This window comes from Pinus tabuliformis, chromosome 3_2, assembly GCF_031772625.1.
Source record: "Pinus tabuliformis cultivar Carrire ecotype Pingquan chromosome 3_2, CPIR1, whole genome shotgun sequence".
Classification (NCBI taxonomy): domain Eukaryota; kingdom Viridiplantae; phylum Streptophyta; class Pinopsida; order Pinales; family Pinaceae; genus Pinus; species Pinus tabuliformis.
The window spans coordinates 714284515-714356603 of NC_142302.1; positions in this window are offsets into that span (position 1 = coordinate 714284515).

The following is a 72089-nucleotide window of genomic DNA, read 5'->3' on the forward strand; positions in this document are numbered from 1 at the left end:
TTCAGCCGATAAGGCCTTTGCTTGATAGGTTTCTCATCCAACTTTAGTGTGATCTTCATAACACCAATATCTCTGATGGTTCCTTTCAAATTTGAAAACTTCTTTGGGAATAAATCCTAGTACTCGCGCAACAACTCAACTACCTTATCAACCATATCTTCATCCCAATAGTATCCTATCTTTGTGAACTTAGGTTCTTCTTCAGATCCAATGTTTACTTGTTGAACTTTTAAAGGCTCTGATATATTCGGGTTTGCGACCTTCAGTCCTTTGACTTTGTACTGCCCTTCTATTTCTAGAATGGTAATATTTCAGGGATCATCCTCTTCTTCTTCAGTAGTTACATTATAACATTCTAGCGCATGGTGTAGCTATGTACCCCAATCTAGCTGAGTCCATTCTATTGGTTCCTTTAGCATTCTAAATATAGCTTCTTTGATCTCTTGGAGTGCTTCATCAATTCTCTCAAACCCATCCTTGAAGCTGAAAGTTAATAGAAAACTCTCCCTTAAAATGTCCCATTTAGTCATTCCATGGCAAAGCTCCATCTCTAGATACCAATTCATTGGGATCATATCTAATGTATGACAGAAAATATACACCCATTCTAGTTGTGGTTCTGATCCCTAGGCCTTAGTTCATCGTGACAAATGATCACGCGGATCATCATTCCCACTGTATTTTTATGTCATTCTAGTATTAGCAGACTCAAATCTAAACTTTATTATTCTCATGTATTCTTTCCATCTAGCAAAGTTATCCTTTTGCGTACACCACCAATCGAAAGGTGTAGTGCGCAATGCCAATTCGAGTGCCTAGAATTGATGTTCTTCCAGTACTTCCCTTTCAAATTCATCCAGAAATAGTTCCACATCAGTCAAACCATCATAATGCGGAATATTTCTTACCTCATTCGAGGCACACCTTAACGATTTGGTCATCATATTGCAATGGAGCGTAGATACTTCATGCAACCGATTCTTCCAGCGTTCAATATTTTCATCCGAATATGAGGTGCATGAGCTATCCCTATCCCACACAATTCATCCATCAGCTGTAGGATTGATCCAATCCTCATCTCACGTTGTAATCTTGTATATCTGATCCAGATCATCATCACTTTCTACATAGTCACGAACAAGTTCAGTATAACGTGGTCCTTATACAGGGTCTAGTGGCACCACAACAACATCTCGTGCTTATTCAAGTTAATTACTCCATTCATATCAATAGCCCAGTCAATTCCTAGTAGCGCGAGGTAAGGGTTACTATCATCCACTATTTCAATGACCTCAAAGTCAACCAATGCGCTCACACCCTAAATGTTCGTCGTTACACCATATAAGCACACCATAGGGATAATCTTCTGCTAATTTTCCATGCGTAACTAAATGGGAGACCATTGCAATGCAGGTCTCCCCATCCTCTCCCAAGTCTGCTTAGGCAAGATGTCTGCATTAGATCCCAGATCCAAGATTACCTAGTCTATTTCATATTCACCTATCTGTGTAGTTAGCCTCATCTCGCGCACCGTTCGAATTTTATGCTTACCAATATTTCTTACTGTTCATTATTTAGTAGGAGTCTTTTCTTTATTAACACACTTATCTATTCACTCTTGCAATCCTTCTACTTCTTTCTGATCACGCAGTAACTTCATACAAGTCTTCAGAAAAGTAACTAGTACTGAAGGATCTACTTCTTGCATCGCATTAGTCTTTGGCATTTTCTCATGACTCCCTGAGGTAGAGGCCTCAATGAAGTTCTTCTTTTCTTCCATTAAGGTCTCTTTAGTGTGATTAAGATCAAAATCTACTTCCTTCTCAATAGTGTTGCACAATCATCCTTCTTCCTCAGGTTGCTTACCTTTATCTGCACTAGTTATCATACCACTTCTCAACATGATATTTATGCTTTGATCCTCTTCATGGGGATCAACCCTCATCATATGAATGTTCTGCATAGGCTGTTGGGGCTACACCTTCTTTTCTTGCATTTTTTTCCATAAGGACCAGACATTCCTCTATGACATGGTCAAACTGTCGACAATACTGACATGATGGATGTGTGGGATTTGTACAATCTCGCGTGAAGTGTCGTGCTTCGCCATAGTTATAGCAGATTACCTGCCCACGCCCTTGACCTACTCCAATGCCTCTTCCTCGTCCTCGGCCTTGGAATCCCCCATGCACTGCTCCTATGCCTTGATCCCGAGACTGGTTCTCTACTTGCATCCTATAGGTATGGGTTCTATGCATCATCAGTTCATAACTCATATAGTGGCATTCATCTGTCCTATGGACTTACAAAAATTGCAAAATAGCTGTTGAGGGGTTTGTACAAACTTTTGCAATAAATGGAAGTTATTAGTAGCATGCTATCATGTAACCTGACAAATAGCGCACCATAGCACATCTCCCACGCTTGTCCCAACATTATGCTCTGGTTTCAGGGGAACATGCCCTCCCCCTATAATATAGTTCTTATAAACTGAGCAATGATCCTTATCATGTCCATGGCTCTTACACTTCAAACACCAGACCTCAGTGTGCACCTCCATGTCTGTATTAGATCCCAGATCCAATATTACCTAGTCTATTTCATATTCACCTATTTGTGTAGTTAGCCTCATCTTGTGCACCGTTCAAATTTTATGCTTACCAATCTTTCTTACTATGCATTATTCAATAGGAGTCTTTTCTTTATTAACACACTTATCTATTCACTCTTACAATCCTTCTACTTCTTTTTGATTGCGCAGTAACTTCATACAAGTCTCCATAAAAGTAGCTAGTGTTGAACGATGTAATTCTTGCATCGCATTAGTCTTTGGAATTTTATCATGACTCCCTGAGGTGGAGGCCTCAGTGAAGTTCTTCTTTTCTTCCATGAAGGTCTCTTTAGCACGATTAAGATCAAAATCTACTTCCTTCTCAGCAGCCTTTCACACCCATCCGTCTTCCTCAAGCTGCTTACCTTTATCTGCACCAGTTGTCATACCACTTCTCAATATGATATTTATGCTCTGATCCTCTTCGTGGGGCTCAACCCTCATCATCTGAATGTTCTGCATAGGCTGCTAGGGCTGCACCTTCTTTTCTTGCATTTTTTCCATAAGGACCAGACATTCCTCTATGACATGGTCAAATTGTCGACAATACTAACATGATGGATGCATGGGATTTGAACAATCTTGCATGAAGTGCTTTGCTTCACCATAGTTATAGCAGATTACCTACCCATGCCCTTGACCTAGTCCAATGCCTTTTCCTCGTCCTCGGCCTTGGAATCCCCCACGCACTACTCCTGTGCCTTGATCTTGAGACCGGTTCTCTACTTGCATCCTATAGGTATGGGTTCTATCCATCATCAGCTCATAACTCATATAGTGGCATTCATCATGTCCTACAGACTTACAAAAATTGCAAAAAAACTGTTGAGGGGTTTGTACAAACTTTTGCAATAAATGGCAGTTATTAGTAGCATGTTGTCTTGTAACCTGACAGATAGCGCACCATAGCGTAGCTCCCACGCTTGTCCCAAAATTATGCTCTGGTTTTAGGGGAACATGCCCTCTCCCTATAATATAGTTCTTATAAACTGAGTAATGATCCTTATCATGTCCATGGCTCTTACAACTCAGACACCAGACCTCAGTGTGCACCTCTCGCTGAGCTTCTTTTACTTTCTTTAGGCTCTGCAACTCAAAGTGCAGGCTTTCTAGTTGCGAATGAATCTATTGCACTCTAAGGTTCATATCCTATATAGGTGATGCATCTAGCTTCATCGCGATCTCCAAGGCTTCCGATTGCATTTCTATTTTCTATTGTGACAGAGGTATTCTTAAATGTGGCAAGAGCGATGCTATAAACAAGTCACGATGATGGTAATCTGAGATTACCATATTAGTCTTCCTGATCAGGCACTTCAACCTCTGATCAAAGTCCCAAGGTATCTCATCTATCTTCTATTATATTTTCTTAAATTCAATCACTGGTTGCACCTCTGACTTAGGCTTATTGAACTCCTTATTCAAAGCTAGTTGGTTATTTGCCAACATCACGTTGGGGTTATCAGTGAAATACTTGATATACCATGTTAATGCATGATCCTGTAAGGCTGTAACCAATTGTTCTTTCTTAGTATTATTGTTTGTGATCTGCTATGCTGTCCAAACAGCTCTTGCGATAAACCCAAATTGTTCTGGATTTTCGCTGCTTGTTCCTTTAAAAATTGGCATCTTCATTGCGTTCACCATGTTTAATGGTGGAAATGGAAGAAGAGGGGGTGAAGGCATAGGTGTCTTTGGAAGAGGTGGAGGTGGAAGTGGAGTGGATGGATGAGGTATCCTCAGAATATGCTACGTAATTAATTGAACTGCACTTCGTGGCATAGTCAGCACTGTCCCTTCGTCGTCGCTTGAAGGGGGTTCAATGAGCGGACTATATTCTAGGTTGGATCCTCCGTTTCTTATAAAGAATCTCCCACTTCACGTAGCCCCAAACATCAAGGTAACTGTATAACCCTCTTTTCACATAACAAAATTTTAATCCAAGTCTTCAATGATTTCAAATACTTACCTCATGGTCCTTTAAAGATCCTTCGTTCCACTTTGCTATAGCTGATATTTCTATCGATCGCGAAATAAGTCACAAAGATTCCCAATGTGTGATCAATCCAGTGGTCCACAACCCACATGATATTTCTTTCTAATGCTTCCAGACATCGCACCATTTCAGGAGTCCACACTATAAGGCGTTTGAGCCTCCACGTCCCTTGACTATTGGCTAATTTAGATAGCCACTCATATAGTTCTTCAAGGAAGAAACAAAATAATTCGTCGGTCTTGTTTGTGTACAAAAATCTCTGCAACCACAGCTCCTTAGATAATTTAGGGATCCTGTTATCTTAAGCCACAAATGTGTGTGATTTTTTATCAATCCACTTATCAAGCTCTTTCATCATAGGAAACCATTTATCACACTGTTAGCACTCAGAATGAACCTCAAGGATGAGAAGAGGCAATTCTGAGGTAACCATAGACCAAGCTTTCGATCTGGCATCTAGCCCTGCCAGACTAGAGAGGGATCTCTCTTTTCCAAAAAAACATGGCTGCAATAAGTGAATCTTAGGCTAGCTATGAAGTATGGGTATTTTATTGAAAGTTGTGGGTTGAAAACAGTAGGAGAAGGGATCATTGGGCTATGGAATCGAGGCTAGCTTCTGCTGGCAAACTTGGGGCAAAATAAGTGTAATGTTCAACCAGATAAAATATGTAAATGAGAGAAGGAAAGAGGAGAAAGCTCGCTTCCCTATAGGCATCAATCAAGGGATGGATCTACAGTGGCAATGTTAGAATAAAAGGAAACACCGAGTTACTCAGCAGAGCATCTAATAGAGGATGGATTCTGCAAAGATAACAAACAGAGCATCTAATAGAGGATGGATTCTGCAAAGATAACCACTACATTTAACAACAAAATCATTGTGATAGGAGCATCTTGCATGGATGGATTCCTACCACTTCTCTTAGATAATGTTGTAACAAGAATTAGTAGAAAAAACAAAGCATGGAAATGAATTTACAAGAAAAACATGCTACACATTAAACATTGTGATGGATCCCAAATCTAAAGGGCGGAAACTACTCCATTAAAAATAATATTAAGAAAAAGTTTTACACAGTCCAAAGAAGCTTTCCTCTACTAAAAAATTTGAACCTTTTACACTCTAAAATTTATAAAATATATACAATTAGCTCATCCCTATACTAAGGGAGTTGAGCTCAACCATCTCCCTAAAGATAGAAACAGTTACATTAAATTTGGACCGAATTTCTGAAAATAGGGGTCAAAGATGAACTTGTATCTCTTGAACCATAACACCTGTTACAAAAATGAAAGAGGCTTTTGTATATAAGGTCATTTTTGAGAAATACCTCTCTCAAATTTTGGAAATTTGTTTCCAGTTTCTTGGAATATGTGCCACAAAATAATCTCTAAAACAGGAAATCATTAAATATTTAAATCTATAAAAATAGGTTGTAAATATCTAGTCAAATATTCCAATTCATGAAACATGTGAATAAAATGAAAGAGGTTTTTGTTAAAGGGCTCGTGGTTGACAAAAAAATCCTTGGGTTTCTCAAAATTACTTTCCATATATTGTAAAATGGCACCTCACTACAATGACTAAAATAGTAAAACAAATGCAAAATTTGTTTTGTTTTAATGTAGGCTTCAAATACCACTGCATATCTCCCACATAGTAACACCTGTGCATAAACTGAAGGAGGTTTTTGTTGTTTGGTATGTGATTGACAAAATCTCTTTCACTTTTGTAAACTTCATTTCCATTACTTCAGAAACTGATTTTGTAGTAAACTTGTCCCTGTGTGCAACAAATGACCTCAAAACATGCGTAACCAAGAATTAATCATTCATTTCGATCATATCTTTTGATCTAGGAACCAATTTCGGGCGTGAAATATACCGTTGGAAAGATATTTCCGAGTTGATTCTAATGAACATTGTTGGGCTAATTTATTAACATAAATTAACACAAGTATTTAATTATCAATCCGGGTTTGTAAAACTTGGAGGCAAGTCCACTATATATGGATATCAGATATAATCAAGCTTGAAAGACAAGTTTTTAAAAAATAAAGAAGTGCATATTACAAATATAGCCCACACTAACAATTTCCAATTCACCTTGCAATGAAGGAAAGTTGAAATGGCTCTTAACTTAAGAGGTCCAATTCTTCCTCAACTATTACTTGATGAACATAAATTAGAAACCATGAACTCTCAATAGCTTAAGATGGACAAATCATCAATGAAGGGAGGCTCTTAACTTAAGAGACCTTTGGTATTTCCCATCATAATTCATTCACATTAATGCTATCAATTGAAGACTGTAAATACATAAGAAAAACTGCTTGCATGTAATCAAGGAAAAACCTAGTTTCAATCCACCAATTTAACAGGAGTGTTCAACTTGAACACCTTGTTATTCCATATTACTAAAGTGATGAACAAACTAAGATTCAATAAAATAAATCATCACACATAAACCATAAACCAATCTAAATCAAAGAACATAAACAAGTTCTAAGATAACCAAATTATGGAAAATTAAACTAGTCTAACAAGGAAGTGTACTTAGTTTGGAGTGGGGGCCCTCCACCCTTGCTTTGCACACTTGAAGGTTGATATCAGAAGCTAAAACTTTAGTCACACATCCACACTAATGAACAACAAAATGAAAGTAGAACAAGTTCTTCTAATTAATTTCCAATATTCAAATGTCTCAGCATAAAGTTATATAAAAATTACATACATAAGCCATCAAAGTCTTGGCTTTAAATAGAGGTTTTGTGAAACAAACTAATCTATAATATTTCTAATAATCATATCTACTCATATCCACCTATCTAATTCGAACTCATCCAATCCATCCCAAGAAATATGGTCAATCCCATAAAATCTCAAAAACTGCCCTATTTCCTAGGGATTTTCTGGGTGACTAGTCAAGTTTGACCAGCCTTGACCGGGCCTAATAAAGCTTGTTTTGACCAAACCAAGCAGAATTAGTTCAGTACTAGTTCCCAAGCTTTCCATTCATGCATCCAGCTCAAGCCTAAGTGTCCTACAAATATTTCATCCACATAGTTATTACGAGAATTTCTGGTTCTGTCCAAAATTGCACTTGAAACTCAATTTTCATAAAAACTTCTAGAAATTGCAAAATTAAAATTAAATACCTGAATATGCATAAAATACATAAAAATGAGATGGATGTGGTGGAAAATGGATGGAAAATATAAGGATTAAGTAAGTTTCCTTAAGCAAAAATAGACCAAAACTAAGGGCCAACAAACATACTTAGGATATGATTTGCACTGAAACTCATGTGTAAAACATCTCTGAAAACCATACATAGTAAGAGCCCATTTTGATCCCTGGTGACAGGCTGCAAAGACTAGAACTAACATTGGCCTTATTGGGGATGGCAGCTCCTTGGAGGTGTTAAGAACACCATATACCAAGTGCCTCATCCATTGGGAAATACAGTCATAAACAACTACAAACCTGAACAACTTATACCAACCAAAAAAACACACATACTGCAACTTGTACATTAGGAAACTAAAACAAATGCCAAAAACTGAAATGCTTCTTTGGGCAGCTTATTTATGTACAACCCTACCCTACTTTGCTAAAAATCACTAGATCAAGTGATGCTGTAATGCCAAATTAACCAATCAAGCAACTGTGGCAATGATGATGCTAGGGAGTGCTTGAACCAGGACACAATTGGAAATGCTGATAGCCATACATGCACAAAATGAGTTTGGCTATGTAAAAGACATTCTGGTTTGTCATTCAAACTGAAAAAATACTCCATATATGCAACAACAAGATTATAGAAACCAGACCATATCTGCTACCCTAACTCCTTGACATATGCTTCCAGCTGCAAACTTTCAATGCAAACATCCATGGGCAACCCTATTGTTTCTTGTTTTGAAGGAGGTAGAGTTTCCAAGAACCTTTTGGGATCTCGGAATTAATATGACTTAATTTGAACATCTATATACTCAATCTCCTTCTCAAATTTTTCAACCACTAACTCAAAGAAACCAGTTTTACCATTAAGAGGAAACTTTGGAGATCTCAAACATTGAAGCATGGTAATGAAAAATACCTCATCTATTTCAATATCCACTAACTTATCTCTAAATTATTTGAAAACTTCACAACACACAGGGTTTGCCACATACCCTACCATCTTATTTTAGTACATGAATGGATTAGCGAGTGTTGGAATCTCTGGATTGAGTTGGAGTTGCTGGGTGAATGTTTTAGCCTTTATATGTGTTTGATCACTGTCCACCATCAGTAACCAGATCTGCAACTTGAACGATCTTTCCCGGAGAAGATCTGTCACCTCGTTCCCTGGCAATGGCACCAATATGTTAGCACTCAGAATGAACCTCAAGGCTGAGAAGAGGCAATTTTGAGGTAACCATAGACCAAGCTTTCGATCTGGCATCTAGCCCTACCAAACCAGAGAGGGCTCTCTCTTTGCCAACAAAACGTGGTTGCAATAAGTGAATCTTAGGCTAGCTATGAAGTACGGGGATTTGATTGAAAGTTGTGGGTCGAAAACAACAAGAGAAGGGATCATTGGGCTATGGAATCGAGGCTAGTTTCTGCCAGCAAACTTGGGGCAAAATAAGTGCAATGTTCAGCCAAATAAAAGATGTAAATGAGAGAAGGAAAGAGGAGAAATAACGTTGCCCTACAGGCATCAACCAAGGGATGGATCTACAGTGGAAATGTTAGAAGAAAAAGAAACGCCCGGTTACTAAACAGAGCATCTAACAGAGGATGGATTCTTCAAGAATAACAAACAGAGCATCTAACAGAGGATGGATTCTGCAAAGATAACCACTACATTTAACAAAAAAATAATTGTGATAGGAGCATATTGCATGGATGGATTCCTACCACTTCTCTTAGATAATGCTATAAGAAGAATTAGAAGAAAAAACGGAGCATGGAAATGAATTTACATGAAAAACATGCTGCACATTAAACACCGTGATGGATCCCAAATCTAAAGGGCAAAAACTACTCCATTAAAAATAATATTCAGAAAAAGCTTTACACAATCCAAAAAAACTTTCCTCTACTGAAAAATTTGAACCTTTTACACTCTAAAATTCATAAAATATATACAATTAGCTCATCCCTGTACTAAGGGAGATGAGCTCAACCATCTCCCTAAACATAACAATTACATTAAATTTGGACCGAATTTCTGAAAATAGGGATCAAATATGAACTCGTATCTCTTGAATCATAACACCTGTTACAAAATTGAAAGAGGGTTTTGTAGATAAGGTCATTTTTGAGAAAAACCTCTCTCACATTTTGGAAATTCGTTTCTAGTTGCTCAGGATATGTGCCACAAAATAGTCTCTAAAACAGGAAATCATTAAATATTTAAATCTGTAAAAATAGGCCATAAAGATCTAATAAAATATTCCAATTCATGACACCTATGAGTAAAATGGCATCGCACTACAATGAATAAAAAAGTAAAACAAATGAAAAATTTGTTTTGTTTTAATGTAGGCTTCAAATATCACTACATATCTCCCATATAGTAACACCTGTGTATAAACTGAAGGAGGTTTTTGTTATTTGGTATGTGATTGACAAAATACTCTTTCACTTTTGTAAAATTCATGTCCATTACTTCAGAAACTGATTTTGTAGTAAACTTGTCCCTGTGTGCAGCAAATGACCTCAAAACATGCATAACCAAGAATCAATCATTCATTTCGATCATATCTTCTGATCCAGGAACCGGTTTCAGGCGTGCAATATACCATTGGAAAGATATTTCTGATTTTCTTTTGATGAACATACTTAGGATATGATTTTCACTGAAACTCATGTGAAAAACATCTCTGAAAACCAGACATATTAAGAGCCCATTTTGATCCTTGGTGACAGGCTGTGAATATTGGAACTAACACACACATATCTCAGATAGATCCCGGTCTCGATAATGGAACCATTTTTTGGCTTAAGGGGGCTTGACCCAGGTTCAAATTTGTTTTCACCAACCAACAAAACCCTAACTTCTAGAACCTTCTGCAACAACCTACATAGTGTAGGCTGCAGTCTCACCCGAAGCAGTATTGGGGGATTCTAGAACCAGGTTTTTGCATCTAGAGATAGTGTGATAAGCGGTTTCAAGCTTTGGTAGCTCAGATATGCCTTCGCTCAGATCGATATCCCTCTATATCTGGCTACGATAACTCAGGTAAAATGGCTTCTATACCTTTGTGAAGGTCTACAATCAGTCTTTGTGGACCCTAAATAGGAAAATGATCCACTTTCATGCATTAATCAATAACCCTAGATCTGCCTTCGCATAGATCTATACAATTCATTAGAACACATAACAGATTTAACCCTTAACTTCGCAAACACAGATAATTACTTAAGATATGCATAAATATGATAGATTGAACTGATTAGTGCAGAAATTACACATTATTTCATGAAAAACACATTAGTAAGTGATAGAACATAACATAAACAAAAATCATAATAATTCTCAGATGAGAAATATTTCTTCAGAACCAGTCTTTATTAAGCTTCAATCTTCAGATTATAGACTACTTTACCCTGCGCACTCAGCTGCAAGGATTTGCGCACTTAGCTATGGACTTACCAAGGCCTCTTGCGCGCTTAGCTACATGAGCCTTCCCCTTTTCACCTAAGTACAGGAAGCAGAGCCTTCCTGCCTTAACACCTACCCAAAATAATCTCTATCTTGACTTCAACTTATCAACTACTATTCGTTACCTCTTCTAGACTCACTATGACTCAAATATATAGTCTTTCCAATACAATACCATGGTCCATGGATCATGGGTGAGTCTCAAAACCCACCTATTTAGTTATCCAAACAAGGGGCTAAACCCATTTGACTCTTATCTATCTGCGTGCTCTTATAGCTTAGATCTTCCTTTGTGCAAATTGGTATCCCGCCAGGGCTCGATACTGTAACTTAGGTAAAATGACTTCTATACCTTCACGAAGGTCTACAATTAGTCTTTGCGGACCCTAAATAGGCAAACGATCCACTTTCACGCATTAATCAATAACCCTATATCTTCCATCATGCAGATCTATCCAATTTGTCATAAATCATAACAGACATAACCCTTAACTTGAACACAAATAATTACTTAAGACATGCATAAATATGATAGATTCATTATAATCATGCAATATTTATACAATTTTCCACAAAAACCATATTATAGAGCGAGAGATCTAACATAAATAGAATTGACAATAAGACTCAGATGCACAATATTTCTTCAGAATCAGTCTTTATTAAGCTTTAATGTTCAGATTATAGACTCCTTTACCTTGTGCACTTAGCTACAGGGGTCCACACACTCACCTGCGGACTTACCAAGGCCTCTTGCGCACTCAGCTGCAGGAGCCTTCCCCTTTTTGCCTATGTACAGGAAGAAGAGCCTTCCTACCTTAGCACTTGCCTAAAATAATCTCTATCTTGACATCAACTTATCAACTACTATTCATTACCTCTTCTAGACTTGCAATGAATCAAATATATATCCTTTCCAATATAATACCATGGTCTGTGGACCATGGGTGAGTCTCAAAACCAACCTATTTACTTATCCAAACAAGCGGCTAAACCCCTTTGAATCCTATCTATATGTGCGCTCTTATAGCCTAGATATGCCTTTGCGTAGATCGATATCCCTCTAGGGCTCGCTACTGTAACTTAGGTAAAATAGCTTTTATACCTTCACGAAGGTCTACAATCAGTATTTGTAGACCCTAAACAGGAAAATGATCCACTTTCGTGCATTAATCAATAACCTTAGATCTGCCTTCGCGTAGATCTATACAATTCGTCAGAAATCATAACAGACTTAACCCTTAACTTCGTGAACACAGATAATTACTTAAGACATTCATAAATATGATAGATACATTAGATTCATGCAACATTTATACAATTTTCCACAGAAACCATATTATAGAGCGACAAATTGTAACATAAACAGAATTGATAATAATACTCAGATGCACAATATTTCTTTAGAATCAGTCTTTATTAAGCTTCAATGTTTAGATTATAGACTCCATTACCCTATGCACTTAGCTACAGGGGTCTGCACTCTCAATTTTAGACTTACCAAGGCCTCCTATGCACTCAGTTGCAGGAGCCTTCCCCTTTTCGCCTAAGTACAGGAAGTAGAGCCTTCCTGCTTTAGCACTTGCCTAAAATAATCTCTTTCTTAACTTCAACTTATCAACTACTATTCATTACCTCTTCTAGACTCGCTATGACTCAAATATATAGCCTTTTCCGATACAATACCATGATCCAGAGACCATGGGTGAGTCTCAAAACTGACCTATTTACTTATCCAAACAAGGGTCTAAACCCCTTTGGCTCCTATCTATTTGCATGCTCTGCATCCACATTTCATGGAGACTTTACATCTTTTTACAAAAATTTTCCAAAAATTTGGTTAACTAACCCCAAAACTGACCCTAGGGACCCTATCCCAACAAAGATTGGGAAATATTCACGTTGGGAATAATACTTATAAGACCAACAATTGAGAGGTCATTCAAAGGAACACAAGGACATTTTTTATTTTGCAAACTCAATTGTGTTTTTATGTTGTTTTGTTATAACCACAATTTGGACTTAGCTATGAGTCATGGAGATAGTTTGACAAGCACACTTAGTTAGTTGAATAGGGGACCAAGGACATGAGTTATTTGATACATTCTATTTTCATTCAAGAGAATTCACTAACACAGACATGTGGAAATAGGACCATGAGTGAGAATCTTGGCTTCTTTATTGAAGGTTGAAGACAAGACATTTGTTATGGAACAAACATGAAATATAATATGAGCCAAGACATATGATTTATTATTTGGTGTGATGTAGGTAGGAATGGCCCCTCAAGAAATTAAAATTGCATAACAAAAGCACAACAACCAATATAGTAGAAAATTTAATTCAACATATAAATAAGAGATAATAAAAGGAACATATCTCTATTAGCCCTTAATCACTATATCAGGCTACAGACCTACTGTAGCAAGAGCGAGGACACTAGTAGCTTATTTTTTAAGGATGAAAGGATTGGCTAGTAGCCCAAAGAAGGTTGCAATTATTGATAGTGGAGCAAAGGTAAAAAGGGGAAACCACAAGGTCTACAATATCCATCTATTCCTCTGAATTTATGAAGCAACTCTCACATCTCTAGTATGTACTTTATAGTCATTGTTAATCAACATTTTTATTAAAAATTTTGTGGGAGGATTGTTCTAATTTTTCAAGGCATTCAAGGCCTATTTATTATCATCTACCATAGCTCTAGAAAGGATCAAAATCCTCTGTCTTTGATTCGAAATTATGTGCATAAGAACCTAGACAAAGTATCTAAATTGTCTCCACACTTGTGCATATGTTAGATCCTAGATCGAAATCATTGAAATGATAATTTGAGCATAAGATCTTCTTTGTAATAAAGTTCTGAATTGTAGTCTTTTTTTTAAGAAAAAATCATACCTCACATCTAAGTAAGATATAAAGGAAATTTTGAGCATTGAGATTCTCTCTATACCTGTGCATGAAGAACGAGCCACATAAAAGGAGCTCTCTATCAAAATTTTGTACATTCAAAAGTCAAGAGGAAACCTAGATAAAGTTTAGGGCTTGGAGTAAGTGTATTCACCTAGCATCAGTCTCCATTGTTCATAAAAGTATTTGTTGACCTATGGAAATGATATAAATATTTATGGTATGAGATCCTATGATTTGTGCATCCTACAATGATAACCCCTGCTCAAATCTATGGAGGCATCTAAAACAAAGTTCTGAGCAATTAATCAATCCCTAATTGCAGAGACTAAGCTGCAGTTTATAAAGCGAGATTAAGAGAATTTGGAGAGAATTCCAATACAAAATTCCAATAACAAAATAACGAGAGATGTAGCGCACTTACCATAGAAGTTGAGGACCGACTAGCCATGAGTGCGAATGTGGCGCTAAGCTCTGAAAGGCAAGTGAAATGATTTCGTGATGATCAAATCAAACAAACCCTAGTGCCCTCATATGCAGATTGACGAGAATTTAAAAAAAACAGCCTTAATAAAGTGTATTTTCTTATATTGTACCCCAAACAAAAGAATAACATATAATTATATTAAATTAACAATTTATAAAATAATATAACATAAAATAAAATTTGTTTTATTTTATGTTATATTTCATTTTACTTTAATATAATCTTAATATTGGTTATATATCATATTAATATATATATCTATATCTACATATATATATATATATATATATATATATATATATATATATATATATATATATATATATATATTAATCTTAATATATAATTTTATAGGATTTTTGTTGAAATTAATCATGTATTTCATGTGCTACATGTGAATAAAAATTTAATGGTGTCATTGACGATATTGTTGGCTTGAAGGGGGCCTAACCTACGTTCAACGTTAGTTAGCCAAACAAATCCCTACACTACTGGCCCTTTTGGCATCAGCTTGCGGAGCACGGACTGAAGTCTCACCCGAAGCAGTATGGGGGGATGTTGGAATCAAGTTTCCGCACCATGAGATGGTCGTGATGTTGGTTTATTCCTTCTACTCCTGCCTTAGTGCAGGTCACTTAGTTCTAGGGCTTGTCAGACTAGCCCTCTATTCCACCCTTCAGTACCTCCGCGAAAGGGTGTGATTGGCCTTTGTGCAGCCCTAACCTGCGGCTTAGGTACTTTCGCACTACTATGGTAGCATACCGTGCAGATTCCCAAACTAGTCTAAGTGTCTCACTTGTCTTATTAAACAATCACAGTTAGCACTGCATAAACATATATTCTTACTTGCATTCACTTAACCAATGTAATTACATACATTTGCGCATCACATAAGCATTATAGATAAAATTCATACACAACATGACAAGATGCATTAATCGGAACAAAGACAGAGAATTTGTAGAATACTTCTCGTTATTGATATATTCAAGTGATTTCAAATTTTATCCACCCTGTGAACACAACTACAGGGGTCTGTGCACTTAGCTATGGACTTCCACCCTAGGCCTCTACGCACTCAGCTGCAGAGCCTCTACCTATGATACGATCTAAAACTTAGACTTCTTACTTAAGATCTATGACTCTTTAACTCAAAACCATGACTCCTAAACTACTTAGAGATTAACTCTTTTTATACAATCCCATGGTCTGCAGACCATGGGTAGATCTTTTACAGTCGAATTTACTTTACAAAACTAAGGGCGGACAACCCTTTATGACCCATGACACCTTCGTGCTCCGCGACCACAAAATGTAGAGTCTTTACAATTTTATTACAAAATTTGACCCCAAACATGGGCTTTTAGCCCCAAAGGTGTCCTTGGGGGATCTTGCTCCCAACAACTATTATGATGAAATCCCATGGTATCTTGTGATTAAACATCTGAAGAGCCTGTAGTTCAACATGAATACACAATGTGGATAACAAAAATCCATTCATTAATATAATTAAAAATTAAGAATATAAATATGATGACACCCAACCTTATCTCAATTGTTCATGTTGAATTTAAATTCACTTGAATAGTTCTCTTAGCTATTTAATAAATTGAATATTACAATGAATCGAGATAATACATTGTTTGAATATAAGAGATCTATGTTGGAGGGTTCATGGAAAATTAAAATAGGATCCATCAGTTAAGCAAATCCATAATTTGTTTGTAAATGTATACAAAATAATTTTCCAATAAAAACCATGATGTTCTCATTTCTAAGTAATGTCAAATAGAACAATCATGGAAATTATTGCAGTCAAGGCATATTGGTGCTTGTCTTTTGAATGGGAGGATTTTTTCAAAGTCCATGACAATGGAACATGATGATGTTGAGTCTAACTTGTCCACAATGAAGGCTATCAATGAGTGGGTTGAGGAGAAAGAAGTTATTGGTAACACAATACGAGGTTCAAAAATTGGTTTATATGGTTAAGCATTGTCATAATTGATTTCTAATTGTATAAAAAAAGGGTTTTCCATGAAATACCATGTTCTTATTTCCAAGCAATATCAACTACGATGACCAATATAACTATTGTTTCGAAGGCATCATAGTGCCCATCCTTCAAATGAGAGGATTTCTCAAGCCACATGAATGGAACATGTGATGTCTAGTCCAAATTGTCCAATATGAAGGGCGATGCATGATGAGTAGGTCAAGGAGAAAGAAGATATTCACTAAGTGAGTAAGAATATGAACTCATAAACTGATCTAAATCTGTATCTACAACGCTTGGATATCAACACTTTACTAGGAATTTTTCAACTATTTAGACATATATTAGGATTTTGGACATAACGTAACAAAGTGACCATTATAAGTCGATTTATTACCATGGAAAAATATCCTAAACATGCACAAGTCAATTTAACATATCATAAGCATATTTGCCAAGAACCATCAATAATTCATTGAACCAACACATATGATCATTGTAGCTTAAAATTCACATCTAGGAGGGATATAGCCACCATGAATAGGTTAGTTATGAACCAACAATAGGTCTCAAGGTCTAACATGGTAAGCACCCAATAACATGGATATTTTAGATGGATAATTTCATCTCCTTGACATTTATGTTATAATTTTACCATTTGTTTGTCAAATTATTTGTGTGAGTCATATATGAGTCTTCAAACCCTCCCATACCGTCAACGCATGTATCTACTATAACCATGTCAAATTTCAATGCATGCAAGCACAAACTGAAAAAAAATTCAACATTGGCCCCTTTCACAAGTCACTTTGTGTGGGGTCAATTAATTAAAGCATAATTTCAACTAATTGGTAAATGTTAAGTGGTGGATTGGTACTTAGGGGTAGGCCCACAACAAGTAACAATAAGCTTGACATCAATGATAATTGGTTCCTAGCTAGCCATCATTTTTACATTCATGGGGACTCATATCCTTAAAGATTGGAAGTAGGAGCATAAGAGACATATAATAAATTATGTGATTCATTGAGGCACCATTCCTTTTCATATAAATGATGTTGAAAATGATGACGATGATGATAATGATGATGGTGATGATGACGAAGATGTTGAAAATGGCACTGCTTTTGTTGTTGTTGTTGATAATGATGATGATGATGATGATGATGATGGTGACGATGATGACGATGATGATGATGATGACATGGATGAAAAAGATGACAATGATGACAATGATGATGATGACGATGATGATGTTGATGAAGATGACAAAGATGATGGTGATGATGACAATGTTAATGATGGCGATGATGACAAAGATGACAATGAAGGGTAAGAAGTTTTCTCAAATGGAAGGGTAAAGAGTTTTCTCAACCTCTAGACTATGAAGTACATTATAAGTCTGCAATTGGTAAATAGTAATAAATAATTTCATATCCTTGACATTTATTCATGTCTTAATTTTTTCATTTAATTATTGAATTATTTCTATGAGTTGTATTTGAGTCTCAAAACCATCCCATATCGTCAATGCATGCATCTACCATAACCATGTAAAATTTTAGTGCATACGAGCACAAATCGAAAAACATTTCAATGTTGGCCCCATTCTCAACTCACATCAGGAATAACTCAAGAGACTTTTGCAAATCTCTAGAAATCGATTCACTGAAACTTGCAAAGAATAGATAGTGCAAAATATTAAACTATACAATCAACTGATAACACTTTCAAATGATGATGATGGAAATGAGAACAATGGTGACATGACATCTCAAGTCACATCACAAATAGCTCAAGAGACTTATGGAGCCCTCACAACAAGTCATTAGCTCATCAACGACAAACAAATATTATCATTTATTAGTACCATGTTGCATAATCAACCAATTATATACAAGATTTTAACACCTAAACATTATTTTAGTCAATTTTCTAAAAATCATTATGAGACCCCCTTGTGGTAACTTTGTTCATTGGAAGTCATGGGTCAACCTTACTACTTTTGTGCGTGTGCTCCTTGCCAAATCAGGCCAATCCACCAACTCATTGCACAGGGGCTCTGGTGTGTCCAACACGTGATGCCCCATGGGTGCCCCACCTTCATATGAGCATGTTCTGGGTGCGAGTGTTAGCCCTGTCATGCAAATCAGTCAACACAAATAATTATCTCATCAATGACAATAAAATATTATCATTTATTAGTACCATGTTGCATAATAAATCAATGATAAACCAAATTTTAACACCTAAAAATTAATTTAGTCAATTTTCTAAAAATCATTATGAGGCCCCCTTTTGGGAACTCTGTTCATGGGTATTCATTGGCCAACCTTACTTATTTTGTGCAGGTGTCACTTTCCAAGTCAATATGACCCATCAACTCATCACATGGATGCCCTTGCCAAGCGGGCGCCCTGGCGTGCCTAGTAAGTGATGCTCCATGGTCGCTTGGGTGCCCCGCCTTCGTGTAGGCGCACCTAGGGTGTGAGCGTTCACCCTATTGTAAGAATCATTCAACACAAATCATTAGATCATCAATAAAAACAAAATAATTTCATTTGATAGTATTGTGCTACATAATCAATAAATTTTAAACTCACTTTGAACACCTAAACATTAATTTAGTCAATTTTCTAAAAATCATTATGAGACCCCCTTGTGGGAACTATGTTCATGAGAATTCATGGGATTACCTTACTTCTTTTAAGCAAGCACCCCTTTTTAAGTCAACCCGACCCACCAACTCCTCGCATGGGTGCCCCTACTGGGTGGACTCCCTGGTGTGTCCAAAATGCGACGACCCATGGGCGCCCACGCACCCCACATTTGTGTAGGTATGCCCAGGGTGGGGCATTTACTCTATTGTGAAAATCATTCAACACAAATCATTATCTCATCAATGATAACAAAATGTTATGATTTGTTAGTACCATCATGCATAATCAATCAATTATAAACAAATTTTAAACACATAAACATTAATTTAGTTAATTTTCTAAAAATCATTTGAGGCCCCCTTGTGGGAACTCTGTTCATGAGCAGTCATGGGCAAACCTTACTTCTTATGTGTGGGCACCCCTTGCCGAGTCAGGAAGATCTACCAACTTGTCACATGATTACCCCTATCGGGCAGGCACCCTGGGGTGCCCAACATGTGATGCCTTCATGTGGGTGCGCCTAGGGTGTGGGCATTCACCTTGCTGTGAAAATAAGTCAACACAAATCATTAGCTCATCAATGACAATTTTTTTTTTTATCATTTTTTAGTATCATGTTGTATAATCAATCAATTATAAACCAAATTTTAACTCCTAAACATTATTTTAGTTAATTTTCCAAAAAATCATTATGAGGCCCCATTGTGGGATCTATGTTCATGGGTAGTCATGGGCTGACCTTACATATTTTCTATGGGTAAACCTTGCCAAGTCGGGTCGACCCACAAACTCCTCACATAGACGCCGCTACTAGGTGAGCACCTTAGCGTGCCTAGCACTCGATCTCCCCATGGGCGTCGAGGCACCAAGGGTGTGAGCATTCGCCCTTCTGTGCACTTCATGGTATGAATTTTCCCATTGGTTGCTTCACTCAAATGTCATTATTCACTTGACCACTTGCACGTCTTGTCCTTGAAAATTTTAAACATCTTCTTGACTATTGTGTCACTTGGATAACGCGTCGTCCAACTCGTCCACCTGTCGTCATGTCGTGAAAATTTCCTTTGGGTATCTAGGGGTGCCTAGGTATGCACCCTTGTCATGCACGTGACACCCTTGATTCACTTTACTTGTTTTATTTTCCCATCATGCATGCCCCATTTACATGTGGGTGTCAGGGCATCCTACCTTCGTGCGAGTGAACTGAGGGCACTTGCCTCTATGTTGTAGAAACAACACCCCCATGGTCATACTTCAGTTCATACTTCATTTTTTCACCACTTTGAGTGGGCATGGGAAGTCATGGGTTGACCTTCTTTTGTGCAGACGCCCCTTGCTAAGCATGGTTGACCCAATAAATCATCGTAGAGGTGCCTTGGCGTGCCCAACAAGTGACGTGCCATGGGCACCCTGCCATCATGTGGGTGCACCCAAGGTGTGTTTTTTCATCTTTTCTGTGAAAATTAGTCAAAAAAAATCATTAGCTCATCAATGACAACAAAACATTATCATTTGTTACTACCATGTTGCATAACAAATCAATTATAAACTGAATTTTAATACCTAAACATTAATTCAGTCAGTTTTCTAAAAATCATTATGAGACACCATTTTGGGAACCTAGTTCATGTGCAGTCATGGGCCAAACTTACTTCTCACGTCTGCCTGACAACCATGTCGCCTAGTTCACTCATCGCCCAATGCACTCGGTACATATTCTTAAAAAACCAAAGTTAAAATTGGAAATGATGGTATAAACATAAATTAGTTTCTCTTCATTTCAAGAATAATACATTCTATACTGAACAAGACCAACCACATGAAGGTGGAAGCTCATATGGCCCTCCCCCCCCCCCCCCCCCCCCCCCCCCCCAACAAAACATCACTCTTAATTCTAGAATATGAAATATATGTACTATAATATATTTGAAAGAAACATAGTAACATTCAAACATAAAAACTAGGAAGATAAAAAAATTAAGGTGAATGAAAGATAAGAAACCCACTGAAAACATATAAACACATACCTCGCACTTTTCAACATTTTGATATCATTAATCTTCTTCCTCATCTAAATCATCATGTGGATCATCTAGTTCAAATATCATGTTCAAAGGATTCACCATATCATCATCATCATTGTTTATATCATCATTTCGAACATGCTCTTTTATATTTGGTTCAACTTCAAGTTCTTCATCTGACACAATGTCAATATCATCTAGTTCACCCAAATTAACATTATCTCGATTATCATATCCTCGAACTCCCTAATCCTTTACATCATATTCTTCTTCAATTTCATCTAGTTCCTCTACTACATTATACTTTACCGAGCTTCCTCTTGGATCATATCTAACAACATATGACCATGTCGCTTTACCTAGAACCTATACGTTAAACACCCATTCACATTAGCTTGGAAGAACATAGGGATCTGATCCTAGCTCAATATTCCTTGTATTAACCATGGTAAATGTTAGCATGCTTAATAACAGTTCTATTAGGGTCACATTCATGGATTCGTAGCCTAAACCATTTGACATTGAACATAACTATTTTGAAGGATTAAAAGTCACAGTCAAGCATATCATGTAGATACCCATAGTATCGATTATCAAAGAATTTTGGATGTATGTCACCTCTAGAGGCAACATTTATAACATTAAATACTACAGTTATCCCACTATCATAAGTTTTTATCTTTTCATCCAACCTTTTGATGCAAAATTTGCAGCCATCATACCACATTTTATTATTGTGTTTCAACTGCAATATGTTAAACAAATAAAAACTAATTTTCAATTGATAAGCATATTTATAATTGGAAAAAATGCAAATTAATAAAAAAAACATACCATATGCATCAATATAATTGTAAAAAAACTAAGTAGTGTACATGGGTGAATATGCTTTCCTGATAATCTTTTAAACCATATGCTAAATCATTTTTCCTCTCTGTAATATTAGTATCTCCGCTATGTTTAGATTCTTTGACCAATGTAGACACACCATACCATGATAACCTACCATTATTAGCTTGTTTGCATCGTTCAATCCATACCTTCATCCAATCAAGATTGTTCGCAATGTATAAATGTATTGCATCCCACTCTCGACCAGATGTATTAAAATAAAACACAATATCTATATATATATATATATATATATATATATATATATATATATATATATATATATATATATATATATATATATATATATATATATATATATATATATATATATATATATATATATATATAGTTACCATGTTATACCTTCATAATAATGGATTATGCAGGAAGACTAAAAATTAAATAAGTATGATATACATAAAAACAAAAAAGTCAAATGTGCTATAAATCTCCACTATCTACTTACATCTCACTTTCCTCATTCTACCTTTCCCCAATAGGTGCTCCCCTTCAAATTTGTTCATGGAGTTGACATCCCAAATGTGATCCAATACATTAATAATTTTTCTATTGCATGACTATATTGACGAATATAAACCATGGTTTAATATACCATATATCCCTCCACCATAGAACACTCATGATGTGCTAGTTATCCAAACAAAGCCTTCAGTGATTTCAAGTTCCTCTCAACCATCCACATTGATATTGTGTGTATAGGTCCACACTTTTCAATCTCCTCAATTTGGTGTATGAGATAGTGTTCTTGTCCATTGAAAAATGACGGAGGTAGATAATTTTGCATCACACATTAGACAAGGAAATTATTTCCTCCAATACTTTTTATCTTCTTTATCAATTTTTTTAGATGACAACCATCTACAAATGAATCAAGAAAATCACAGGTTTCAACAAAAATAATATATAGTAAATGATGATAAGTAAACCACATGTAGTAAAAAATATGCGAAACAAAAAATTATTGAATAAATTACACTTTTCACATAAATATCCACTTACCTCATGTATTTGACAAGATCATATATAACGTGTTTGACATTATTATCAATTTTTTCTGGGAGAGAAAGAGATAGAACATATTGTAAAAGAATAATGATCAATCATTATTTTTTCCCAAATTAGTAGAAGAAAAAACACTAATTAACAAGAAGTTTCACCAATGTATAAATATATGCAACAAAAATAATTACCTTAATGAATGTATTCCAATCATGAGTTTTTATCCCACATAATTCACCTTCCTTTGTTAGGATATTCCTTATGTCTGAAGAAAATCCAGTTGGAAAATTATTTTTTTTCAATAACCTCTTTAACATCCTAGCTTTGCTACTCTGTCAAAAACCATGGAAGGGTGCTTATATTTTGGCCGTCCCCATCCCTATTTGAATGAGTCACACTTTACAATGCATGGTTGGCCTCCTTAATGTCATTACAAATCTTGACAATTTTTTCTTTATATCTCTTTCCATTTAAGATTCGCCGTAAGGTCTCTGCTACATTCTTCTCGATGTGAATTGTATGAAACGAATGAATGATTTCTATGTTCTCATAGTTGGGGAGTGTATTGAGTTGCTCGGGATAACTTTTTATTCCTCGTGTAAGTGCCTTGTTATTAATGCCTTGGCGACCTACAACGTGAATCATAGTTAAAGATATTATAATGTTAGGTCCCTATAATACTAGTGTATTTCCATTATTATTATTGTTATTGTAGCCCCCTATTGTTATTGTTGTGCCACCATAGAATCCCAATATTGTTATTGTTGTGCCCTTACATTATTATTGTTATGAAGGCTCTGATTATATTGTGACCCCTTAGACTCCTATATATACCAAGTAGGTATTATCATTTGTAGCATCCAAGAATTGTACATTTATGTGATGTATATGAGGTTTCCCCCTCAAAGATGCTATTTCTCAATTCGTTGATCTATCTTTTCTTCTATTTTGTGAGATAGTTGCATAACATTTGGTATCAGAGCTTTGGATTCTAGGTTTTCACTTCTTCAAACAAGTCATCTTGGAATTTTTGCTATAACCCTTTTTCTACAAGTATTCAGAAGATGAAATTGCAACCACACAGAGTCAAAATATTAGTAAAACTTCATTTATTAATTTCAGATATTTTTTCACTATATTATTGTAGATATGATTCGAGGAAGTTAGGGCTTTTGCAGGCTCCAGAATTCCATCTCAAACATGTGAACAATGAAAAATTGTCATAACTTTCTTTCCAAGCATCAGATTTGAATATTGTAAAAAGTGAACAAAATATCACATACAATAGTTTGTTTTGTATGATTTTCAGGTCCAATGTTAGAAACAATGACATGTGGAACTCCATACAAGTTTGGTCTATTGAACTAGCATATATTCAGGACATAGTGGGAGATTGGGCATAACTCTTTCTTGAAGAATCCAATCTTGGTCTGACTTGTGGGGTTGGAAATAAGAATCATAGATCTACAACAAAACAGATTTTCAGACCTTGGAGATCCACAATTATAGATATACAACTTAAATATAGAGCTCCTAAAAAGCAAGAAAAATGTGTGTATTTTTTAAAATTTTTCAAAACTTTTGTTTGAAAAATCAGTTTGAAGTAGTTGGAAGGGAATATTGAAGCATAGATATCATTATTTGATTCCAAAATTCCTCGAAACAAAAAAATGGATGCACCTAGTAAGCAACCAAAAAACTCTATTATGGCACATGAAGAAGAGTAGGAAATGCAACATTATATATCAAAATTACAAAACGAAGTGAAAAATACTTTTCTGTCACAAAGAGTAACTAAAAATGAATTGGAATCTAAGATGGATGGTTTAGAAGAAAAAATAAAATGCAACATGGAGATTTTTAAATTATACATGGACATGATGAATGTCAAGATGGAAGGGTTGAAAAATTTGTTCCAAAAAAGGCTTCCTAGTGTTGACAAGTCAATCCATGAAAATCATGAGGACAAAAGGAATATGAATTATGATTTTAGAGACTCTAATGTGGGGTTTAAGAATTAATACATTCCAAATATAGATATGAGGAAGTTTGATGGCAAGGATCTGATAACATGGATACTACAGATGGAGCAGTATTTTGATCTCCATGATGTGCAATACACACAAAAAGTGCACATTGCATGCTTATATTTAGAACCCAATCAGTTTGTATGGTATCGATGAAATTTTTCTCGTAAACCACTTGTCACTTGGTCAATTTTTACAAAGGAAATGATAACACATTATAAGGAGACAAAGAACAATACCTTCTTTAGCCAATTGATAAATCTTAAACAAAAGGGTTCAATGATGGAGCACATTGACGACTTCCAAAATTTGAATATCAGGGTAGCTGATATTCCATAAGAGCATAGGATTGATTTCTTCATAGGGAATTTGAAGTATAACATCCAAAATTAGGTTCACCTTTGGGAACCTGATTCATTGGAGAAGGCATTCATGGTGGCAAGAAAAGTTGAAAGAAAAATTATGGCAACAAGGAAGTCTACCACTCAAAACCATAAATATGGAAGAGTTTCCGCTCCTAGTCTTCCACAACCTACAAGGTTGACACCACAACAATTTGGGGATTTCTCAGGTTGACAGGTTATTATCACAACTTTATTAAGAATTATGGGAGGATAGAAATACCTCTAACAACATTACTGAAGAAAGATGCATTTTCTTGGACTCTAGAAGCAACTAAGGCCTCTGAACATCTTAAAGAGGCAATGTGCCAAGCATCGGTCTTAGCTATGCCAGACTTCACAAAAACCTTTATTGTGGAATGTGATGCCTCAGGAAATGGAATTGGTGTTGTTTTAAGGAAATAAGGAAGACCCATTACTTTTGAAAGTCTTCCAAGCAAAGGAAAGTATTTACACAAGCCTATTTATAAGAAGGAAATGCTAGCAATAGTACATGCACTAAAAAAATGGAGACCTTACCTAATGGGAAGACACTTCAAGGTAAAAACCAATCATGATAGTCTTAAATAATTTTTGGAATATATATTATCTTCAGAAGAGTAGCAAAAATGGGTCACAAAGATGTTGGTTTATGACTTTGAAATTATCTACAAAAATGGGAAGCAAAATGTTGTTGCAGATGCACTCTCAAGAAAGGATGAGGTTGTGGAAGCATTTCTTTGTCACCATTTATATTATCAAACTTGATTGGATAAATGAAGAAAGGGATGAATGGAAGAATGACGAAGAGGTGTGGACACTCATTCAAAAGTTACAGTGGAATCCTAGTGCATTTGATACATTTAGCTAGAAAAATGATTCATTATGGTACAAATATCGCTTATATCTTTGTAACAATTCCCAAATCAAGCAAAATATTCTTTTGGAATTGTACACTTCCCCCTTAGGAGGGAAATTGATATTTTGAAAAACTTACCACAGGGTCAAGAAGGAATTTTTTTTGGATGGCCTTAAATTGATATTCAGAAGTTTGTGGAAGAATGTTTGGTTTTACAACAAAATAAAGTTGAGACAATTAAGACCTTGGGTTTGTTACAACCTTTAGCCATTCCAAGTCAGTGTTGGGAGGAGGTCTCAATGGATTTTATCATAGGTTTACCCAGGTTTGAAGTAAAAAGTGTCATCATGGTGGTAGTTGATATACTTACCAAGTATGCCCACTTTTGTGCATTATCTCATCATTTTAAAGCTAGTTCAATTTCTACTAAATTTATGGAAACAATTCAAAAGCTACATTGAAATCAAAATATTATTGTAAGTGACTGAGATCCCATTTTCACTGTAAATTTTTGGATGGATTTATTTTCTTGTCTTGGTACTCAATTAGCTCATAGCTCACCTTATCATCCTCAATTTGACAGGAAAACTAAGATAGTGAACAAGTGTTTGGAAGGATATCTACGTTGATTTGTATCTAATAAACAAACACAATGGGTCAAGTGGTTGCCTCTAACTGAATGGTGGTATACCACTTCCTTCCATACTTCAACAAAAATGACCCCATTTATGGAACTTATGGATGTCATCCACCATCCATCACATCATATTTAAGAGAACATGTTGGCTTAATGGGGCCTAACCCAGGTTCAGAGTTATTTAGCCAAACAAATCCCTCTACTACTGGCCCTTTCAGCAACAGTCCGCGGAGTATGGACTGAGGTCTCACTCGAAGCAGTATGGGGGGATGCTAGAACCAAGTTTCCGCACCCTTGAGGTTTCTAAGGGGTTGATTTAGTCCCACTATGAATACCTTTGTGCAAGTCACTTCACGCACTTTCTTGACCTGCGAGGCCTTCATGCCATGTTATACTTGACTTTGCGCAACCCTAACTAGGGGCTATGGAGCTTTCATGAGCACCGATCTATGCTATTTCCCCAAGTCACACTGCGGATCTTACTTATCTCCTTATAACAGTTAGTTATATTTGCATAAACAGATAGCTTATATTATATTCACTTATTTAGAACATTCATATAAGTTCACACAGCAAATAGGCAATAAACTTGCAATTCATACCCAATATACTTCAATGCATAAAACATGAAAATATACACAGAAATATTGTAAAACTTCTCTTTGTTAATGCTTCAATCGGTTACAGACTCAACCTACCCTACGCACTCAGCTACAGGGGTCTGTGCACTCAGCTGCAGACTACTAGGCCTCTGTGCACTTAGCTGCAAAACCTTCTCCTACTCTACAATCCAAAGACACGACTTAGACTCAATGCTTCCTTATTAGATCTTCCATTGATTCATTCCCTTATTCTGATCTCTTTAGACTTAGAGCTTCGTTCTATTTATACAATCCCATGGTCCACAAACCATGGGTAGATCTCTCAAACTAACATTACATTTACAAAAATGAGGGTGGACAACCCTCTGACTCATTTACCATCTTCGTGCTCTGCGCCCACAAATTGCAGAGTCTTTACATCGAACTTAGTCAAAACTTAGGCTTTAAGCCCCAAAACTTGTCTTGGGGGGATCCCATGCCCAACAGGCACCCAACACAAACATCATGACTCACCCTCAAGTCACTCTATCGGTGTGGAGATCTTTACGTGGAGACCTCCCAACTCTGCTCGGACTGCTACACGATCAACAACGCATTGTGCGGTTACCTGGTGTATCTCCTGTATGCGTTGTTCTGAGATTGTGGTGTCAGAACTACTTCCATGTATCTGCTCCTACGTCCCCTGCATTTTTTCATAGTCCCGTGCCTTCTATCAGCTCCCTTGAGTGTGATGACTATTATTTTGTCTACTAGTCAGATAGCCAGGCCACTCGTGTATGGCTTCAATTGACTGCCATTCACTTTGCCTAGGAAAGGTTCTCCATTTAGCTTTACCAGTTGCACCACACCTCCGTCTGTGACCTCCTTAACAAAATACAGTCCCACCCAATGCATTCTGAACTTTCCTGAGAATTTATCAAACTTACTATCATATAGCGACACCAAATCGTTTATTTTGAAGGTGCGCAACTTAATATGTCGATCATGCCAGGCCTTTTCATGTTTCTTTTGTACCTGGTGATGGAATCCAGCCAAAAACCTTTCCTCTTTGAGTTTCTCCAATTGCGCGAGCCTCTCCTCTAGGGCTCCGCGGTCCATCATACCTTTGAGCACTGCTATGCGTAGATTAGGTATGATATACTCCATTAGCATTACAACTTCCACTCCATAGACCAATTGGAAAGGTGTCTATCCCGTCAGTTTCTTACACGTTGTCCTATAAGCCCATAATACTATAGGTACATGTAGGTCCCAATCACTTCGCTGTGCATTGCATACTTTGGTCAGCACAGTCTCCAGTATTTTGTTAAATGCTTCTACTGTCCCATTGGCTTGTGGGTGATACAGGGTGCTTTCTGATGATACACCTGAAACTCTTTTGTCAGCGTGCTGATTGTTTCATTTAGGAAATTTGTACCATGATCACTCATCAAGATTTTCAAACATCCAAATCATGTCAATACATGTTCAAACAGAGTCATGGTGGCCATTCAATCTTTTACCGGCTGCGCTTCTACCCAACGAGTCAGGTACTCTGTCATAGTGATAATGTATCTCGTGCCAATTTTTCCCTAAGGTTTGATAGGTCCTACAAAGTCAATCACCCACTTTTCAAAGGGTTGCAACGTCATTTGCAGATTCAAAGGAATCTTGTCCCTTCGTAATGGTTTACCTGTTTGTTGATATACATCACAAGCCTTGCAATGTTTGAATCTTGATGAAGGGTTGGCCACCACAACCCTGTGCGGAGAATATTTTGCGTGATCGCTTTCCTTGCATAGTGTCCTCCCGCAAACGCCACCATGCGCATCCGCGAGGATATGAATTCATTCAAATTAAGGTACATACCTTCACAATATCTCATCATTTCCCATCTTATATAGGTGCCCCGCAATGACAAAAAAATATGTCATGCACACCACTAGTTCCTTCTTCTTATGGACGGAGTACTCTTTCGGCTCAGTTCCAGTCATGAGAAAGTGGATTATATCTTCAAAGTGTCCATATGTTATGTGCACAACAAAGAGTTGTTTGTCAGGTAATCCTTCCTCCAAACTAGTAGGTTCCTCTCCTGTCTCAATGCACGACAAGTGATCCAGTCCCACATTTAGGCGTCTAGGCTTCACAATGACCTCAAAATCATATTCTTGGAACAATAAAAGCCACCTGCATATGCGACCCCCCAACACAAGCTTATTGACCAAGTATTTTAGCGTGGAATGATTTGTATACATATTGAAGTGTCCCCCTAGCAAATAGTGCCGATATTTCTAAAGCGCGTACACCATAGTCGATCCCTCGCGTTCAATGATGGAATAGTTATTTTCTGCTTTAGACAATCTGCGACTCATGAACACGATAGGGTGATCCAAGCCCTCTCCACCATCCTGTGTTAGTATCACTCCCAACACTATACACGATGCATCAACATGGACATGAAACTCCTTGTCCCATTTTGGGAAGACCAGAATTGGCACACAGGCCATTTTTTCTTTTAGTACATCTAGTCTTTTCTTGCAGTCATTGTTCTAGCAGAACATGACATATTCTTTCAACAACTTCTCCATCAGCGTGATGATCTGGGCATATATTTTTATGAACTTCCTGTAGGACCCTGTATGTCCCAGGATAGTGCGTAGCTGTTTCACACTTCGCGGCACTTCCAAATTCAAAATCACCGTAATTTTCGCAAGGTCTACCATGAGTCCCTATTTGCAAACCACATGCCCCAATAGGTTCCCAAAAGCAACGAGGAACGTACGCTTCTTGAGATTCAACACAACTTTGTGTCTTTGGCAGGTATCTAGCATCAAGCGTAAGCTCGCTACATGGTTCTTAACCAATCCAAATCCAATCCAATCATCCAAATAAACCTCTAGGAACTTGTGGATATATTCCTTGAATGCTGCAACAACTATGCACGAAAAGATGGTTGACACGTTCTTCAACCCAAATGGAATAACAGTGTATTGAAAGCAGGCCCACTCAGTCACAAGGGTGGTCTTGCACCTATCTTCTGGTGTGATTTTGATTTGGTGGTACCCTGAGAACCCGTTAGTAAAAGAATCAGATTCTTTCCCACTAACATTTTCCAATACTTCATCTGTGAACGGAGTTGGGAATGGGTCATGCACACATACGTCATTCAATTTTCTGAGATCCACGCATATTATGATCTCACCCTTCTACTTCTTTTCCTACACTACCATAGGGCTTACCTAATCAGATTCTTCCACCGGCTCAATAATTCCTGCTATGATCATTTTGTCTAGTTCTACGCGGACCTTCTCCTTGTATTTTGGATTCAAGAGGTAAGGCTTCTATTTAACTAGCTTTGCATTCGGCTTTAATGTGATCCTCATCATTCCTAAATCTCCGATGATTCCTTTTAAGTCTGTGATCTTGGTTAGGAATAAGTCTTGGTACTCGTAGAGTAACTCAACGACCTTGTCCACTGTCACATCATCCCATTAGTCACTGAGCGTTGCATACTTAGGTTCAGCCTCCGTACCAATGTTCACTTGCTTTGTCTTTACCGGCACGGTTATGTCAGGATCTTCAATCAGTGGTCCTTGAACCTTGCGATGGCCTTCTCTTTCTATAATGTTAATTTTTCATGAATCCTTGTCATCTTCTTCAGTATTTACATTATAACACTCTAGTGCGCACCTTAACTGAGTAGCCCATTCAGGCTGAATTGATTCTATTGGCTCCCGTGGTATCTTAAAGATAGCTGCTTTTACTGCTTGTAGCGTGTCATCAATAGTGTCCCACCAACGATCCTCAAAAGTGAAGGTTAGCAAGAACCCTTTGCGCAGGATATCCCGTTCACTTGTCCCATGGCGGAGTTGTTGGGTAGCGGAGGGCCCACGTAATGGTTTTGGGGCTCAAAGCCCATAGTTTTGGGTGAAAGTATGGTAAAGACTCTGTGAAGTGTGAAGAGCGTGAATTGTAATGAGTCAAGTCAAAGGGTTGTCCCCCCGAGAATAATGTAAAATAATAGGAAGTGAGTCGGCCTGCCCATGGTTTGCGGACCATAGGAATGTATAAATAGAGCAATGCTCTATGGCTAGAAGTCAGTTTTTGGAAATTTTTAGTTTGGATCTTAATGTTTATGGGTTTGTGAAGGAAATATTCTCTGCATCTTTAAGTCCGAGTCAGGGGTGTTGGTAGATAGATAGAGGCTCTGCAGCTATGTGCACAGAGGCCTGGTAGAGTCTACAGCTGTGTGCATGGGTCTTGCAGCTAAGTGCACAAGACGGATCTGGTTGTAGTGATGGAAGATGTTAATAAAGATAAATTTTTTTCTATATTGTAGATCTATTGTGTTTTGGTTTATGCATCTATTATATGAGGTTGTATCTTTTATGTGCACACTGGGTTTATTGTTAAATGTTTGCTTAAATATTATAACAAAAGATCAGATATGTAATAATTTCCTTGATAAGAAAATACACCTATAGTCTGATAGTAGTACAGAAGTGGTTCGAGGCCACAGAAAGGTTCGCGACCCCCTCTAGACCACATCAAGACATCCCAAGGGTGTGGAAACCTGGTTCCAGCACCCTCCCCTACTACCTCAGGTGAGACCTCAGTTGTGCTCTGTGGGCTGTTGCCGAAAGGGCCGATAGCTGTGGGATTTGTTTGGTTAAAAACTCTTCTGAACCTGGGTCAGGTCCCAATAAGCCAAAAAATGGGTCCGTTGCCGGGACATGGATCTGCCTAAGGGATGTCTGACATTGGAACACTGGAACCCTACAAAGAAAGAGCTTAAAGATTGGTTGGATCAGAAGCTTCATGAGTTCATGGTACAAGAAAATAGAAATCCATGGATCTCTTAGGAAAGGTGGTTGGATCACTACATATACACAGAAATCCACGAGATCTTCTCCACATCTTTCTCAACAGATCTATATGAGTGGATCACAAGGCTAGCTGATAGTGTGTGAAGTTGCAGACTTGATCAACCAATAGTGTGGACTCCCGAGTTGGTGCGCAGGCTAGAGGCGTCTGAAGATAAAATCGCACGGGTAGTAGATCACTGGTTGGATTGGATAATAGGAGGCTTTATCACTAAATTCACGATAGATACAACAATGAGTTACAGTGAAGCGGAGAGGTGCTTTCTCCAAGGAAAGTGGGGTAAGTACATCAAATCATTGAATTCTTGGATTAAAATTATATTATGTGAAAAATGGGTTATGTTCATCCATTAATGTCTGGGGTAACAAGGAGTAGAAGAGGCTATCGTGGGATCGAAGGATTAGTCCTCTGATTTCACTTTCGCAAGAAAGCGAGGAGGAGCTCGCAGGGTTTTCTCTGAGAACCACAGTTCGATTGATCAATCAACGCATTCCACTAATACCACCACTATCCACACGACCACCTACTTCACCTACATCAAACCCATCTATACCTACCCCACTTTTGCCACCACCAAGGGCCGGGATGGCAAGTGTGATCAAGTTGCCGGTACTTAGAGGCATAGGAAATGAGGAACCAGATCAGTTATGGTTCGTGGTAAACGCTGTATGTGAAGCCCAAGGAGTAACAGATGAGAACATCAAGAAGGCTTCTCTGGTTAGCATGCTACAGGACCATGTGTTGACATGGTATATAAAGTACTTGAGTGAACACCCGAATGCGGGAATAGTGGTGATTCAGGATGTATTGAACAAAGAATTCAGCCAACCTAAATCAGAAACACAGTCGATCATTGGATTCAAGGAATTCATGATGCTACCTAGTGAAACCCCATGGGATCTAGATCAGAAATTGAAGAATACAATCCGTGAGGCTAACATGACCCTAACAGGTGTGCAACACTGTACGTGGTTTGTGACGTCTTTGACACCACACCTGAGGATGGTGCTATCACAGCAAAAGATCTCAACCCAAGTTGAAGCATTAGAGACAGCAATGAGGTTGCATGAAACTCCAATTCAGGATCTAGGGTTGGGAGTTCAGCAAATCCATGTGCAACTACAAAACCTATGCTTAGAAATGCAAAGTTTGAAACAAGATAAAGCACCCCGGTCAGAAGCGCACGCAGAGGTATGGTGCATAAAATGTAAAGGCCAGGGCCATGATAAAGATCATTGTCCGATATTCACGAACTATCTGGCAGGAGGGGGACCAATGCCATTGTGACCAGAGGCACAGGTAGGGCCGAGCATGGCGCCCTCGCTCTGGTGTGCAATCTATCAGGTGGGAGGAAAGCACAACATAGATAACTGCCATCTATTACCAAAATTGATACAACCCCCTCAGCAGCTATTTTGCAATTTTTGTAGATTGATGGGTCATGAAAAACGCAATTGCAAAAGTTATGAGTTACTGATGGAATAGACACCTGCTTATAGGATGAAAACTAATGCGCGAGGTCAGGATCTAGCTACAACGATAGCGCGAGGTGGATTTTAGGGATGCGGATAGGGACGAGGAGGACTAGGACCTAGACGAGGCCGAGGAAAATTAGTCTGCTACAATTGTGGAGAACTTGGGCACTACGCACGGGATTACACGAACTGGAATAGAACATTCTGCCTATAGTGTTACCAATTCGATCATGAAGCAGTATATTGCCCCACACTAATTGCACAAATGCAGGAAAAGGGGGTGCTTCTGGCTACTCCCACTTAGAATGTCTAGATGATGAAGGTAGAATAGCGCGAGGAGGACCCTACCATGAACATGATGCTCAGAAGTGGTGCAACTATAGGAGAAGATAAAGGGAAGAAACCTGGGGAGGATGCATGGGTTCGCAAGGCCCCTACGAAGCAACCTGAATTTGATTTGGAGTGCGTGAAGGAAACATTTATGGAAGCTAAGAAGGGCTTCGCGGAGACTTCTACTTTGGGTAGCAAGGATCAAGCTGAGCTAGAGATGGATACTTCCATGCTAAATACCTTTTTAGAAACATGCATGAAGCTACTACACAACACTAAGAAAGTGAAGAAATTGCAAGAGCTGATAACTAGGTGTGCAAGGTCGGACGAACCGCGCATGGTCCGAAGACTAGGCAAGCATGTTTTGTGCACCGGACGAGAAATGTGGTTGACTGACTAGATTGGGGATTATGAGATGGATTAGGTTATTCTGGATTTGGGGTATGATGTGAATGTCCTACCTAAATAGACATGGGAATGCATGGGTAGGCCCACACTACAATGGTCTCCTATCCAATTACGGATGGAAAACCAACAAAAGGTCCTGCCTATGGGGAGACTGCAAGGAGTCACAATGGATATTGAAGGTGCAAGCACACAGACCAATTTTGAGGTAATAGAAATTGTGGATGATAGTAATCCTTATCCCGCGTTACTAGCGATAAACTAGGCCACGGACATGAATGGGGTCGTTAACCTCAAAAGACGAAAAATGATATTCGAGAAAAAGTCTCTCTGCGTCGTGGTCCCACTAGATCTAGCTGAAGGGGCGCGCTACACTGAGCTTATGCGCGATGAGGACAATGAAGAGGAATTGGACTACATCTACTAGATCACAGCATTAGATCAAGATCAGGTGAACTCGACAGCGGACGGGAGAATCTCATGGGAACGTGATAGTTCCTGCACATCGGACTCCGATGAAGAGATTGAGTGATCGCAGAACCAATTACATGAGGTCACAATGCTAAATTGTAATAGGATGGTTAGCTCATTATGCTGCATAACAATGGAAGCAAGGGAGTTACTCATAGACACAATGCACAGGGAGGAATTGGTAGACCACTGTGAAACAACAATTCTGGAGCAGAAGCAGCCAGGTGCGCATCTGGGGCTGTTGGGCGAATCAACGACACAAGGGTGGAAGACATGCCAACAGAGTGGGAGAACGTGGTGCAGACATAGAAAGCAAGTGCGCATATGAGTTGGAGGACAAATCGGGGGGAGCATCTATCGGGAGCGTAGGATACAGGTGTATAGGGTGCACGCGCCAAACCGACTAAGAATCAAGAATCTAAAGGCACCACAGTGAGGTAGTCTACCAGTTGATTGTGACAAAGCTAGTACAAAAACCGGGGGGAGTAGGACCAGCATCCATCTGATACGACCACCCAATAAGAATATGTGGATACTAGGGGTTCGATGGGCCTCTAAACTTGGCAGCAAAAGGAAAGGGATGAAGGTAATAGAAGTAACTACTCAGACAGCAAAACTTGCAGTTCACAAGGTCCTGGGCAAAGAAATTTAGCGGTTGTAGGAAGCTATTTAGCACAGCACCAGTAGGCTTCACGCAATCGAGGAAGAGTGAGCATGACTGAGGAGGAAAAGCGTGATGTTGGAGGAATATATCAGCAAAATAAAAGTCAGCGTCACAAAATAAAAGCGGACAACACGAATCTACAAATAAGGGAACCAGTCCTGGTTAGGTCTAGCTTGGCACTAAAACGAGTAGTGACCTTGCTATCATGGCTGTGACTGCACCAATGAAGAAGTGTACCATCTACAACACTGCCCGATGGGATAATGGAGACAAAGGCATGCGAACGGTGCCTGCAACCTGGGCTGGCAGTAATGGGGAAATCTCGTGCCTAGGGTGTGACCACCTGACTAGCTGTGGAATGCATAGTCTCAATGCCCCAAGTAGCTGAAAGGAGGCACAAGACTATAAACAAGTCTACAGGAGGCCTACGTGGAAAAAGGATTCCAGGCAGGGCCATTCAATCCACAAAATCGCGGTCGCGCCGAAAGTGCTGCGCTGCCACGTGGAAAGGCTGGGACCCCGAGCTAGATACAGAAAGATCTACCACCCAGAAGATATGAATAAATTGAAACAGGAGGGAAGGGTTCCATTCAAATATATGTGTTCATCTAAAAACCCTTGCACAACACTAGGAGATTTGAACAGCAGGCCTCCCATGAACACCATGGCTAGAACCCGAGCACAGTTTGTGGAAGAGTTGCATCCAACCCAAGAGGAGCCAGATGAAGTGGCTGTGGCCCCTAAGGTTCCAAAGTCCCCATGCACACCACGGCCCCAGAAAAACAAGCAAACAATGGGGCCAGTTAGCGTATCACTAAGATTCAGAAAAAGGTCAGTAGCCGAGAAGGGCAAAGCAGTCACCACCGAACTTGATGAGGACAACGAAGACTTGCAAGCCCTAATCGCTCAGATTGAAACATAGGATGAGTATGAAGAAATGTGTTCCAAATACCTCTGTTGCCCCCATATGTCTCTCCATGGAACGACATGGCAAAGATACCGAAGGACCTGGATGCTGCAAAGAGTATGCTACAGGCCCTGTTTCTTCCAGATGAGATAAGGTTTGACGGTTTGCCATTGGGTCAAGTACCGAGTATCAAGTTCGAAGATTGGGACCTCGCGGACAGCGACAAGTTCCCCCAATTGGCTGAGACAAATTACTACCATGGAAATGGTTACTAGGTGTGGAAAAGGAGGGCTTAATTTATCTGAGGTGGATACCCCACTATCACTATGCGGCCATCACCATTTTTGTGATTTGACAGTTACTCTGTCTGGTACATGATGGGTATCTCTGGTTGGAAGAGTCAATTCCAATCATAGACGATTTAGTACTGGATTACTCACCTACCACTTAAAGGGAACGACCCCACAAACATATCCAGAACAAGTAGCGATGTCAGTCTTGCAGAGACAATGAAGGATAAAAATAAGTTGGAAAAAGGAAAGTGTGGGTATGTAATAGCGAGCATCAATGAACGAGGGGTGCAAGTCGCCACCTAGCTACTAGCCAGTAAAATCATGAGAAAATGCCATGCAGATGAGGTGCCAACCCTTGTTATTGTGCTTGCAGAGCAGTGTGTAGAAGGAGTCCAGTTCAATTGGGCGTAGTTCTTATGCAACGAATTTCTAACAAATTGTAAGGAAGCACAGGAAAAAGGTAATAATTTCCATTATGTATGGTTGCTACTATCAATCCTTCTAGTTGAGGGAGAATTTCCATAGGGTAGCTAGTTTCCCAACATTGAGCACACCATACCTAAAGTAGTGCGGTTTACTTCGCTCTGGGCTATGAAGGACGCCACGAGGGCCCAAGAGATCAAGGTATTTTGGATATTCATGGAAGTGAGTATCCAGACATGGATCGCTCGTAGCCCGTGGATGTCCCTAATAGTCTACAAAAAGTTGCTTAGTATGGCTGAGTTCAAAGTAGACATGCACAACCTATACATCTGGGTGCAGAAGGATCCAAAGCGAACATGGGTCAAGCTCCTGTTCATTGCCACAGATAATGCAATTTATGAGATATTGGCAACATGGCCTCCAAAGTGGCATGCCCTGGACATGGCCACATTAGAAAGGATGACAGCACAACAAAGAAAGAAGGAAATCCAGATGTGACTCACTAAACTAGCAGAAAGGACACGTCATGGATAAAAGGCCACTTCACTGCAAGAGGTGACCCAGGAAGTACTTGTCGACAAAAGCATGAAGGATCAGGGAATGTCCTCGGAACAAGACATGCAGAAGGAATCAAAGACATAGGAATGCAAAAACATTATCACAAACTTGCCCCAAGGCAAAGGGCCATGCAGTAAGGAGTTGCCACATGCACGTAAGAAGTCAAAAATATCAAAGACCTTGGAGAAAGAATTTCTTGACAGCAATGAAATAACGCGAAATGTCGCTGCTGGTGCATTAGAGGAACTGATGATGGAGCAGAAAACTGTGTTGGGGGAGCTTAGAGTGCAACTACGGGTATTATAGGCATGACCCTCAGGAGGGATGTTCCCAAACCTCGCAGATGATATAACCGCAACCGAGTAGACAGTGCGTAATCACACAATGCACACTTTAGTATTGCCAGCAGGTGCCGTCCTAGCCAAAGTCAAGGGGGATATGCGAAGTTGGGAGTTGAATTTGACCACTCTACCTCGCGAAACCCTCTACCAACTGTAGGATGGGGTAACCGCTGAGCTGTGTGCCAAGGAAGGCCGCGCCCTCCAAATCTTAACGGAGCATAAGGAAAATCTGGAGCAGGTTAGCTCATAATGTGATGACTTGGTTGTCTGCAACCAAGAAGTGGAATAGGCCGTGGTGGAGGCTTGCAGCAAGGTACCAGAGTTGGCTGTCCTAGCGGAACTTCCAATAACTGATAAGATCCATCACATGGTGGCAAGATTCTGTACGGCCTGGGAGGAGGCTGTGAAAGCTTAATGGGAATTAAATTTGCAGATTGCAGAGATACAGCTACAGGCGCAACCACCCACACCCCTGGTAGTCCATGAATAGTGAAATAGCAAAATTCAAGTAGGATTGGAAGTCATAAAGCGTGTGGTCCAAGATTGCTTAGGATTGTTGGATCAGTCCCTCCTTACACTCACATCCCTATAGGAAGACCCAATGTTATAGCAGGTAGAAGCTGAAACATGAGAGTTATAACAGGCATATGACAAAGTCTGGGGGACTATGCAAACGGTCGCCATAACACAACGGCTAGCCAAAATGAGGGAGGCCAAGGACCTCAAGGCACAAGTTGACGCCGCTCGGCAGAAGGGTGTATTACTTAAAAAATGCATCCAGCCTTGGCTGGATGAAGCCTTCGCAGTCTCCAACAACATCGAGGGAAAGTTAGCACACATGCAGGTAGCATCTGCACCTGGAGAGATGACTGAATCAGATACTGATGCATCAATGGCTCGTGCAGAACAAGTACAGTAGATGGCGGAGGAGTTTGTTGCAAATGTAAGTGAAGTGCAAAAATTGCTGCATGACCTTCACACGAAAATTGTTGCACCAGCCGAGTGATTTGAGACGAGTCACGTTGATTGTGTTGGGGGCCTGTTGGGTAGCGGAGGGCCCGTGTAATAGTTTTAGGGCTCAAAGCCCACAGTTTTGAGTGAAAGTATGGTAAAGACTCCACGAAGTGCACAGAGTGCGAATTGTAACGAGTCAAGTCAAAGGGTTGTCCCCCCGAGAATAGCGTAAAATAATAGGAAATGAGTCGGCCTACCCATGGTCTGCTGACCATAGGAATGTATAAATAGAGCAAGGCTCTATGGCTAGAAGTTAGTTTTTGGAAAGTTTTGGTTTTGGTACTTGATGTTTATGGGTTTGTGAAGGAAATATTCTCTGCGTCTGTAAGTCCGAGTCATGGGTGTTGGTAGATAGATAGAGGCTCTGCAGCTATGTGCATAGAGGCTTGGTAGAGTCCGCAGCTGTGTGCATGGACCCCTGCAGCTGAGTGCGCAGGGCAGATCTGGTTGTAGTGACAGAAGATATTAATAAAGATAAGTTGTTTTCTATATTGCAGATCTATTGTGTTCTGGTTTATGCATCTGTTATATGAGGTTGTATCTTTTATGCGCACATTGGGTTTATTGTTAAATGTTTGCTTAAAGACTATAACAAGAAGATCAGATCTATAATAATTTCCTTAATAAGAAAGTACACCTGCAGTCTGATAGTAGTACAAAAGTGGTGCGAGGCCACAGAAAGGTTCGCAACCCCCTCCAGACCACATCAAGACATCCCAAGGGTGCGAAAACCTGGTTCCAACACCCTCCCCTTCTACCTCGGCTGAGACCTCAGCCCATGCTCTGCGGGCTATTACCGAAAGGGCCAGTAGCTGTGGGATTTGTTTGGCTAAAAACTCTTCCAAACCTAGGTCAAGGCCCAATAAGCCAATAGGAGCTCCATCTCTATATACCAGTTCATGGGTATAACATCTAGGGTATGACATAATAGGTGCACCCAATTAGATTGTGGCTCTTCTCCATAGACCTTTGTCCACTTGGCCAGGTGCGCACGCAGATCATCCCGTCCATCATATTTGTCTGTTAGTTGCACCTAAGTCTTTCCAAAACACATGCACATCATTCTCCTGCATTTGTGTCAGTCCTCAAAGCTTCCTTAGTGCGTCCCCCACCACCTTGCGGGCATAATGCGTAGTACCCATTTCAAAGCCTCAAAATGTTGTTGTTCCAACACCTCCCTTTCAAATCTATTCAAGAAGGCATATACCTCACTTAATCCATCATAAGTAGGCAGATCCCTCACTTTCATTGATACACAGTGTAGCGATCTTGTCATCATGTTACAGTTCAGCATGGTTACCTCGTGTAACCAGTTCTGCCATCGCTCTATCTCCTCGTCAAAATTCAATGTATAGGAGCTTTCATGCTCCCATGAGATTCGTCCATCCACGGTGGGATTTACCTAGTCTTGTTCTCGTGTAGTTATCTTGTAGATGCAATGTAAATCATCATTGCTTTCATAGTCGCACACTGTCTCAGTGTAGCTTGATCCCTCAGTAGGGTCCAAAAGTACGACTACGCACAGAGACTTTTTCTCAAAAATCATCTTGCACTTCTTTAGATTTATCACCCCATTCATGTCAATGGCTCAATCGATTCCTAAGAGCGCGAGGTAGGGATTGCTATCATCAAAAATATCTATCACTTCAAAGTCTGCTAACACACTTTCCCCTTCAATATCCAAGGTGATTCCCTGCAATCTCCCCATAGGTATGATCTTTTGCTGGTTCGCCATCCACAGCTGGATAGGAGACCATTGTGGCATAGGCCTTCCCATGCACTCCCATGTCTACTTCGACAAAACGTTCACGTCCTATCCTTGGTCCAGCATCACTTGGTCCATCTCATATTCTCCAATCTGCGCAGTCAACCTCATTTCTCTTCCCATCCTAGTCTCATGCTTTCCAATCTTGTGAACTACGTGCGGTTCTCTCGGTGCAGTCCCAATGCATCTATTAATAAGTTCTTGTAATCCCTTTACAACCTTACTGTCGCGCAGTAGCTTCATGCATGTTTCTAGGAACGTCGTGAGCATCGATGGGTCCATTTCTGGCTCTAGTCTATCTTTGCTTCTTAAAGTGGAGGCATCATTGAAGCTCTTCCTAGCTTCCATGAAGGTTTCCTTAGCATGCTCCAAATCAAACTCTAGGTCTTTCATCGAAGCCTAATGAACCCAAGTACTATCTTCAGGATGTTTGTCTTTATCATCTCCTATCGTAATTCCACTTCGGAGCACAATGTTCACATTGGGGTCTTCCTCACGTGGTTCAAACCTCATGATTTGTAGGTTCTGAGTCGGGGGAGGTTGGATCGCTCCCTTGTTGCGCAACCTAGCCATCAATGTGGGACAATCCTCCATCTCATGATCAAACAAGCTATAGTATAGACATCATGATGGGTGCGTTGGATTCCTACAATCACAGGCATAATGTCCTGGCCCCCCGAAATTGTAACATATTAGCTGTCTGTGACCTCTTCTAGGTCTTCCTCCACCTCGACCTTGTCCATGCCCCTTAAACCCAGTTCGCGCCACTCTTGCATTCTGGTCAAGGGGCTACTTTTCAGCTTGAAATCTGTAGGTGGGAGTCCTATCCATAATCATCTCATAGCTTCTACAGGTGTTCTCATCGTGTCCAACTGATCTACAAAAAGTACATAACAACTGTTGCAAATTTTTTGTGTACTTCTATAACAAATGGTAGTTGTCTGTAGCATGCTTTCCTCCTATTTGACAAATCACACACCACAAAGTAGGTGTCATGCTAGGTCTTGCTTGGGCCTCCGGTCTTAACGCCATCAGTCCTCCTCCCGCAAGGTAATTCACGAACACCAGGCAGTGGTCCTTGTCATGTCCCTAACCCTTGCATTTTACGCACCATACTTCTTCGCCCACTTCTGGGTGAGTTTTCCTGTCCTATTTCAGACTTTGCATCTCAAGGCATAAGTTTTTCAACTACACATGGATCTGTTGAAATCCTAGGTTAAGATCTTGTATCGAGGTCTCATGTAACCTCATCATGATCTCCAAGGCCTCTACCTAGGTTTTTAACCTCTTTTGCGACAGCGCGTTCCTCAAATGTAGCGTTAGCGATGCTACAAACCATTCCTAGTGCTGTCCATCCATCAATGTCATATTAGCTTCACGAATTGTGCACTTCAATCTCTAATCCAATTCCCAAGGGGTCTCACCTAGTAGCATTGTGATCTCTTTGAACCCAATGATCAATTGCACCTCTAAATTCGGACTGCTAAATTCTTTGTTTAGCACAATTTGGATATCCATGATCCCTGCATTCAGATTGTCATTAGAATGCTTAATATACCAGGTCAACACGTGATCCTATAGAGTGCTGACCAACATTGCTTTCTTTATGTTATCATCTATAACTCCCTGTGATTCCCATACAATCCTTATCACGAACCAGAATTGGTCTAGATCTTCATTTCCTACTCCCTTGAACACCGAAAACTTTATCGCACTTGCCATTGACTTGCGGTGGTGGCGGAGGTGGTACGGGCGAAGAAGGGGGTGAAGGTGGTGAAGTTGGTGGTGGCATGGGTGGGGGTGGTATGCGCGGAATCCTCTGCCTTATCAAATTGATCTAACTTATTGGTGAGACCTTTGCGAGATCTTCCTCGTCCCCTCATGAAGGTGAAATCAAGGGGCTAGTTTCTAGTTCTGCACTACCTTCATTTCTATAAATTCTCCCACTTCACATAGCCTCGAACATCAATGTATTCGTATAAACCACTTTTCACACAGTAGCATTTTAATCCAAGTGTTCAAAGAATTAATGTACTTACCTCACGGTCCTTTGAGAAAGCATCGCTCTGCTTCACTATAGTTGCCTGAAGTATCTACCTCAAACTCAGTAATGAATCCTCCTTTAATCCGATCGAGCTAGTGGTCAACAATGCATGCGATCTTATCCTCTGATGCTTCCAATCTGCGCACCAACTCTGGGTCCACACAATAGGACTGTCGAGATTGCACCTTCCTTGGCTATCTACTAGCTTCATGATCCACTCGTATAACTCAGTAGGGAAAAATGTGAAGAAAATTTTGTGGATCTCTGTGTACAGGTAGCAGTCTAACCACTCTTCATTTGATAGTTGCAGATTCCTATTCTCCTACGCCACAAACTCATGAATTATCCTATCCAACCAACCTTCAATTTATTTCTTAGTTGGATTCCAATGATACGACATTAGACATATCTATGCATATTCTGATCTCAGCAATGGAACCATTTTGTTGGCTTGATGGGGCCTGACCCAAGTTTAGAGTTATTTAGCCGAATAAATCCCTATATTACTGGCCCTTTCGGCAGCATTTCGTGGAGCGCGGACTGAGGTCTCACTCGAAGCATTATGGGGGGATGTTGGAACCAAGTTTCCGCACCCTTGAGATGTCTAAGGGGTCGATTTAGTTCCACTGTGAATATCTTTGCGTAGGTCACTTCACACACTTTCCTGACCTGCGAGACCTTCATGGAAACAAGAACCCAACAATTAAAAAATTGATTAATTTCAGAGTATCTCATTAAGTGGAAGAACTTCCTACTAAAGATTCCACATGGGAGGATGAGAAATTTATACAGAAGCATCCAGAACTACTCAAGCATCGAGGGAAACACTTTTTTGAAGGAGAGGGGCATGTTAGATCCCTATAATACTAGTGTATTCCCATTATTGTTATTGTTATTGTTATTGTAGCCCCCTAATTTTATTTTGGTGCCCTTACGTTGTTATTGATATGTAGGCTCTGATTATATTGTGACCCCTTAGACTCTTATATGTACCAAGGATGTCTTATCATTTATAGCATCCAATAATTGTGCATTTATGTGATGTAGAGGAGGTTTCCCCCTTGAAGAGGCTATTTATCAAGTCGTTGATATATATTTTCTTCTATTTTTTGAGCTAGTTCTATAACATATAATAACAATATAACCTGTCAATTAGTACAGTGAAGAAAATTCCACAAAAATATAAAATAGTCCAATCATATCATGTATATTGATACATAGACAGTTCAATCCATACCTTGAGATACACTATTATATTGCAACTTCCATGCACGAGGTGTAATTCTCCGTGGTCTTAATCCAGTCTCTTCTTTCCCATTGAAAATATGTTTTTCGGTACTTCGGTACCTATGGTTCTTAGAAATGCAGTGCCTATACTCATAAAACACCTCCTTTCTTAAGATTCTTGAATGTTGAGATTTCATCTTAGGACAACAAACTAGACAAGAAAATTTAGCCTTTGTTTGAAGACGTGAAGAGATGGAATAATTTTTACATCAATTATTTTAAGTATGTACAATGAACATCGAACTATTTAGAAAACATACATGAATTGAAATTCATATAATTAAACACTATTAAAGTGCAAGGTAACGTTATAACATACCACATAAATGTGTTAGCCCTAGGGCATCGTGAATTGTCCATAAAAGTATTGCATGGAATTCAAATTTCATTTGTGCATCTGATCTAGAGATATCATACATAGTGACATTATTCCAAAACTCCACTAACTCATCGATAAGAGGCTCAATATATTGTTGGGAATGGGTTCCCCCAAGGATAGTTTTGGGGCTAAAAGCCCATGTTTTGAGACAAATCTTGTGATAAAGTTGTAAATTCTCCGCATTTTGTGGTAGCGGAGAGTGAAGGTGTCAAGAGTCATAAAGGGTTGTACGTACATATTTTGTAAAGTGTAAAGCTGGTTGTAAAGATCCACCCATGGTCCGCGGACCATGGGATTGTATAAAAAGGAGCTAAGTAAGTAAGCTCTAAGTAGTGGAGTTCATAGACAAGTTTTGCAGTCTTGATAGAGAAGTCTAAGTGTTGGGAGTGGGATCCCCCAAGGGAAGTTTTGGGGCTAAAAGCCCATGCTATGTCAATTTCTATAATATAATTGTAAAGACTCTACATTTTGTGGTTGCAGAGTCGGAAGGTGTTATGTGTCAAAAAGGGTAGTCCGCCCTTATTTTTGTAAAGTAAAGTTGGCTAAAAGAGACCTACCCATGGTCTGCAGACCATGGGATTATATAAAAAGAGCTAAGCTCTAAGTAGTTTAGGCATCAATCAAGAGAATGGCAGATCATGTAATAGAGTGATAGCTCTGAAGAAGAAGTCTAAGTCTTGGGTCATAGTGTAGATAGAGGTTTTGTAGCTAAGTGCGCAGAGGCTTAGGGTAGAATTCTGCATCTAAGTGTGCAGACCCCTACAGCTATGTGCGCAGGGTGGACAAAGTCTGTAAACATTTGGAAGATATTAATAAAAGGAGTTATTCTGCAATTTCTGTGTCTTTGTTATGTTGATGTGCTTGAATATTTTATGTATGAATTTCCTTTATTATGCTGATATGATGTGCAAATGAATGCAATTACATTGAATAATCGAACACAATTATGAATATATGCTTACACGACGTTAACCTTAAGTATTTGATGAGCTAAGAAAATCACTTAGGATAATTGGGGAATCTGCACAACACACTGCCATAGCAGCATGAAAGTACCTGAGCCACAGATTAGGGCTGCGCAAAGGTTGATCATATACTTTTGCGAAGGTATTAAAGGTTGGAATAGAGGGTTTGTCTTGCAAGCCCTAGAGCGAAGCCGCTTGTGTGAAGGCAGGGGTAAAGGGAATCAAACGTCATCACAACCATCTAAGGTGTAGAAACTTGGTTCCATCATCCCCCCATACCGCTTTGGGTGAGACTTTAGTCCACGCTCTGCGGGATGATGCCAAAATTGCCAGTAGTGTAGGGATTTGTTTGGTTAATTAACACTAAACCTAGGTCAAGCCCCGTTAAGCCAAAAAATGGTTCTGTTTCCGAGACCGGAATCTGCATAAGAGATGTGTGATGTCGTATCACTGGAATCCAACTAAGAGGGAGATTGGAGACTGGTTGGATAGAAATATCCACAAATTCACAACACAAGAAAATAGAAACCCATGACTGACAAAGGAATAGTGGTTGGATAGATACCTATATATAGAGATCCACGAGATCCTTTTTTGCTCCTTCCCTATTGAGCTATACGAGTGGATCATGAAGCTAGTAGATAGCTAAGGAAGGTGGAAACTTGACGGTCCTATTATGTGGACCTCGGAGTTAGTGTGAAGGTTGGAAGCATCAGAGGATAAGATCACCCGCGATGTCGATCATTGGCTTGATCGTGTCATAGGAGGATTTGTGGTTGAATTTGCAGTCAACACCTTAGTCAGCTATAGCGAGGTAGAGTGGCACTTTTTCAAAGGACCGCGAGATAAGTACGTAAAATATTTGAATACCTGGATTAAAATGCTATTGTGCGAAAAACAGGTTATGCAGCTACCTTGATGTTTGGGACTACGTGAAGCAGAAAAACTTATAGGAATGAAGGAAAAAAGGGTCCAGAGTATAGTCCCTTGATTTCACCTCCACAAGGTGATGAAGAAGGGATAGCGAAGGTTTCTTTGCGAAGTACTATTCATTTAATAAGAAAAGGATTCTTGTGAATACCACCTCCACCCAAACCACCTCCGACTTCACCACCCTCACCTCCAACTTCACCCATACCACCTCCACCTCCACCGCGATTCAGTATGGCAAATACAGTGAAGTTGCCTTTGTTCAAAGGCTTAGGAAATGAGGACCCGGACCAATTTTGGTTCATTGTGAGGGCTGTATGGGAAGCTCAAGGTGTTACAAATGATCATATCAAGAAGGTGGCACTGGTTCGTGCTCTGCAAGATTGCGTGCTAACTTGGTATATTAAGTACTCTAACGATAACCTGAATGTTGGAGTAGGAGACATCCAGGCAGCACTGAATAGGGAATTTAATAGGCCTAAATCTGAGGCACAGTCGATTTTGGGATTCAAAGAGATCATGATGCAACCAGGAAAGACACCTTGGGAACTAGATCAGAGGCTGAAATGTACAATCCGCGAAGCCAACATGAATTTAACAAATGGACAACATCACAAGTGATTTGTGGCTTCACTACTACCACACTTAAGGAGTGTACTATTGCAGCAGAAGATAACAACTTAGGCAGAGGCCTTGGAGATTGCCATGAGACTACATGAAACTCCGATGCAAGATCCTAATCTAGGAGTTCAATAGATCCATGCATAGCTGAAGAATCTGTGCCTTGAGATGCAAATTTTGAAGTAGGACAGGACGGTTTGACCAGAGGTATGTAAGGAGGTATGGTGCTTGAAATGCAAGAGTCAGGGTAATGACAAAGACCATTTCCCAGTCTTTGCAAACTATATTGCAGGAGGGGGATCGATGCCTTTAAGGCCAGAAGCTCAAGCAGGACCTAGCGTGAGGCCTGCATTATGGTGCACTATCTGTTAGGTAACTGGAAAGCATGCCACGTATAACTGTCACTTGCTATAGAAGTTTTTACATACACTGCAACAGCTATTCTGCAACTTTTTTTGGTCAGTAGGGCATGATGAGCATACTTGTAGGAGCTAAGACTGATGTTGGATAGAACTCCCACCTATAGGGTTCAGGCTGAAATGCGGCCCCTTGACTAGAGCATAGGAATGGCACGAATAGGATTTCATGGGTGCAGAAGAGGCCGAGGCGGAGGAGGACTTGGTAGGGGTCGAGGATAGTTTATTTTCTACAATTACGGAGGACCAGGACACTATGCCCGCGATTGCACTAATCCAATGCATCCATCGTGCAAGTATTGCACATTGTTTGATCATGAAACGGAAGACTGTCCTATGCTGATAGCTAGGATATGTGACAAAGCGGTGCTACCACCTCCACCGACTCAGAACCTACAAATGATGAGATCTGAGCTGCGTGAAGAGGATCCAAATGTAAATATAGTGCTTAGAAGTGGAATCGCAATAGGATATGACAAGGGGAAATAGTCAGAAGATAGTACATGGGTTCACAAAGCCCCATCAAAGGATGCTAAGTTTGATTTGGAGCGGGCATACGAAACCCTCATGGAATATAAGAAGAGCTTCGCTGAGGCCTCCACCTCAGGAAGCAAGGATAAGCCTGAGCAGGAGATGGACCCCTCTATGCTCACAACTTTCTTGGAAACCTATATGAAGTTACTATGTGACAATAAGGCTATGAAAGGGTTACAAGAAGTCATCAATAGATGCACTAGAACCATGCTAGGTGAGACACACATAGTATGAAATATTGGAAAGCATAAAACAAGGACGGGATGGGAGATGAGACTGACCACACAGATAGGAGAGTATGAAATGGATAAGGTCATTTTGGACCTGGTGTCAGATGCAAATGTCCTACCAAAGAAGACTTGGGAGTGGATGGGGAGACCTGCATTGTGTTAGTTTCAGTCTTTGAAGCCTTCCATCAGTGATCAAACATGCTCTTACAAAGTGGTCTTAGGATGTCAAAGTCAAATTTTGTCATTTCAGTGAGTCTTCAAGTAAAATTTGGTCACTATGTATTAGGTCTAGGATTTGTTTTCACTCCTTTCGAAGTTTTCTAATTGTCAGTCCATGTCATCATTCAACTAAGTGTACCAGCATGCAGAGAGTTTTCATCATCATTTCAGGTTTCAATGGGTCATTTTACACCTTGTTCATGCTTCAGTCGTACTTGGGTAAGGCTCATTGCCCTCTCCTAGGATTTTGAAAGTAATTTTTCTTGGGTGGTCAAATCATAAACAAAACTTGTATCCTGATGCTCATACACCTTTCCCTATCCTTATTGTACTTTATTAAACACTTCCCATCACTGATATCCCTCAAATTCCTCATTTTCCCACAAACCCTAGTTTCTTGCTACAATTTGACAATTTTCTAGGCTAGGCCTGTGTTTTTCCCTTTTGGACCCCTTCCCCTCACTCAATATTTGAAATCCCACTTTCCCCTACTTCCTAACATCCCTCCCTACTTCCCAAAATTTTCTCAAGAATTAAGAAGCCTCTTATCCCCTTCATTTCCCTTCATTTCTACAAATCCCCTGTTCCACACATTGGGATAGGTTTTACTCAAATGATGGTTCTGAGAAATAGATGATGAATTTGGAAAAAGTGAGAGAGATTTTTGTCCATAATAGGCCAAGGAACAAAAACCTCCTTCACTTTTTACACAGGTGTCATGGTTTTAGAGAAATGTCAAAAATATAGTTGCCTCAGGAAAGTTGCTGCACCTCTGGAGTGACCTTGGTAAAATCAAGATTTCTTCTCGCCTGGTTGGCCAAATGACTTTCTTGATGATTCAAATGATAATTAAACAAATATATATTTCCAATGAGCTATCATGAGCTTAATTTGGAGTTGAAGAAGACCTTCAAAAGTTGACTGCAACATCACTCTGCATTTAGGCAGCCTCATTTTGCACATTTTGACCAGTCTTGGGAGATTTGAATTTTGATAGGGCAAATGAACTCCAAACTGAAAAATTCAAGACGTTTTGGAAAATAGACTCAACAAGATTTCCAATAAGCTATCCTTGCCCAATTTGGATACCGGGAAGGCCTCCAAAAGTGGTCTGCAAAAAGGTGTTGTACATTGGATTGGCGTTGCACATTGGATGGTTCCTCTCAGTGCAAAATCACACTAGCGCTGCGCATTGGATTGGCGTTGTGCATTGGACTGTGAAGCTGCCAAAACCCCTAAAATCATCTTCAATCACTGTAAATTTCCTCATGTCACTTCCTATCAAGTAAATAGAGCCTCTTTTCAGATGAAGCTAGGGTTTACATGAATTTTGGTGGTTTATACCTCTCTAAAAACTAAACCCTAATTTGTCTCTAAATTACCACATACATTTCAGACCACAGTTGTTTATCATTCTCCTTTTAAACCTATCTCCTAATCCCATCTTCCCTAAGTCCTATTCCCTTCCCCCATTCTCCTAAAACCCTAAATCCCTTACATACAAAACCCTAACCCTTTATAAAACCCTACCCTTCACATATCAAACTCTATATCATATGCCCTAAACCCTATCATACTCCCAAACCCTACATCATTCATTAATCACTCATTTCCTACACCCCTATCCCATTCTTGTGCACCCTCATTAACATTCCTATCTAAAATCTCTTCATACTCATCATACCCTCATTCATTACTCCATCACTCCTCATTGACCATAAAGACAAATAGCAGTACAATAAATGGAGAGGGACAGTGGGTATGAAATGGAGGAAGAGACACATAGTGACAGTTCTAGAGAGAGAGACACTCAGGGAAGAAGACCTCATAAGGGAGGAAAACATATCAGAGAGGAGCCCACCAGTTTGAGAGAGCTACAAGTCTGCCCATTTACCATTTCTTGTTTCAGACATTAGTGATGTTTTACTTTTTGTGAAATGGTGGAAAGGGTAAAATCCCATCATGAATTAGCAAGGTTGAGGAAGGCTTTGAGAAGCCAAAAGGAGAAAAAAAAATTAGAAATTCTTGTTGATGCCTCATAAGATCATCATAGCAGTGCTTGAGGGTGCCTTGTGCCAATTTTGGGGCAATTTTGAGAAAATTTTGCAATTTTCAAATTTTGAAATTGGAAACACAGGAAAACCCAATAGGTGTGGCGTTGCACTTTTGACTAGAGCATTTTTTGAATGAATGGTTCAAATTTTTGGATTCATCATAAAAAAACAAGAAAACCCAAAAAGTTTCATCAATTTTGGAGGAGATCTTGGTCACCTAAAGGTCAAAAAAACTATCAAAAAATGACATCTCTGCCACTTTTTTGACACACAGGAAGCAATCTTGGGAGATTCCATTTTTGAGGGGTCATATGACATCCAAATATAGAAATTAAAGTTGTTCCAAAAAGTAGACTTGACAATATTTCCAATGAGCTATCATGCACCCAATTTGGACATCGAGAAGGTCCCTAAAACTGGATTGGAAAAAGCATTGCGCATTGGATTAGGGGCACTGCGCATTGGATGGAAATTGCTAGTTTGGCTCCAAAATCAAAATTTCGCCTAGATTTTTTGTAATTTGAATTTTGGGCTCTTTTTAGGTAAATATATGAATGTAATGGATTCTATTGGATGTAAATATAATTTCAAAATTACTCTTAGAGGTAAATTCATCATTTTGAGGTGGTTGAGGGAGGAATGAATCAGTTTCCATGGTTTTAGAGGCAAGTTGTTCCAGTGCCTATATTCTTGTTCTTAGTTTAGATATGGTTGAAAACACCCATTTTCTCATGGATTCGACCCCTGATGGCTAGCACAAGTGGTTTGATGCCTATATTATGCACTTTCTTAGTCATTTGTAAAGGTTGGACTCTTGTGGAAGCTCTGAGCTCTATTGTATATCCCTACAGCAGTTTGGCAAGGAATAAAACTAGGTTTTGCAACGATTTTTGTGGGATTCTTGTGATACTGTGTTTTTATATTGTTTTTTATTTTGTAATAATTTTTTCTTATGATTTATATGTTTCAAAATCTTCCCATTCTTCCAAACTAAATGAATCAAGAGAAATAGGCAAAATACATTTATAACAGTGCTTTTCCTTGGGAATGCATTTAGTTTTTAATGTTTTCAGCAGTTTGAAGAGGATTCATGGTCTCTGCATGCCATCCTCAGCCCCTCAGCAGTGTTAAATCAACCATCTCATTCAATTCCAAGTGCACAAACACTTATTTATCTCACCCTATAGAACATGTCTGCAAATCTGAGTTGATTTCAATTTAGTCATCTCAAGTTGTAATTACAGTCATCCTAACTGAGATTGACAAGGAGAGAGCCCTCTCCTGAATTGGTAGGGCTAGCTACCAAGTTAAGCGTGGTTTATGTTTATCCTAGGATTGCCTCCCTTCAACTTGAGGTCGATCTAGGCTCTAACACATTGCAATGGTCCCTGATTCAGCTAAGAATGGTGAATCAATAGAAGATCAACCCCATGGGGTGGCTACAGGGGGTGACCATGGATATTGAGGGACTGAGCGCGTTGGCTGATTTTGAAGTAATAGAGATTGTGGATGACAACAATCCCTATCCTGCACTCCTGGGAATTGATTGGGCTACTGATATGAATGGGGTAATAAATATGAAGAATCGAAAGATGATCTTTGAGAAGAAACCACTGCACGTAATAGTACCCCTCAGTCCTACTGAGGGATCGTGTTATACTGAACATGTCTGTTATTATGAGAGTGATGATGACTTGGACTGTCTCTATAAGATAACTGTGTGAGACCAAGATTGGGTGAATCCCTCCACGGATGGACAAATTACATGGGATCGCAAGAGTTCCTGCACTTTGGACTTCGATGAAGAAATAGAACGTTGGCAGAATTAGTTATATGAAGTAAATACGCTGAATTGCAACATGATGACCCAGTCGCTGCACTATGTGTCTTCAGAGGTAAGAAATATACCTACTTATGATGGTTTGAATGAGGTAGATATCTTTTTGGATGCATTTGAAAGGTAGGTACCAAAAAAGTAGCGCTTCCAGGCATTAGACTAGGCACTACGCGCTACGCCCACAATATGGTGGGGTACGCACAAGGGAAGCTTTAATGATTGGCGCAAATGTAGGAGGATGATGAGAACACAATTTGGGAAGCATAAGATATGAATGACAGACAAGTATGATGGGAAGAATGATCCGCGCACACATTTGGCCAAATGGACTCAGGCTTATGGAGAAAAGCCCCAACTTGAGTGGGTGCACTTGTTCTGTAATTCCCTGGATGTTGTCCCAATGAATCGGTATATATAAACAGAGCTCCGCCATGGGATAGGCGAATGGGATATCCCACGCGATGGACTCATGATGACATTCAGTTTTGAGGATTGGTTTGACAGTATTGATGAAGCGCTACAAGAGGTGAAAGCAACAATATTTAAGACACTGCAGGATCCTTTAAAACTGATTTGGCCTAAATGGGCTACTCAGCTGAGCTGTGTGCTAGAATGTTATAATGTAACTACTAAAGAAGAGGATGAGGATATGTAGAAGATTAACATTCCAGAAACAAAAGGTCACCGTGAGGTTCAAGGATTGCAGATTGAGAACCCTGATATAACTGCACCATTGAAAATGAAACAAGTGAACATTGGTACTGAGGTAGACCCAAAATTCACAAAGATTGGAGACTATTGGGATGACACAATGGTGGATAAGGTCGCTGAATTTCTCCGTGAATACCAAGATTTATTCCCTACCAAGTTTACAGATCTGAAAGGGATAATCGGGGACCTAGGAATGATGAAGATCACGTTAAAGCTTGACGCGAAGCCAGTTAAGCAAAGGCCTTACCGTCTCAATCCGAAATATAAGGAGAAGGTCCGCTTAGAGCTAGATAAGATGCTCGTGGTAGGCATTATTGAGCCTATGGAAGAATCTGATTGGGTAAGCCCAATGTTGGTACAAGAGAAGAAGTAGAAGGATGAGATACGGATATGCGTGGATCTCATAAAACTAAATGACGCTTGTGTGCATGATCCTTTCTCGACTTTGTTCACTGATGAAGTGTTTGATAATGTAGGCACTTGAGAAGCATATTCCTTCATTTATGGGTTCTCTAAGTACCCCCAAATCAAAATCGCGCTAGAGGATAGGAGCAAGACAACCTTCGCAACTGAGTGGGGTTGTTTTCAGTACACTGTAATGCCATTTGGATTGAATAATGCACTTGCGATCTTCTCGCGTGTGGTTGTTGTGGCATTCAAGGAATTTATTCATAATTTTATGGAGGTATATTTTGATGACTAGACCGTATTTGGGCTAGTTAAGTGCCATGTAGCAAGCTTCCAACTCATGCTGGATACCTATCGAAGGTACCAGATTGCACTCAATCTCAAGAAGTGTCTGTTTTGCGTTCCTTTTGGAAATCTATTGGGGCATGTGGTTTGCATATAGGGATTGATGGTAGACCCCATGAAGATCGTGGTGACACTGAACTTGGAAGCACCAAGGAGTGTGAAAGAGCTGCAGGCTACTCTGGGACATACGGGATATTACATAAAGTTTATCAAAGGCTACGCTCAGATCACCGCACTTATGGAGAAACTGTTGAAGAAAGATGTCATTTTCTGCTGGAACGATGACTGTAAGAAGAGCTTGGATATATTGAAAGAAAATATAGTTACCACGCCGATTCTAGTCTTCTCGGACTGGAATAAAGAGTTTCATGTACAAGTCGATGCATCATGTATAACGCTTGGAGAAGCACTGACATAAGCTGGCGGAGAAGGATTGGACCATCCTATTGCGTTCGTAAGCCGTAGATTATCCAATGCAGAGAAGAAGTATTCCACCACTAAGTGCAAGGGGCTAGCTACAGTGTATGCACTCTAGAAGTATAGGCACTATCTGCTGGGAGACCATTTTAAGATGTATATGGATCACTCCGCTCTAAACTACATGGTCAATAAGCGTGTGTTGGGAGGGAGAATATGTAGATGGCTCTTACTATTCTAGGAGTATGATTTTGAAGTTATTGTGAAGCCTGGACGATTGAATGCGGGACCAGACCATTTGTTGCACATCGAAACGGGGGAGGAACCTACTAACTTGGAAGAAGGATTGCCTAACACGCAGCTATTTGCAGTGCATGTTGTGGATGGTCATTTTGAGGATACAATACACTTCCTAACAACAAGAGCTGCACCAGGAGGATACACTATCCAGCAAAAGAAGGAATTAGTGGTGCGCATGGAAGATTTCTCTATCATTGCTGGGCATATGTACAAAATGGGGACTAATGAGATATTACGACGGTATGTACCTGAGTTCGAAAGAAGCAACTATTGGGCCACTAGTTTGTCATTAATATTATCACCCTTTAACGCCTATTTCATCCATTTCTACCATTATTTATCATGTCATTTATCATACTTTATCATATAATTCCATTTTATAATTATTTATGCTCTTATGGATAAATATTATTTCTTCTCCTTTATTTTTAATAAATTGATGATTATCATGCATGATTTTACCAATGATGGTTTATTAATAAATTTGTTGTAACATCACTCACCTTTTTAACCTCCAAGATATTTTCTAGATTGTAGATTTGATCTCTAGTTCATCATTAAATATTCCAACTCAAAAATTCGCTAGAATAAGAAGTGACAGTTTTGCATTGGACGTTTCGGGCAAGTGGAGAAGAATCTGGAAAATTCGAAACATGGGTTTTGTTCAGAACAAACCGAATTAGTTTTGTGATGGGCACCAAATTTGATCTATATTAAGAGAAATGGAAGGTTCGATGAAGAATTTTTTCTTAGATTCATTGTTGCATCCAGTTTCCAAATTATCTTAGTTGCAATACCAAATTCGACGTGTTGCTGTTGAATGCTGATGGAAAGATATTTAAGATATTATCTTGCTGATCAATTTGTTGTGAACAATCTAATTTTGTTATGGGAATCATTTTGTAACCATATCTGTTGTAACTTCTCTCTGCTCTTTGTGTTTTTAAATGAGAACAGAGATCAAAGAGGGGTATTCAAGATGGATTGTTAGAGGTTATAGATTAGATTAGAGATAGATAGGATAGGATAGGAGGAGATATAATGGAGAGATTTAAATTTTCGTTCGGGACCTCAATTGTAATATACAGAATGTTATTCTGAAGGACACATTGTGCTGTAATGAGGATTGAATTCAATGGTTAATACATAATCTACATTGTTTTTCATTCGTATTCTTTGAAGTAGCTCAACAATATTCGTTGGTGGCTAGGGCCTGGCCCCTGGTGAATCAAACTGCAATTCTTTGTGTTATATCTTTCTAATTCATGTGAGTTTAATTGGTTTGATTTTTTTCCATTCTCTGCTAGTTTATCTTGTTTTCTATTTTCCAATTTCATGTATCGCAGTTAGTTCACCTTTCTTTAATTCTGACCTTATGTGCTTCGCAGCTTTGAAATTTGATTATATTTATGCTTCTAGTAGATTAAATTATTTAGCCATTAAGACAGTGAGTCATATTGATTTAATCAGCTGTAAGAGTTTGGTTATCGCTATTGAACTTTCGGTTGACATCATTTCTATTTGGATTGCTTAGTTGAGATTGAGTGTGATTTAGATTGAATCAACTAAGAAGAGATTGGTTATTGGTACTATGCTCTCGGTTGATTCTATTTTCAATTGAATTGCTTGCTTCAGATTTGATTATGGTTTTGCTTGAGATTAAGTCTTAATGCTTAGATGTATTATTTCCTTTAAAAATTACAACTTGAGATTTATGATTGCATCCAGTTACTCTTGTATCAAGTTTTATAGTTCAACTTAAAAAGCATTACTCTCTGGATTTATAGCTTGCACATATTGTGTACACTCTTGAAACAAAAAGACTTACCCAACTTGATAATTAATGTGCGGCAATTAGGAGTTTTAAAAGACACCTTTTAGCACCCAACATTTTGGCGCTTGAACCTTTACACGTGAGAAATTGTTTTCCAATCAATCGCATCATTTTTCAGCTAGAATACTGTCAGCAAAGCATCCTTTTAGCATATTGCTGTCATTTTCTTTTTTGCATAACTTATCATCAATCCAAAATATCCTATCCCTTATTCATAACTATGTTTACACACTCTACTCTCATTATAACCATACCTCTCGCCGTCTTATCATTGGTATGTGTACTCTGTTTCATTTACTGTTGTATTGGTAATTCCCTTGCCTTGCCGTCAACACAACACCTTTCATATGCTTTATGGTCATGGAATCCCTTTTTCAATTGGAAGGGGGAATGTATGCATTATGGGATAGCATGCGATATAATTACTGCACTCTACCATAACTTGTTGATTTGACAAAATATTAGTATTGCATTTATACAAAAGTTTTTTCTGATTGGTATTTTTTCATACAGCTTATCTGTTGTTGTTCAAAACTAAAACTGTGGATTCAAGAAATTTGCATGCAAAATAGTGATTTGTTTACAGGAGAACAACAAGTATGGGGGGAAACTCTATTCGCAACAAGGCTACACTATTGCAACTAACAGAAGAGGCTCGAGAAACTCGCGAACATGAACAATTGTTCAGACATGATGTGCTTGCCTGGATTCCACCTTTTGCATCACTTTCAGCATCAACTCAGCCTACATCAGCTTCAACAAATTCTAGTCCATACATGTCATTCCACATTTTTTTTTCGGCGGTAAAACTTGAGGTAAAATAGCATAATTTTCTAATTTATTACAAATTAAGGAGAATTTCATGAAAACCCATTGAGCATTATTTATCATCATTCATTCCACATCTTTACCACTTCCCATTTTTCAGAGACATAGATTCTTTCAGTCTGGGGGAGTGTTACTTTCATTCATTTCTTTCTTATGACCATGCCATTAATATCCTTTATCATCCATTGATCTTCTTATTCATTCTCAACACCTCCCTTATTCCATGTTGTTTTACACCCATCATAGATTTCAACAGATTGTAACAACCACCTCTATTCATTTTCTAGCATCGCATGAGGGCATGCTGATTCTCTAGTTTGGGGGAGGAATTTCTACACATGATGGATGTTTTCTACTTTCTTTCTCATTCAAGGCATACAATTTCATTTTTATACAATGCAGAAATTGATTTGCATATATTTTTAAAACTATGAACTGAATTCTTGTTATTTCTGGATAACAAAGAAGTACCATTAAAATACACAAACCCAGATAATTTCAAGTTAAATTAGTTCATAAAATTTCAGAAATCATGCACTATCACCTACAACCATTTTGTTTATATCTCATGATCCGTGCATCAAAACAACATGATTTTTGGATCATAGAAGCATTAATATAGTAGAAATCTACTTGCAAAATTTCAACAAAATCTGGTTTGTAGTTTTTGAGAAAATGGTTAATAGAGTTTGCTGTTACCTATATCATATTTTGCTGCAACTTCATATACATATAGTTTAACGTCAATGTAAAAATTGTTACACCTTCATCAAGGTTGCTAAAATTGAATATTCATTATTTGAGGAAGAATTCATTTGTTCTCTCCATTTTATGAGTTGGGATGAACAATTTTTGTATTATTGCTTGGTTAATAAAGAGGCTTTGGATTGCATGAGGAAATGCAATATATTCAGTTTAGGGGTATGTTGGGCCACTAGTTTGTCATTATTATTATCACTCTTTAATGCCTATTTCATCTATTTCTACCATTCTTTATCATGTCATTTATCATACTTTATCATATAATTCCATTTTATAATTATTTATGCTCTTATGGATAAATATTATTTCTTCTCCTTTATTTTTAATAAATTGATGATTATCATGCATGATTTTACCAATGATGGTTTATTAATAAATTTGTTGTAACATCACTCACCATTTTAGCCTCCAAGATATTTTCCAGATTGCAGATTTGATGTCCAGCTCATCATTAAATATTCCAACTTAGAAATTCACTGGAATAAGAAGTGACAGTTTTGTATTGGACGTTTCAGGCAAGTGGAGAAGAATCTGGAAAATCCGAAACATGGGTTTTGTTCATAATGGAACGAATTGGTTTGTAACATGTAGGTTTCCAAAATTCGGTCTGTATTAAGAGAAATTGAAGGTTCTTTGAAGATGTTTTTTTTTCTCAGATTCACTGTTGTGGTCGGTTTCCAAATTATCTCAGTTGCAATACCAAATTCGACCTATTCCTGTTGAATGTTGATGGAAAGATATTTTAGATATTATCTTGCTGATCAATTTGTTGTGAACAACCCAATTTTGTTATGGAAATCATTTTGTAATTATATCTATTGTAACTTCTCTCTGCTCTCTGTATATTTAAATGAGAACAGAGATCAAAGAGGGGGATTCAGGATGGATTATTAGAGGTTAGAGATTAGATTAGAGATAGATATGATAGGATAGGAGGAGATATAATTGAGGGATTTAACTTTTCTATGGGGCCTCAATTGTAATATACAAAATGTTATTCTGAAGGACACATCGTGTTGTAATGAGGATTGAATTCAATGGTTAATACATAATCTACGTTGTTGTTCATTCATATTCTTTGAAGTAGCTCAACAGTATTCGTTGGTGGCTAGGGCTCGGCCCCTGGTGGATCAAACTATGATTCTCTGTGTTATATCTTTCTAATTCATGTGAGTTTAATTGGTTTGATGTTTTTCCATTCTCTGCTAGTTTATCTTGTTTGCTATTTTCGGATTTCATGTATTGTAGTTAGTTCACCTTTTTTTAATTCTGACCTGATGTGCTTCACAGCTTTGAAATTTGATTCTATTTATGCTTCCTATAGATTAAATTATTTAGCCATTAAGACAGTTAGTCCTATTGATTTAATCAGCTGTAAGAGTTTGGTTATTGCTATTGAACTCTTGGTTGACATCATTTCTATTTGGATTGCTTAGTTGAGATTGAGTGTGATTTAGATTGAATCAACTAAGAAGAGATTGGTTATTGGTACTATGCTCTCGGTTGATGCTATTTTCAATTGAATTTCTTGCTTCATATTTGATTATGGTTTTGCTTGAGATTAAGTCCTGATGCTTAGATGTATTATTTCCTTTAAAAGTTACAGCTTGAGATTTATGATTGCATCTAGTTACTCTTGTATCAAGTTTTATAGTTCAACTTAGAAAGCATTACTCTATGGATTTATAGCTTGCACATATTGTGTACACTCTTGAAACAAAAAGACTTACCCAGGTTGATAATTAATGTGAGACAATTAGGATTTTTAAAAGACACCTTTTAGCACCCAACAACATCATCCTCGTAGACACTCGTGGGGGCACTATGGGAGGACATTATGCAGAAAGAGAAACCGCACAGAAGATTCTACACACAGGGTTGTGGTGGCCAACCCTTCATCATGATTCAAAAGCATATTGCAAGGTGTGTGATGTATGTCAAAGAATGGGCAGGCCATCACGGAGGGCTGAAATGCCTTTGAATCCAAAAATGACATTGCAACCCTTCGAGAAGTGGGCGATAGAATTTGTAGGACCCATTTAGCCATAAGGAAAGACAGGAGCAAGGTACGTTATCACTGTGACAGATTATTTGACTCATTGGGTAGAAGTGCAACTGGTGAAGGATTGCACGGGCGCGACTGTCGCAAAGTTCCTATTCGAGCATGTACTGATGCAATTTGGCTGTTTGAAGATCTTGATGAGTGATCGTGGTACTCACTTCTTGAATGAGACAATCAACACACTGATGGAGGCATTTCAGGTATACCACTAGAAGAGCACACCCTATCACCCACAAGATAACGGGATAGTGGAGGCGTTCAAAAAAGTGATTGAAAATGCACTGAACAAGGTTAGCGATGCTCAGTGAAGTGACTAAGACCTACACATACCTACAGTACTATGGGCTTATCGAATGACATGCAAGAAGTTGACTGGACAAACCCCTTTTAGGCTTGTCTATGGTAATGGAAGTGGTAATGCCTATGGAATACATCGTGCCTAGTCTGCACATAGAAACGCTCATAGGTATAAGGGATTATGGAGCCCTGGAGGAGAGGCTTGCACAACTGGATGAGCTCAAAGAAGAAATATTTTTGGCTGGATTTCACCAACAGGTCCAAAAGTAGTGTGAAAAGGCATGGCATGATTGACACATCAAGCTACGCACATTTAGGGTAAATGACTTGGTTTTGTTATATGATAGTAAGTTTGATAAATTTCCAGGGAAATTCAGGATGCACTGGTTAGGGCCTTATGTTATTAAGAAGATTATCGATGAAGGAGCATTATAACTGGTCAAATTAAATGGAGAACCCTTCCTGGGAATGGTGAATGGCAGTTGCTTGAAGCCATGCATTGGTGGTCTGGCCATGTGACTAAATGAAAGTAGCACAGTCTTAGTACTCTAGGCAGCTGAAAGGAGGTGCGAGACTATAAACTACACTGCTCGGGTCGGGGAGATGTGTGATTGGAATATGGTGCGAAGCAATGACATGTCACTGGGTCAACAACAACATGGAGGGAGTTGCACTACCTAGGGAGAAATCGTGCAGGTTGATCGGAAAGTGACTGTTAAAGTCACTATTCATGAAAAGATAGTAGAAGTGAGGCCAAATGGAGCGGGCAGCCAGCATTTAAGACAAAATTTATGGCTCAGATCCTTGAAAATCTGCCGCCAATATGGCATTAATGGATCGATTTTGGGGGGAATGGTTGGATTCGAATTCAAAATGCCCTATAAATTACAAGTGGCTGTCCAGCAAAAAACACTTGGAATTTTGAGTATTCAGTTGTTGAGCTTTCAAGCGCCTATGAATCGTGAGCAATACGAGCTTCTGATAGTTTCTGGGGTATTTACGCCTTTGTCGGCGGACACACAGGATTGATTGTGGAAGATCATGTCAACGCCCCCAGAAGTTATCAATACATAGCAAGTAGTAGAGGAGCCAACACAAGAAATGGAGAGAGTGGCCGAAGTAGCTGCCTCGGAAGTGGCTAAAGTATTGGCGGAGGTCCCTAAATCCCCGAGAATGCCGAGATTGAAGCCAACCCCAACCAAGGAGACCATGAAAGACAAGAAGGGCAAGAATCCTTCCATACCGATAAATGCATTGCTAAGACGAAACCCACCAAAGCCCACTACCCAAGAGAAAGGCAAGGCTATAAACCTAGAAGCAGAGGAGGAAGATATCAAAGACATCCTGATGGATGATGAGTATGTGGGAGTGGAAATAGAGGAGGTTGAAGCCCAGGGTGTGGACCCTATTACACGGTTGTCAGATTATGTCCCTCCGTGCAATCCTAACTCTAAGGTCCCCAAGAACATTGATGAAAGTTAGAGTCCCTTGCAAACCCATTTGCTACTAGATGAAATTTCTTTTGACGGTCTACATTTGGCACGAGTGTTGATATTGAAGCTCGAAGACTGGGACTTGGTGGACCATGAGAAGTTCCCACAACTGGCGACGGAGCAGTTGATGCACCGCATCATAGACACGAATATGGGGATGACTACATTGGAGCCACAGAAGTGGCTCAGAGGAGTAGAGAAGGCAGGATTACTCAACCTGCTCTGGGTGCCACACTATAACCACACCCCCATGATAGTTTTGGTCATTAAGCAGCTACTGTGCTTGGTTCTATTAGCTCTTCTACATACCTTGATGATTCGAGGGTCAAATACAGATCTGGTCGTGTGTTTATGCTAAAAGGGAGCTCGCATCAGTCTGTTTTATTCTTCCTTACACCCTCATTACCCCCGCCACCTTTGTTTCTCCTCCAAAACTCTGTATGAACCCTATGTCTCTAAGCCCTGAGCACGAAGCTTAGGTCCTCGCACAATCATACTCATGTCGACCCCACGCTCCCATAGTCCATCATCACCTTTTAGTTCCAGTCGTTGATCGTCGCACCTTGATCTAACGACCGCACTGCATTCGATAAAAGATCTGCCTGTTACTTCCTCTACCATCTGATCAACTCCACCATGATTGGATGATAGTCGCACCTCCCACGCCTTCGAACTACATGCCCATTAACTCACGATAAAGTGGTTTCCGCTGCGTCCCATCATCCACTTGTCACGCGTTGAATGGGATCGCGCGCCCGCATACCTTTATTGCCTATCCTCCAAAAGTGGTGCGATACATACCGCTTACCGCCCATTCGCCCACCCCTGCTCGTTATCTCCCGTGTATCTTTCCTGCCTGATGGCCGTCGGATTTGTCTGCTAGAGATCTGATGACTCACATTTCTTCACTCTTGTTTCTGCCCGATTCTGCTCCCACACCCGCTTGATTCTTCTCACCAACAAATCTCTGCCCTCCATTCACTTGATTCGATGACTGATATCTGTTCCACCATGCAGTTAGCTCTTCCATAGCCTGTTCTGTGCATCCAAAGGAAGAAGGTGGCTAGTGTCCAGCACTCGGTGTAATAAATCATCTACAACCACATTTAACATGAAGAATGGCTGAGAAGGAAAGGACTAGCCTCGAGCAGATCAACGCATTTATCAGTTATGTAATTTCATCCATATGACACTCCACCTACTCGAGAAGTACAACAGAGCACCAGAGAATGTCAAATTAATTTATTGAAGCAAGCAGATTGTAGCAGAGACGCCATCAGAGAGTTAAAGCGGTTGGTGGTCCATTATGACCCCTCCACGCATAGAACAATGACATATCTTTGTAATCAAACTCTATATATACCTAGAACACAGATGTAATCAGGGTTGATGGTTGTTGTTTTGATGTAAGGTTCAACTTCTAGAAACTGTAACTACTTTGATACTTGCAGCATCTGGTCTTCATTTTCAGCTAATACAAGCTTCTTTTGCTATTAATGGCTCACTTTCCATTTCTACTCTGTTCTAGGTTGTGCCTATTATGCATTTATTCATGTGCTCTTGATATTTAGCATTAGAGGGGCTATCATCCCACCTTTGTGTTGAAGTATAGTATGTATCATTGAATGTGTTATGCAAGTTTCTATTTACTTAATGCTAGAGAGTTGTCATCCTGTCTGTGCATTAGGAAATGGATTTGCAGACCTCTTTACTGGTTGCAGCTGGCCATCACATGGTCTTGTGCATCTGCTGGTGTGGTCAGTATTTTCCATGTTCACCTAATCCTCAAACTATGAGTAATTGGTGGTCTAAAGCCTTGTAGTTTGGGGATGTTCACCCATGTCTGGAGTTAAGCATAGTAGAAGTGGTTATTTGGCTTGAACAAGCATCATTCCTTCCATTCATCCATTTCCAAAATTATGTTGAGTTTGTAATGTTCCCAAGCATCTTTGAGATACAACCTAGGAGAGTTTCTTGGGGTGATAACATTAATTGGCATCGTTGCTGGGGAGAGGAGATTGAAGCTCAGCTTCCCTGGGAGATGACACAGTTCCAGATTTTGATGATAGACAAAGTCTAGGCACATTTCTGGTTGTAATCATCTATCTAGCGACTCCACTAGAGGAAGACCATCCTTTGGCGACTCCACATCATAGTCTTGGCTTAGTTTGTGAGACATTCTCAAAGAAATCCTTAGACATCACCAGCTGAACCAGTGCCTGACCCTGAGAAGATCATTAAGCAGAAGAAAACTTCACATAAAGGAGCATTAGGATTAGGTAAGCCTAAAAAATCCCATGTATCTTTGCTAGTGAAGAAATACCTTCAAAGATTCATAGAGCTCCTTGTTCAATAAGTCCCCCATATAGTCCATTAGTGCCCTCTTGCTTTGTTGTTCGTTTCTCGGCCTTTTATCATCCAAACGACTAATACCCTTCCACCTTTCCCAATCATGGCAGGCCAGCAAGCACCCACAAATATAGAAAGAATCGTTGCTGCTAGGTATGGACCCCTGGTCTTGCCTATTCCTTTAAATTCCATGCCTGCAGGAGATTATCAGAAATATATGCCCAAGTTTACTAGTACTGAGGGAGTATCGGCTGAAGAACATCTACAGTCATTTTATAGCTATGCTGATAACTTGGATATAAGTGAAAATGATGTGTGGATGAGGGTTTTCGTCGAAAGCCTAGATGGGGAAGCTAGGAAATGGTTTAGAGAATTAACCCCTAGGTCTATAGCAGACATTGAGGCCTTAGATGATGTGTTCCTAAAGCACTGGGGGGATAGGAAAGATCTGCTCTACTACCATACTGAATTTGGGAACTTGCAGAGGGAGAATGGTGAGCAGCTATCTGATTTCAATATCAGATTCAACCATATGTACAATAGAATACTAGCTGAAGTGAAACCTACCCCTACTTCTGCTATGCTCACTTATGCCAATGCCTTCGATTCTCAGTTCTGCTTGCTGTTAAGAGAAAGAAGATGTGCTTCTTTGGCTGATATGCAAGATGCAACCTTTGAAGTAGAATCAAACATCATAGCTACAGAGAGGCTCGGAGGTGATGATGATAGGAGAAGACAAAGGGGTGAGTCCTCATCATCCTCGGATCTGAAGATCGATAATTTGGCCAGGATGATAGAATCATTAACCTCTGAAGTTTCCAAATTAAGAGCTGAGCAACATTCTGAGGAAGCAGGAGCTTCTAGTACCTTTTCTCTTCCAAATCTAAAGCTATATAGAGGAGCAAAGGAGCAGTTGTAGATTTTGCAAAGAAACAAAGATGCAAATGAAGATAAAAGGGTGAAGATCCTTTTTTAGAGTATAGTCATGGAGGAAGAGCGTTTTGAAGAAGAGGATGAGGTCCATGGTTTGGAAGATAAGGGCAGTGCCCCTTTCTTAACCCGAGCTGCCTATGAGAAGTCATTATCTAGAGGCACTACTCGTGAGTTTGTTGTACCTGCAGAACAACAAGCTTATCAACAGGAGTAATCAGTAGAAGGTCCCACCATCCTCAAAGAATCTGAGCCCGAAGCCACCCCATCTTCTAATGACTATGCAGATCTGCAAATTGACCGACCTGTTATTATCCCTAGTCCAGTGATCAAAAAGGGAGAAGAAAGCTCCCCATCATCTTATGTTTCTTTGTCTGCTCAAGGGACAATCCCTCATAATTGCCCATTAGGCACTGAAGCAGGCCAGAATTCAATGCCCAAGGCTGATATGGATAATATCTTTCTTGATATTCTGAAGCCTGCCCAGTTGGTCTCCACATAGCTTGAAAGGGCAGTTTGCCAGATCACGGAGGAAGAGGATGCATAGTTTTGGGACACCTCCTTGGATGTAGACTATTCTAAGGAAGATGGAGGAGAAAATGAAGTCCTTGTTGTTACACAGCGATTTGTCACCGTTTGTCACCATCCCTGTTACCCCTCACCCGCACACTGGAGGACTCATTCCGGGACCTGTGAGAAGTGACATGACCTGAAACCACTTGCATCATATTCCTCTAAGTATGAGCTTCATTTGCCCTAAAGACATGTCTTGCAAAATATCCATGAAAACAGCTCTTTTTGCATTAGCGCGGTTCCACAGTTCACTGCCTGCGCCAATGAGGGAAATCCTCTAAAAAGGGTGTGCCATTGGCGCTCTGTCCCAGAGTCACACTCGCGCCAACCGAATTGAGTAAAGTTTTTAACCAACAAGCTTCCGAAGGTTATCTTCAACCCATTCACCAACTGAATCTATGTTGAGCTAGGATGGTTTGGCTTTGAATCTCCATAGAAGGGAAAGTGGTTTGCCACCTTTCATGGAAGTTTCCAAGTGATAAAGCCAATCCCATGAATAATGTGGTTGATCCTATCTCTTTCTTCTCTATCTATAAAAGCTTGTCTCTATGCCTTGAGCAAGCTAGTTACAGTAGTTCTACTTCCAGCATAGTGATAGAGAGTTTGAAGCTGCAAGAGCCTTCTTTGCACCCATAAGGCCAAATCTAAGTAAGGAGATTCTTGTCACCCAAAGAGAGAGAGGCTTGTTCCTCATCCCAACAAGCTTTGCAAGACTTGTGTAGCTGACTACCTAGCCAAAGGAGGATTTGACGTCAGAACAATGGTTGTATTCTTCTTTGTTATTTATTAATAATAGATGACTGTCATTATGGTTCCACTCTCATTGTCTTATGTTTGATGTTGAGTTATATCTTTTCTGACTGATATATAATTGCATATACTAGATTTTATGCTTGTATTCGTGTTGTTCTTTGCATGTGCAGGTGTCCAATCACGGAGATCGTGGGGATCGTGACCGGTCGAGGCAAAGGAACAAGGGCGACATCTCTTCTACGAACACTAGCGTTGGAATCCAAGTAGGTTCTCATCATCCACTTTTTATTTGCAATTAGGAACTTGCGTGATAGCATTGTGTGATTGTTGCTAGACCCGGTCTGGGCTAGTAGGGATCGTCTCTGTCTGCAGAGAGGATTTACCTCCACAACAATTTGGCGACTCCACTAGGGAGTCTTGTCTCTTTGTTTCTCTCGTTTGATTGCTTAGATAGCTTTCTGGGTTGGATTTCTTGCTGTTTCTTGCTTCCTGGTATGCCTGGATACTGTCGACCAAGCCTTGGACTGCTTGTTTTTATTTTTAAGCTAGAAAACTTGATTGACGCTCTTTTTTGCATGACAGTCGCGCCAATTGGTGCCACTTGCCAGTGTACAGCCCGCGCCAATCCTCAATTAGCACAAGTTTTCCGCCTGACAGTCGCGCTAAGCCTGTGAACTTTTCCAGTTTGCTTGTTTGCATCCTTCCAAGCTTGGGTTTTGTGTCTAGCTACACCTTTTTCAATCACTTGAGTGTGTCAGAGTCTTGTTCGACTGGTTTTGAGTTTTTTTGGCAAATTATTAATTTGATTTCCTTTGATCATTACTTGGAGGTTTGTCTCAGTCTTTTCACAATTTTTCATCCTTTTGCTTTTGTTTTTGCAAAAAAATTTCCCCCTCATTCGCCGGGGGGGGGGGGGGAGGGGGGGGGCTAAATTGTGTATGGGTGTTAATCACCTTTGAGTGTTTTTATTTTATGATCTTTGGAACTCTCACCCATTTTTCTTGATTCGCACTTGATTGATTCTTAGATTACAATCATCTTGTGTTTGAGAATTCTCTTGCATAGATCACACTTGCACAATTAGAATTCTCATTTTCAGGATATGAATGAAAAGTGTGCATAGATTACATTTGCATACTTTGGGTGTTTGCCATTTTCTATCGATTTCACGTTTTAGCCCTAGGACATCTAGTGGCTTTGCGTGTCGAATTTTTGGTCTTCTATCATTCCAGTCGACTTTTTGGTTACTCTCTTGCACTTGTTTAGTGGTTGTTAAGTATTTTATTGCGTTATTCGAGTGATTTACTTCTTTTTCACTTGGATTCCGCTTGGCTTCATTTTGGGCCTAGATCACATGGCTCATTGAAGTCTTTGGTGTTTTTCTTCGTTTTGAAGGATTGCCTTGGTGTTTTGGAGACTTGATTGCATTCTCATTGAGTGAAGTTTGTCTCTTTTACTCGGTGTTATTATCTCTCAAAATTTGTTTAGTGCACTTTTCCATTAAAAAGAAAACAACCAATCTCTTTTGCTTTGAATTAGTTAATGGAAATTAGAGCTTTTCGTTGTTGTTAGCGATTAGTGACTTTAAAGCAAAGTTTCGTTAATTGCCATTAGCTGCATTAGGGTTGTTGTTGACTGTTTTATCGTCATTTTGTTTGATTGAAAGTTCTCAACTCTCTCGTAGTTAGTGTTCATCGAACGAAATGATACTTTTTGGCATATAGCTTGCATTTAGGGAATTGTGAGAGATTACATACGGTAGGACCTGGAAATCGAAACCTAATCAAAGATCAACCGTAAAATGAACTGAATAAACTTAATAACGCATTGGAACTTAATGCAAACATCTAGAGGTCTAGGCTAGAGACGTGCTCCGACGTCGTTAAACCTAGTCACTTTTGTTTCACTTAAGGTTGGGTGATTCCTCCTTCCGTGACGCAACAAGTGGTCTAGCACGGACTTGAGCTCCCACATACCATCGATTATATGGGGAGACCCCACTAGGTTATCATCCTTTATCCACAGGAATCCGTGTTTGTCGCCTTACAAGCCGTAATGCACCGAACACAGCATTCGGGAAGATTGACTGTCGTACGGAAAGTCCTTGGTTTTCGTATGATTGCCAAGGTGTATATGCAGTTTTACGGGTTGTCTGGTAAAACCTTGCCTAGTTTCTCCAGAGCAGTCACTTTTGATCCTTTTCAGACTCCTTAAAAGAAAAGGCTGACTTGAGCACTTGTCACTTCGGGCTCACAAAACATTCGAAGGAGACTAGAGTCATCTTTTTGTCCTTTTCTCGACTCTTAAAACATGAAAAGGTCAAGTTCAGTCCCTTTGTCTTAAAATTTATTCGGCCACGTTCACATTTACCTGGTTAGATCTTGTTTGCGTTAGCTTGAGTAGGCTTCTTTTCATTCTCGATGGCAACTTTTCCGGGGTTCACCAACCCAGGGATCCCCTCTGACGGGAACCCTGGTCATTTCGCTCCTTTTGGAAATATTGGTGCTCCTTATATGGCAACGTTGTCCCTCCTAGGGTTAACTGTTGGGTTGCCAGTTTGGTTGTTCTCAACCTCTTTGGTCCCTGCCGTCTCACCGTCTAGTCAATCCGTCCCTCCACCTAAACAACATCATGTTGATTCTAAGGTGGATCTCTCCCCTTCTACGCCCACTTCTACGTCCTCATCTTCTACTTCACCTGGTGAAAGTCTAGATTCGAGTAACCGGGTGGCTAAGAAGAGGAAGAAGAAGAAGGCTCCTAAGGGAGAGGTTACAAATGCAGCTACCCTCTCGAGTACACATGAAGTCGGGCCCCCTTCCGCTCCTCCGCGGAAGGTCAAGTTTCCTTGTCGATTATGCAAGGAGGACCATCTTCTTCGCGATTGTCCTGGCATTCCCAGGGTACTAGAAGTATGGTCTCGCGATCCGGCCCGCCCCTCATCGTCCTTTGAAGCTCACGGCGATGCTACCTTGTCAGTTGGGAATGGTAAGGGAAAAGGGAAGATTCGAATCCCCTGTAGACTTTGTGAAGGCAATCATCCCCTTCACCTTTGTCCACTCATGGATAAAACCTCCGTTGTCTTGGAAAGTCTTACAGCTCCTTCACCCCAACTTCCCATTGGTTATCAACGTCTCTCTATAGCCGCAGATGGTTCCCCTGCTGACAAAGATATTGATTCATATTCTTCTCTTTTCCAGCCTCCTCTTCTCGAACCTAGCTGTGCCCAGCCTGTTCCAGACCAACCATTGGTCGGAAAGAGTGTCGATTCGAGTTCACCACCCGTCGATCACTCTGTTTCGGAAGAGCATCATGCCCATGTTCTTCTCGTCTCTTCAGATTCTCCTGAGTCCCGAAATGACTCTCCTAACCCAGCTGCTCCCGAAGGTTCTCCTTCGGTTCCTTTAGCACATGGGGGCAATCATACGATCCCCCCACCAAGTAGTCTGGTCGCTTCCTTTGATTGGAATCGCCTGATTGTCGGTCGCCTTCCATCCCATATGCCTTTCCAGATCACAGTACATGCCTATGCTAAGGCAGTACCTGGCACTATTTTGGATGAAGGGGCGTCTGTCAGTCTTATGTCGTACACTACTTGGCAAGCTTTAGGTTCCCCGCAGCTTGGGCCAGTCACTCAAAATCTGTTGGCCTTCGACGGAGGAGCCTGTCCATCTCTAGGAGTTCTCCCGAAGTTCCCTATTACTTTGGGAGGCAAAACTGTCTATATAGACGTCTTGGTTACCCAAGGTGTTTTAGACTTTAGTCTTCTCCTTGGTCGCGACTATGTTTACACCATGGGGGCCCTCGTTTCTTCGCTTTTCCGTGTGGTTTGCTTTCCGCACGATGGAAGAATTGTGACTATTGATCAAGTGTCATTCGTTAGTCCCCCGATGCCTCCTACGCCATTGTCGTCCCCTACTAGTTTTCATCCACCAGTTGCATCTACCCCACCACAGATCAACTACGTGGCCACCTATCCCATGCTTGGATCCAGTGATGCCACCATTGTGCATAGTGTCCTGGGGGCATTGGGCCCTGACTTCCAAGATGTTTCTCTTCCACCGGGAGTGGCAATCTTGGAAGCCCCGACTTTCTATTCATTATGTTGAAGTTCGGGCGGAGCATAGTTCGTTTTCCTATGTCAAGATCCTTAAAAAATGAAACTAGGTCTGCTCGAGGATAATTTTGATCTTGTGGCGACCTCGTTAAAAAATGAAACAATGTGTCCCGAGGATAGTTCTGATCTTGTGTCGACCTCGTTAAAAAACGAAACAAGGAGTCAAGCATAGTTCCTGATCTCGTGTCAAGCTCATTAAAAAATGAAACAAGGGTTATTAGGATAGTTCTTTTACTGTGTCAACCTCATTAAAAAATGAAACAACCCCTTTTCCCAATCGAGTCTTTGATTAAGATCTCGTAAAATACAAGTCGATTCTTTCCTAGATCTCGAGAGTGAACCTTCATTCCATCCACTTTGTTGAATGCAATGAAGCTTGGGGGGCATGTACCTCGATTTGCATTATTATGCTGGGGGCATGTACCTCGATTTGCGTTATTATGCTGGGGGCATGTGAACTTATAACAAGCATAGTTTTTCGTTTCAAGCTTGTGTAAACATGAAACCGAATCCAAGCAGAGTTCTCCAAGGTTCAAGCTTGTGTAAAAATGAACCCATACCCATTTTACATCTCGTGATTGCCGTTATCCGCTAAATTCTGTTAGATGAGCCTTGGTTGTTTCATTCCATCGCCACCATCTCTTTGGCCGATCATATGCTTTCACTTGGTTGTTTATCCTTTCCTGAGGAACCACAGCGATGAGTGGTTTTATTAGCCAGCCTCTTGACCATTACATGTTTTGAGTAGTTCCACCATTGCTGGAACCAGTTGCTACCCTTTATACCACTCGTTCCTCCAGGATGAGTCTCCTTTTAAGCTCTTTTCTGACTCGTAAAAAATGAAAAGATTGCTGAGTATTTTTCCCTTTTTGACTTGTTAAAGAGAATAAAAGTGGAGGTCTGCTTTCAGCTCTTTTCCGACCGTTTAAAGACGAAAAGATTGTCGAGTTATCCCTCTTGACTCGTTAAACGTAAATAAGAGGCAGTCGTCTTTAAACTCTTTTCCGACCGTGTAAAAAATGAAAATATCATCGGCCCCTTGTCATTTCAGGTTCTTTAATGGTCACGAAACGACGTGATATCGATCGCATTTTTACTTTTTCAGGTCGATGTCACTACATATGAAA